The sequence below is a fragment of the Corylus avellana genome, chromosome ca3 (genome assembly GCF_901000735.1).
Source record: "Corylus avellana chromosome ca3, CavTom2PMs-1.0".
Classification (NCBI taxonomy): Eukaryota; Viridiplantae; Streptophyta; class Magnoliopsida; order Fagales; family Betulaceae; genus Corylus; species Corylus avellana.
In genome coordinates, this window is record NC_081543.1 from 28,936,541 (window position 1) to 29,005,459 (window position 68,919).

General features: G+C 35.0%; 9 protein-coding genes across 13 annotated transcripts; 3 read left to right on the forward strand and 6 right to left on the reverse strand.

Annotated features, from left to right (window-relative positions):
* Positions 1-4,648: 4,648 nt before the first annotated feature.
* On the forward strand, positions 4,649-12,745 carry LOC132176502 (agamous-like MADS-box protein AGL19). The gene is made up of 7 exons (XM_059588734.1): positions 4,649-5,340; positions 9,674-9,752; positions 11,233-11,294; positions 11,398-11,497; positions 11,740-11,781; positions 11,869-11,910; positions 12,308-12,745. The coding sequence occupies exons 1-7, from the start codon at positions 5,159-5,161 to the stop codon at positions 12,410-12,412; spliced, it is 612 nt and encodes a 203-aa protein (XP_059444717.1). The 5' UTR covers positions 4,649-5,158; the 3' UTR covers positions 12,413-12,745.
* A 6,685-nt stretch (positions 12,746-19,430) lies between these two features.
* Positions 19,431-21,330, forward strand: LOC132175288 (protein STAY-GREEN homolog, chloroplastic-like). The gene is made up of 4 exons (XM_059587174.1): positions 19,431-19,811; positions 19,898-20,071; positions 20,443-20,610; positions 20,690-21,330. The coding sequence occupies exons 1-4, from the start codon at positions 19,707-19,709 to the stop codon at positions 21,023-21,025; spliced, it is 783 nt and encodes a 260-aa protein (XP_059443157.1). The 5' UTR covers positions 19,431-19,706; the 3' UTR covers positions 21,026-21,330.
* Positions 21,331-22,638: 1,308 nt separating this feature from the next.
* Positions 22,639-27,863, reverse strand: LOC132175398 (B-type cell cycle switch protein ccs52A-like). The gene is made up of 10 exons (XM_059587342.1): positions 27,179-27,863; positions 26,962-27,084; positions 26,737-26,841; positions 25,947-26,126; positions 25,634-25,696; positions 25,323-25,517; positions 24,273-24,374; positions 24,116-24,178; positions 23,652-23,720; positions 22,639-23,184 (listed from the first exon to the last, which is right to left on the reverse strand). The coding sequence occupies exons 1-10, from the start codon at positions 27,644-27,646 to the stop codon at positions 23,131-23,133; spliced, it is 1,422 nt and encodes a 473-aa protein (XP_059443325.1). The 5' UTR covers positions 27,647-27,863; the 3' UTR covers positions 22,639-23,130.
* Positions 27,864-33,761: 5,898 nt separating this feature from the next.
* LOC132174789 (B-type cell cycle switch protein ccs52A-like) lies at positions 33,762-39,140 on the reverse strand. 3 transcript variants are annotated; one of them, XM_059586467.1, is made up of 10 exons: positions 38,224-39,140; positions 38,014-38,136; positions 37,051-37,155; positions 36,285-36,464; positions 35,934-35,996; positions 35,614-35,814; positions 34,939-35,040; positions 34,780-34,842; positions 34,582-34,650; positions 33,762-34,255 (listed from the first exon to the last, which is right to left on the reverse strand). In XM_059586467.1, exons 1-10 carry the CDS (start codon positions 38,665-38,667, stop codon positions 34,238-34,240), a joined length of 1,368 nt encoding a protein of 455 aa, XP_059442450.1. In that variant the 5' UTR covers positions 38,668-39,140; the 3' UTR covers positions 33,762-34,237. The 3 variants fall into 3 exon arrangements, 2 of the variants coding, with proteins under 2 accessions (XP_059442450.1, XP_059442449.1); XM_059586466.1 differs by having other exon boundaries at positions 33,762-34,260; XR_009439372.1 differs by lacking the exons at positions 33,762-34,255; positions 34,582-34,650 and having other exon boundaries at positions 35,619-35,814.
* Positions 39,141-45,123: 5,983 nt separating this feature from the next.
* On the reverse strand, positions 45,124-46,450 carry LOC132176410 (uncharacterized). The gene has a single exon (XM_059588603.1). It carries the CDS (start codon positions 46,205-46,207, stop codon positions 45,227-45,229), a length of 981 nt encoding a protein of 326 aa, XP_059444586.1. The 5' UTR covers positions 46,208-46,450; the 3' UTR covers positions 45,124-45,226.
* A 1,405-nt stretch (positions 46,451-47,855) lies between these two features.
* LOC132174370 (expansin-A7-like) lies at positions 47,856-50,477 on the reverse strand. Its single transcript, XM_059586036.1, has 3 exons — positions 50,306-50,477; positions 49,081-49,396; positions 47,856-48,168 (listed from the first exon to the last, which is right to left on the reverse strand). Exons 1-3 carry the CDS (start codon positions 50,475-50,477, stop codon positions 47,856-47,858), a joined length of 801 nt encoding a protein of 266 aa, XP_059442019.1.
* Positions 50,478-54,006: 3,529 nt separating this feature from the next.
* Positions 54,007-56,196, reverse strand: LOC132174371 (expansin-A7-like). The gene is made up of 3 exons (XM_059586037.1): positions 56,034-56,196; positions 55,251-55,566; positions 54,007-54,319 (listed from the first exon to the last, which is right to left on the reverse strand). The coding sequence occupies exons 1-3, from the start codon at positions 56,194-56,196 to the stop codon at positions 54,007-54,009; spliced, it is 792 nt and encodes a 263-aa protein (XP_059442020.1).
* A 2,087-nt stretch (positions 56,197-58,283) lies between these two features.
* LOC132176739 (histone deacetylase complex subunit SAP18-like) lies at positions 58,284-62,141 on the forward strand. Its single transcript, XM_059589024.1, has 6 exons — positions 58,284-58,476; positions 58,636-58,668; positions 60,917-61,027; positions 61,116-61,211; positions 61,635-61,709; positions 61,804-62,141. The coding sequence occupies exons 1-6, from the start codon at positions 58,324-58,326 to the stop codon at positions 61,834-61,836; spliced, it is 501 nt and encodes a 166-aa protein (XP_059445007.1). The 5' UTR covers positions 58,284-58,323; the 3' UTR covers positions 61,837-62,141.
* A 1,182-nt stretch (positions 62,142-63,323) lies between these two features.
* LOC132175863 (PGR5-like protein 1A, chloroplastic) lies at positions 63,324-68,591 on the reverse strand. Of its 3 annotated transcripts, none has more exons than XM_059587938.1 (11): positions 68,161-68,590; positions 67,751-67,866; positions 67,516-67,612; positions 67,313-67,413; positions 66,665-66,721; positions 66,150-66,226; positions 65,732-65,783; positions 64,738-64,848; positions 64,336-64,433; positions 64,108-64,183; positions 63,324-63,616 (listed from the first exon to the last, which is right to left on the reverse strand). In XM_059587938.1, the coding sequence occupies exons 1-10, from the start codon at positions 68,360-68,362 to the stop codon at positions 64,114-64,116; spliced, it is 981 nt and encodes a 326-aa protein (XP_059443921.1). In that variant the 5' UTR covers positions 68,363-68,590; the 3' UTR covers positions 63,324-63,616; positions 64,108-64,113. The 3 variants fall into 3 exon arrangements, with proteins under 3 accessions (XP_059443921.1, XP_059443922.1, XP_059443924.1); XM_059587939.1 differs by having other exon boundaries at positions 63,324-63,642; XM_059587941.1 differs by lacking the exons at positions 63,324-63,616; positions 64,108-64,183 and having other exon boundaries at positions 64,332-64,433; positions 68,161-68,591.
* Between the last annotated feature and the right edge of the window lie 328 nt (positions 68,592-68,919).

A 68,919-nucleotide genomic window follows, 5' to 3' on the forward strand; every position in this document is an offset into this window, starting at 1 on the left:
CACACTTTTGGCAAAAACTTAAAAATGAAGCTTTTACCAAAAAACGTTTTTTAACTTAAAAGCTCTATTTCTCAAATATAATCCCAAACATGTTCTTAGTATTAGTATTGTAACAGGAAGAGCTACACATTCCAAATTTTCTTCTCAAATAATGTGTCACTATTTCATGAGATTTATTATTTTGAGAAGTGTGTTACCAACTCATAAAATGATGACTTATCATTTAACAACCAACTTTTGAAACAAAAATTTGGGATGTTTAGCGTTTTTCATTATTAACAAGTAACAAGGAGAGAGAGTTTGAATTTAAGCCCATATTTGTTGAGGCGGGAGATTTTGAGTAGTTTTGTTAACAATAAACTGTTCCCATTATTGTACCCGTACTTTAGGATAGTAATTGGACGGAGGTGAATCTTGTTTGCCGCGCCCGCCCAGAATAAGATGAGATCACCGGAAAATGGGAATCCCAGATATGCGTGGGTGCGCTTGGCGCATGGGGCATGGCAGAAAAAGTAGCATTTTTGGGCGTGTGAGGAAGAAAAAGTAGGTGGCCAGGAGGAGGGACCACTGTCGACTCAGCTCACCACCAACGTCGAGACTTGAAAAATCTGCAGATCGAATAATATCTTTTTTATTTTTACTTTCTTCTCTCATTAATCTTCTGTTTTGGTTTCTTCCCCCCATAAAGGACTTTAAAAAACAGTGCACATGTTCCCACTGCATGCTTCCTTCCAGTTCCAGATAATATTAGCTGCAGATCATTCATTGCAACAAAATCGGTCAAGTCTTTGGTCTTCCGAAAAAGCTATCTCCAACCCAACCTCACTTGTATACCAGACAATTGAGAGGGTGCTATTGCCTATCTTTTATTCTGTAGCCAGAATCTTAAAAGCCTAAAAAAGGCTTCAAATGGATCGTTAAATGAATAAATAAAGGTAAGGAGTTTAATGCATCTTCATCCACTTTTCTCTTTTCCAACAATTAATAATAATTTTTTTTTTTTTTTTTTTTTTAAATGACCCTTGTCTCCAAAATTTAATGTTCATTGTTAGAACAGTTATCGGAACGGGTTGGCGGGAGATAACTCAAATGTTTAAGTCAATATGAACGATAAAAATAGGTATAAGAATATGAGGGTTTATAGACGGGTTGCCATTGGGCGATGCCGCGCGAGTATTTGGATTACTAGGCCCAACATTCATCATGGGTTGAACCTCAAAGGGAAAGAAATATCATTCTTACACATGCTTCTTCCCACTAAAAGCATTCTCAATGGAAGAGCCAAATGTTATTTTTATATAAAATGATTCTTCAAATGTTTAAAAAGCCCTATATATTGGATTAGCCAAAAGAAAATGTAAAATAGATATTTGATTGGAAGAGCTAAAAAAAAACTAAATGTAGCAGCACTTTTTAATGGAGTCATTTTATTTTTTATTGTTTCTCTCACCTGTTTTCTCTTTTTCCCAAATCTTTTCCTACTTTTCTTTGCATGTTCTCGTTTTTCCAAAATTTTTTCTATTTTTTTTCTCACATGTTCTCTTTTTCCAATAACTCACTTTTAATAATATTTAAATGATATAGATAAAAATATAGCTAATCGGATGTGGATGCATTTAAAAATTCATTAGCTAAACTAGATAAAAGTAGTTTTGAGGAGCTATTTTGCATAAAAATTTGGCTCCTCCATTGAGAATGCTCTAAATAAGCAGTATAGTTGTGGCACCTTTCTCATGTTACCATGGGCTCATAGTTAGTATTGGGCTTATCTCCCTTCATCCCATCCAAGAATGGAATTCAATCAAGAATCTGGACCATTACTTAGGGGCTGAATATAATTCTAAAATAAATTCTTCTAGGTCTGCTCTCAAAAATATGTGAATGATATATATATATATTCTAATTAAAAAGGTAAGCAGGAGAGATAAATTGTAGCTATTCTACCTATGCATAACCATAGCAGCATATACCTGCTGAGAACCGTATATGAGGGGCCTAGACAGTGGGAACTCTAAGTGCTCCCTCAAGTCCGACTAAACTATATCCTGACCCACCTCCATTAGGGCATCAGTATGACTTAAGTTGACTAATACTATTAGAATTGAGAATTTTCATTTCGGGAGTCGAATTCTCGCCCTAGTACATGCTCATAGCAAAGTGTAAATAGTCTAAGGTTTACTTAATTTGTACTTGTGCTAGACCATCCATTTTTTTTTTCCTAATCAATACAAATTTTAAATTAAAAAAATTGTTAAATACTTTTTACCATGGGACAAATGTAAAACTAGTTAAATTTTCAAATCAAAACGGGGAAAAGAAAAATGACAAACTATTTATGGCACACTCATCAAATGTAGTTTGTTGATCTTTTAAATTCCTTTATACGTTCTTTTAGGAGAAAAATGAAAGAAGAATCGAGTTGAAGAGATTGACTCAAAAGAGAGAGAGGCTCTAACCTCTCTCTAGAAAAATTTTACAAATTTAGGTTTTTTTCTTCTTCCATCTCCTTGTGAGGTTTTTCCATGGAGGAGATATGGAGTTTTTCTCCATTCTCCTCCCTCTTCTCTGTTTATATTTTCAAGTTTTGTTATTTTTTTCCCGTTGTTTTTGTTGTTGTGCACTCCAACTAGTCCAAGAGCTCAAACCTCTTTCATCCTCTCTGACCAGCCTCCACTCTGTTGTTGTCTGTTCACCACTGTGCAGCGCCGCTCACCTCCTCGAAACTGGTTGGGTTTTTTAAATCTAGTTTTCTCAAAACTAGATCTAGCCTCTTCGGTCAGTTTCCCACCATCACGCGTCAACTCACCTCGTTTCTCGGCTTCTCAGCTTCCCAACGCCACCTCCTCCGGCCAGATCCGACCACCATGTGTCAGCGCGTGGATCTCACCTTCCGGCGCGTCTGCGCCACACTCCTACCAGTGTTCGCCAAACTCCGCTCCCCGGCCGTTGCTACTGTTTTTTGGTCTTTTTGTTACTTTCCTGTTGTTCTTATCTACTGTCGTATTTTGTTGCTTTTTGTGTTTTGTGGGTTACTGTCTACTAGCTTTTTATTGGTTTGTTTATTTAGTAAAGACTTTTGTAACTGAATTTGTGTTGGTTCCTCTCTTTACAACAGTCCTAGTTACGAACTCTAGTAGTACTTTTATCGCTTTAGCCTCCTTCCGGCGGTTGTTGTTGGTTACAAGTGAGGGTTCAGATAGGTTCACCTTAATCTGTGCCCATTTTGCTTTTGAAACCGCCTTGCGCGGTCCCTTGAGAAAACCAGGTTACTTGTTTGTCTTATTTCCTACATTTTGTAATTATTTTCGCACTGTTTTAGTTTGTTTTTGGTCTATTGTTGAGAAGTCCACCCCTTTTCGTTTTTAGGATCGTCCCCACTCCCCTCCTTCTTCCTTTTGGATCAGGAGTGAAAATAATCATTCTCTGTAACCCCTTCCTTATTCAATTAGAAAAAAAAAAAAATGATTACTTTTTTTTCCTATAAAAATAAATACTTTGGAGGGAATGATTAATTGGAAACTGTGAAAAAGAGAAGAAATTTTAATCTTATTTTCATATTTACAGAAGACCATTAACATTGTGGCCTAATAATTTATTTCCATAGATATAACGGATTGAAATTGTATTCTTAATTAAGGTTAAGACAAAAGATGCGATCACAAATCCTATTATGCAATATTACATAGTTATAAACGTCGTTAAAAATCTAAAAACCCTGAAACTTTCTTGCTTTTAAACCAAGAACCTCACTCTCACTCTCAGCACCGCTAGTATCAGTCTTCCGGCCACCATCAAACCTTTACAACTAAATTGTTAAAAAAAAAAAAAAAAAATCCTTTACAAACTAACAAACCCATTTGCTAGTTTTTCAGAGGAAAAAAATGTTAGAAATTCATGTAAATTTTATAGCGTGTTTTTTGGCACATTTAATTTGTTTGATAATACTTTTTTTTTTTTTTAATTCTTCTTAAGATAAAAACATCAACAACCAATAAAAAAATATATATATATATATATATATATAAAACACTCTAGCTACTACTTTTACATATATGTCATATATTAAAAAAATAATAATAATAAAAAAATAAAGTACATATAAAAACATTAAAGAAACTGTATTTTCGGCAAATCCTAGTCCGCTCCTCGTCATCACCAGTGACGCGACTATGAATATTACCCCTAGAAAGTAGAAAAGGAGAAAAGCAAATGCCCCGAAGCAAAACCACAGAAGGACCATAACAATGTCGAATAATATCTTCCATCACCGGCTGACTTGTCAATATATGGTTGGTCCAGATGTCGTTTCATTGTACGGATGCCCCAACAATCTCGTACGGACAAGCCATTCTTTTTCTTTTTACTCCACGAGGGAACATCCTACGGTGCCCAACCAGTGCTCCAAATTTCCCTGCAACTCTGGGTTCCAACCGGTCCAGGTGTAACTGGCAACCAAAAGGCGACAGGAATGTTCGACGTTTTTTCCCTCCACACCCACACGCCCTCTCTGCCGCCTGTGCAGTCACCGAGGAGAGAAGTTGTCGTTCTCGTTTGTCCACGTTGCGTGAAAACACTCGATGGCACCGAATTTCCATGCCTCTAAAATGAGGTTCCTTAATTGGATGGTCCAATTACGGGTTCATATGTTTTTGGCACTTATTCCTGTTTTTTCTTTTTCTGGGATGTGTCTATTTTTGCCCTTGTGGTTACCCAAAAAAGAAAGAGATTAGGTTCTTAGCCTTACTGGGCTTTCTTTATTTATCTTCTAGGGTTCTTGTAGGCTTCTAGCTCAGAAAGAAAACAACAAAGGAGTGGTGAGATTAAATCAATCAATCAGTCACTCAATCAATCTTTCTGTTTCTTTTTATCCAAGCATTCTCGTGTAGGGTTTCTCAGATTTTCTCAGTCTATCTCTTATCTCCCTGAAATCTTCCACTAATTTGTTTCCTCTTTTTTGGTGGTTTCTCTGCTGATATTTCCTTAACCCTAAAATCCCTTTCTATTTTTAGAAACTGTATCTGGGTATTGCACAGCAGTTCATCAACTTTGGTTTTAGATCCAGATTTTATCCGGTTTCAGTGATCAGAAAAATCTACCGTTTTCTTTTCTGGGTTTTTCCTGGAATCGGCTTTCTGCTTCTCTGGAGGTGCAGCAAGAAATGGTGAGGGGAAAAACTCAGATTAAGCGCATAGAAAATGCAGCAAGCAGGCAAGTGGCTTTTTCCAAGCGAAGAAATGGGCTTCTTAAGAAGGCCTTTGAGTTATCAGTTCTTTGTGATGCAGAAGTTGCACTGATCGTTTTCTCTCCTAGAGGAAAGCTGTATGAGTTTGCCAGCTCCAGGTATGTTTTAGATCATTAATTCTTTGCTTTTTTCATTTCATCAATATTCAGTTGATAAATTCATGGATCTAGAAACTCATCTTGAGCATTTCTTTTTTCTCTTCAAATTTTCTGGTCAAATATACTCATCTTGACTACTATTGAACCTTCCTAAACTCTTTCTTTATGTTTAATTTTGAGTTATTTATAGAAACAAATAATAATGGTTTAATAACAACAATATAAGTTTGGCTGTATTCTGATTTCTCTGTATAATTAATCTCTTTTTTTTTTTTTTTTTTTTTTTTATTTTTATTATTATTCCTAATCAGACACTACCTAATTTTGTTCATGTGTTGATTTACCTGCTTGACCGATCATGGAGATTTTCCATTTTACTATTGCTCTATTCCCCCAATTTTTCATCTACTTATTTTCTTGGGCAAAGAGAGAGAGAGAGAGAGAGTTAAGGGCTGAGAATATATATTTTTGATTTGCATTTTTCATCCAAAATATATATATATAGCTTTGATCCTAGTCTATAAATGATGTAATTTGTTTATGCAAATGGTTCTTGATAACAGATGACTGACAAAATATATGGAATCTTTTTGATTATTATAGAGGTACTTCTGACTTCTGAGAAAAAATTTTCTGCTTCACGCTCTTACTGTACTGGTAATGTTCATTTTGTAAATAGTACGTCTGAAAAGTATTGGAGGCCTCTTTCTCCAACACTCTACCTATTGATTTAGGTTAACCTTGATGTTTGTGTTGTACTTGTTTCTTTTATTTTAACCACATAATTTAGTTAATATGGGTATATTAAATAATTAAATCAAGTGAACAAAAAGTTATGTAGATTCGTATCCTAATATTGCTATTAATTAATTATAATGGACCCATCTCTTTCTTTCAAGCCTTAAGACGTGTACAGAATATTTAAATGTATATGAGATTATGCATAGAGCTTAAACTGTTATGCTTCAGATCTCAAACTACTATAATTTTATGCTTCATCATTCATCAAATCACAGGCTTGATTTGAAAAAAGAAAAGATTTACTAAGGCATTTAATGGGAAATAGATAATACTACTCAGATTTGCTCATACACCTTTCTGAGGATCGGTTTTGGAGCTAGAAGTGTCTACAAGTATTCTGTTGTTTTTTTCTATATTCATTTCATTCATGGTAATTTGGAAAGTTAAATGCATGCACCTACATTCTTGATTGAGACTTTGACTAAAGTGATCATTATAGAGATTTGTCACTTCTTGCTGAAAAGTCAATTTGATTTTTGTTTACATGTTCTCTCTCTTTTTGTTCCTTCTGGTTTAGTACTATGTCTCAGAGTACCTTGCTCGGTACATGCACCTTGTCTTTTTATTACACTTTATTTCTCTATAAATATTTCAAACAAGGTAATTTGATAGAAACAAAAAATGTAGTTGTATTGGGCATTACCAACAAAGGGCGTATCATTTATGGAGTCTGCTAAGAGTACACTTTGTTGCTTTCTTTGCTTCTACTTCTCTCATTTATTTCGTTAGAGAGAGAATCATTTATGGAGTCTACCAAGAGTACATTAATATATATGTTTGGATACTAATCCAATTCAAAAGTTTAAGCTAATGGGTTTGAGTCCATTTATATATATTAAGCATGCAGCCTGTAGGAAGATATTATGGAGTTTTAGGAAAACATAATAAAATCAATTAGTCAATTTAATCCTATGCTATATGTTGAATGCATAAAAATCTGCGTTTCCCTAATCTACACAAACATAATATTTAGAAGGTAGCAAAAATGCATTTCGAGCACATTGCAAGTCCATTCCTTCTAAGCAACCAAAAGCTTGAGGCTGTTTATTAAGATACCAGCAACATAAAACCCCTTTACAAGAAAATGCTTATTACAAACAGAGATTTCTCCTACCAAAATTAAAGAAAAACCCAATGACCCAAGGGCACAACTAAATGTTTATTGAAAGGTTGTAGTAGTTTTCTTTTATAATGATGAAAATCCAGATGATGGCCATGTGACTTTGGACAAGTTTGTTGCATGGGTTGTTAATTTGTCTAGCATTACTAACTTTTGTGTTCACTTTTAGGGGAAACTTTACAAAACTTTCATGAATTTTCACGCGTTTTGAAATTACCTCCCTAAAGTTCAAAAATTCTAAATTTAAGGTATCGAACTTTCAATTTTTTGCAATGTCCCCTCTTCATTAGGATTTTTTGGTTAAATATTGTCAAAATTTCTAAAATACCTTTTTTATAATAAAATAATTGCAAAGATTTAGGCATAGGTATTTTTGCAAATTTTGTTAAATCCTGACCAATGCCTGAATCTTTGCAATTTTTTATTATAAAAAATATGAGTATTTCAAGAATTTTGACAAGATTTAACTGAAAATTCTAATGGAGGGATGACATTGCAAAAAATTGAAAGTTTGATACGCTAAAGTAAGATTTTTTTAACTTTGGGCGGTAATTGTAAAAGTGGTGAAAGTTCAGGATAGTTAAGTGAAGTTTTCCCTTTCTTTTTAATATCGGACCTACTTTTAATTGCTTATCAAAACATATGCAAAGATGGTGGAAGAGGAGAATCATATCAAATTGTAAATCAAATTAGTGTATATAATTTATCAACTGTACTTTCATTAGGAAAATCATTGGGGTATTACATCTTTTACTAAAATTTTCTTACAAAATCACGTGCCAGTCGTCATTTTATGGGAATTAGTGTCATGTGAACTGCCGTGTAACAACTCCCATTTTAGAGGCAAATGTGATAAGTGTCACGTATACTACCATGTCAATTTATAAATGTGCATGGTAAGTGTCAGGTGGCCATACACATTTTACTTGCTTATGAAGTAAGTGCCACATGGATTGTCATGGCAACTTGTAAATGAATTGTAGTAAAAGCTGTAGTACTCCTAACAATGCTGATCTTATTAACAATAAGTGATTTATTTGAGATTTGCTTTTATATTGTTTTCTCCTATAAGTGAATGCATCTATTTATGAAAAATGTTATATACCATACTTTTATCCCACTTTACCGATGCGTAATCATCTATTTTAAAAATCGAAAAGATATAAAGGGTGATTGACAGTACCACATCAACAAAGTGGGATAAAAGTATGGTGTATAGCATTGCTCTTTAATTATTTATAAAAAAATAAAAAATAAATAAAAAAATAAAAATAATTAATCTTCCCCATGGTGTGAACTTGCTAATCTTCATATTTAAATTTCATTTTACTTGAAACTAGATTAACTAAAATGTAAGTTTAAAATTTGCAATTCTTGATCAAAGTGGCCAGCTAGCTATCATCAGTTTCTAAATCTTAAATCACCATAAGATTTTCATCATGGTTAGAAATACTTTCACTAGCCAGCCAGTCAATCACAGCCCTCAATATCATGATATCGCTGGGTTTTCATCGTAGACCTGTCACTCTTACTTAATTAGGAGCAAATAGGCTGCATGCCTCCATCATGTAAGTATCGGAGCACTAAGTTTGACTAATCATTATTTATCTCAAAAGTATAAATTAAGAGGAAAAGGCTAAGTTTGTTTAACTATTATTTTTCTCAAAAGTATAAATTAAGACGAAAATGTTAATTTAATATATAAGTTAATTAATATTTTAACTTTTCATTTCACATGTGAGTTCAAACTTCCCAAATGAAACTCAACACGTAAAAATATTTAATTAAAATTGAAAGTAAATAACGGAAACAATGTTCGAACTCAACACTTAACAAAGTTTTGGAAATATTCAGAATAAACCTTTTAGCCTTAACAAGAAAGTTTTGAAAAGCATTATTCAAAACTTTTTTGCTTTTTGTTTGGATGAATAACCACTAGAATAATTGACCTATCATAAAATGCTGACATGTAGTAATAATTTAAGAAATGATTGTGATAGTAGTTTGAAAGTAAAGTACTGTTTTAGAACAAAGATTTACTCGATTTTCATAAAATGATACTTCATGCTTATTTACATGTTACTTGAAACTCAGAATGCAATTTCCTTCATTCTACATCCAAATTTGGTGCTATGTTAATAAAAAAGAGAGGTCTGCACCTTTGGAATGAGTTTCTATTTTATTCTTAAAGCTTTTGCTTTTGATAATTTTAACCCAAAAACTCGATGTGAACCATTTATTATGATTGAAATAATTAGGAAGATTATAAACAATTGTTGATTTGTGATCTTTCTGACACGATCATATATTATCCGCATGTATGTCGTCATAGCTGCATGAAACTTGTTAACATGTATATATGTGTGTGTACTAATGAAAGTTGTTTTGATCGGGAAATGCTCCATTCTTCAGTATAAGCAAGACGATAGAACGCTATCAGAAGAGAGCCAAGGATCTGGGGCTCGGCAGCAAATCTCAAGAAACCACCCAGGTTTGCCCTCCATTTGCATTTGCTAGATCGAGGAGATAATTAACCTTTAGCTTGCAACACAAAAGTATAAATCTCTTTAATTCTTCAGAAAAAGGGCATTATAATACTTTAAAGATCTCTTCTAAATTGCTGGAGTAGTTGTAGCTAGCCTTTGTCATCATGGCAAATTCTTCATAAATTTCTGTAGCACACTTCATATCCCCTCACACATTCAAGTGTTTGCATAATGCCACCATAACCAAGCTGTTTATAGTAGTTTATGGGTTTACCCCTTCATTCCAATATCCAAATTTGCCTTGGTTTTTTCCATGAGAATTTGAGGGCAGAATTAAAGTAGATGATATATTAATGTTTTAATTTGTTTAATGTTTTCGGCACTCTATTATACGTGGATGATATGAGTGGTTGCAATTAAAGAACCTTCATATCATCCACATAAAAGAGTGCTTAAAACCTTCATATGAGCGATGTCTAATCAACTTTAAATTCAAATATGCCAAAATAGAGAGAAAACAAAATGTTAAAAAAAAAAAAAAAATCACATCAATTATATATGATAATTGTACGTGATTCTCTTCCAGACTTCCAGTGAATAAAATATCTGTACTAAACTTTTCAACAATTTCTTTCTGCATGCACACAACCAAATAATCTGCAAGAAGATCAAAATCTCGTTTATTTCTAAGTCTTATCTTCACAATGTCCATAGCTATCTTAGAAATTGCAAAAGAAACCGAAAGATCAAATTACACTAATTATTCTATCAATCAGATAATAAACTTTTAATTCTCTAGTTTCCAACACTGCTCCACTTCTAAAAGAACTATAGATAGTTTTGTAAATATATGGATTATGAGGTACGCCATGCTAATGGTTTTATACAAGAGTATTGCTAGGGTATTACAACTTTACTATAAGTCTTTTACAAATTGACATGATAATTCACTTAACACTTACCACGTTAGTTACTAAACAATTAAATTTGAATGTCAAATTGTGCTGCTTAATTTTTTGACCCATGTTATGTCATATGGCACTCATGTGGATCGCCACGTGTTTATAAATAGATTGTAGTAAAAGTTGTTGTATCTTGAGCATTTTCCTTTATAATATTGAAAAATTAATTGAAATTCTTCCTATTCAGAGAATCTTGAGCATATAATACTGTATGCATTTTTTAATTGACCCATGGTTTTGCCATTGACATGGAAGTGCAAATGATGGTGTACAATTGAAAAACGCCTGTGATGGCTATCCAAGAAATATAGGCTTTGTTTGTTTAAATAATTCTCCTTCTTGATTTTTTTTTTTTTTTTTTTTTTTTTTTTTAAAATATAATAAAAACATTTATAAATAACTCAAAACATATTGACAAACGGAGCCATAATCTTTGCAGATAATGGTGTTAAAGAAACTGTATAATTATATGATGATGCTAGGAAAAATGATATTCAGTTCTGGTTATTGGTTTTGCATGCAGCATCCGAAGGACGACGCTTTAAGCTTGGCAAAGAAAATCGAGCTTCTTGATGCATCTAAACGGTTTGTGAAAATCAGCATTAAGGGCCTTAATTAATTTATAGCTTATTTTGTTGATCACAATTACGAAGATCTGTTTGTACTTGGAAACTTGAATATATTGCAGAAAACTCTTGGGAGATGGTCTGGAATTATGCTCAATTGATGAGCTTCAGCAGGTAGAGAACCAGTTGGAGCGAGGCCTTATTAAAATTAGGGAAAGAAAGGTAAATATTATATCCATCTTCAAATATATTATGAATAACTTTTGATTAGCAAAGTTTTCATTCAAATTGAGTTGCAGAAAATTCTTAGTTTAATAGATCGGATTAAAAGAATTTTCTCCAACCCAGAATCAAATTATAGTTCTGCCCCCGCCCCCGCCCGGCATGTTTGATGACATTTTTATGATATTGTTAAAGCTTACTCCTCTACGTATTGCTAAGCAAATCTTTGCGTGCATGCTCAGAATCAATTATTCAGGGAGCACATTGAGCAGCTAAGGAAGCAGGTAAAGATGTAATATTAGTAATCTATGTTTTGTACTCCACAATTAAGTTGATTATTGTTGTTGACATTTTCTGTTGGCTTTATTCAGGAGAGATGCCTGCTGGAAGAGAATATTAAGTTACGTGGGAAGGTAACCTCTTTCACCCTACTTTCCCTTTTAACTTCAATTTCATTGACGGAAAATCTACAGCTTTTACTACAAAGTTATTTACAGACTAATTAGATAATTTATAATTCTGAGACAGTATTAATACATAAGGATTGGGTTATCCTAATAACAAAAACTAGTTGAAATAGTGTAATATCAAGTCTAAAAAATGTACGCGCATGGTACGTGTTTGAGATTCCGTCTATTTTGACGATATGGGCTAATAGATGACGTGGTAGTTGAAGAGGGTTGAGTGTGATAGGTGACAGTTTGTAGGAACAATCTGTAAATAAGTGGTAATTGAAGGAGATTATTAAGTGTAATTAACTCAAGAATTTTGTATGAGTTGTAATAAATATTGTAAAATTGATATGTGCAGTGTGGCATGCCACTACCACTCCCTTCAAGTGAACAGCAAGAAGTGCTTCATGGAGGAAGTGTGGAGGTGGAAACAGAATTGTTCATAGGGCCACCCAAAAGATGAAGTTGATTGGATTGTAAATCTAGTTTACCTTTGAAAGTTGAAACCTACACCAATTAGAGACTTCAATACAATAGTCATGAATGAATTGAAGCCTAATAAATTGTGTGGAATCTAAGTGCTCTGAGAAAAAGGAACTTGGGCCATATATAAATATATATATATATATATATATGAATATTGACATGTTGTTGCTTGTCTTGCCAAACTACTAGTGTAGAAGAGCAGAAGGAGGGAATGCTTTTTGTTTAAGTAATCTTTTTCTCCATTACTTTCTGGTTGAACTAGTGCGTATGTCTAATGTCTATGTAATTTTATGGACATTATATTTGTTAACCTACTTTGTTTTCTGTATTATTTTTGTTAATAGTAATGCTATAGACTATACTCTCATCACACTCCCATTTTATTGGGTTGATGTAGTAATAATGTAATATCTATCAGTCCTTAGATTTTTTATTTTATTTTATATTTTTTTAACAATGCTTGATCTACGGGTTGATGGACATTACCTCATCAGCCCCCAATGGGATAGTATATATCATTTTTTTTGTATAGTAATGCTACATACTACACAAACATCCTACAAATATTCTACAAATGTGATGTGACAAAGACTAGTAGCTTTTGGAATTTTTTTTTTTCGTTAGCAACATCAACTTCGAAGGATGTTCGTGTAGTATATAACATTACTTATTATTATTATTATTATTATTAGTTTGAAGTTCTCTCTTCTCAAATACGTTAATAAATAACTTTTTTTTTAAAAAAAAAGCCTTAATTTGTATTCCTACTTTGTTGTATGAACATTTTGACAAAACATGAATACCTCGTTCAGTAACTTAAAAAGAAACCTGTTTCAATAAAAAATTATGTAGTATTACATCACAAATGCATACTATTTTCTTGCAGCGTGTGAGTTTCTTTAAGGAATTAAGGATGGTGTTAAGTATGCAAGACAGCAGGAGAAGCTTTTGATGGTCCATGCTCTAGGAGGATAGTGTCTATAGAATATAACTAGTCGCTTTTAATCATTATACTAATCATGATTCATGAACAATCAAATCAATCCTATGCACTACATTCTTCCATTCCCTAAAATCACCATAAAGGTTATTAGAGTTTAGCCTTCGTATTTTGGATTTCTTTTCTTGTTTTCGGTTCTAATTGATATATATATATATATATATATATTAAACAAAGGTTATTTTTATTTTTTGTAAAGTTTATGATATTGGCAACCAATATAAATTTATTTAAACAAAATCCTGTGATTAAAAAAAAAAAAAAACTATGCAGTCTCTACTTTGTTTTAAAAAAGGAAAATTTAAATTTAGTTTTTTAAGATTTCATGAAATTTCAATTTAGTTTCTATGTTTTTAAATTCCGACAATTAGGTTCTTGATTTTTCTCAGGTTTCAAATAGGTTATTCTATTAATCTATCATCCAATCAATTAACAATATATTACGTCAAACCAATCAATTAATGCTACGTGATTCTTCTTTAATACACGACATTCGTCGAAACAAGACGTAAGTCATTTCGATGCTTAGGCCAGTCAAAATCATAGAAAAATATCTTTAGAAAGATGCATATTTTTCTTCTTGTTGTTGGTAGTAGCACGATGACCTAAAAGTTAGGCAACTTGGAGGAACCTTGATTTTTCTTTTCAAATTTCAGGACGACAAGGAAGTGTGTTAGAGTGGAAATACTGAATAAACTACAAAAACGTCTCTATTGAATCACACCAATTGGTGCAAGAAAAGTGTTTTTTTTTTTTTTTTCTTCACATAATACAAGAAAGAAATGGTATTCGAATTTTTTTGGCGAGTCTTAAAGTTGTTTGATAACAATTTGATAAGATGTCGACTTTTTTTTTTTTTTTTTTTTTAAGAGAAATGAAAAAAAAAGGTCAGAAATTGTCGCGAAAAGGGAGTTATTAGTAATTTTATTTTCAGCAATAATTAAGGGAGTATTTACGAGTAACCAACGTTTTGATTCTCTCAGTCTATCTCATAAAATATGTGAAAAACCGTGTAAAAAAAAAAATAAAATTACAACGATAAATATATATATATACAAACTGCATTTGGGTTTTTGAAGAGATCTCGTGAGTTAAGGTCCTTGAAGAAACAGAGAGGAAATGAGCGAGACATCTTAAAAAAATTAGTAAAAATATATGTTATACTAATGAAAAATTATAAGATTTATTAAATTACTTTAATATATATATGAACCATATGAAGGAAAGTTGTGTGTGTGATGATACTACAAGTCTCACGTAACAGTGTAAATCCTATTGAGAATGGGCTCTATAAATAATATGAAGGTAAGTTATGAATACGTATAAGATTTTCACTAACATAATTTTTGTATTATTATGTGTATTATAAAGATTTTCACTAACTATTATGTGAAAGCATCTCCACCAGCTCTTTCAAAATGGCCATATAGTTATATTTAGCATTTTCCCTGAAAGTTTTCATCCATTTTACTATACAGTAGACTTTCATAGCCCTCTCTCTCCTCTCTCCTCTCTCTCTCTCTCTCTCTCTCCCTCTTATCCCTCTCGCCCTTCACTGAACATCCACCATCTCTTGAAGCCACCAAGCCGTCCGTTGCCCACCCACCGCCACCGAGGGAACGAGCACCTCCACCACCAAACTGACTCCGCCGCTGCACCTTTTCCATCTCCACCACCAAACTAGATCGTCTACATCAACATTTACCGTAGAACAATACGCAAAACCCACATACCCAATTCAATTCCTTCACTCAAAACATACGCCCAAAATCAACAGACCCGATCGAAGAGCCATCCCCAGCTTTACCTTGCTCTTCTCCAACACCATACAAGAGGACCCTTTTGACCCAAACCCACTTCCTCTGTTCAGATAGAAGGCCGTGAGTGAGAGTGAGAGAGAGAAAAGGCCAAGCTATACATGAATTTGGTTCCAAGCTCTGGTTCTATTCTAGAGAGAGAATATGGGTGCCTCCGTGAAGGAGAAAGGTGAGAAAATAAAATAAAAAAATATTATTTAAAGGGGATATCAAATACTTATACGTTTAGTTAAATTTGTTATAACTAGTTTGTAACTTAAATATGTTAATACTTATACACTATAATTTATACTATTTATACTCAAACACATATATGACCAAGCTAACAAGTTAAATCGAACTCATTTAAGCTATGTTTCGTTTAATAATCTTGCATAATTTGTATTTATGATCAAATTCTTTATTAAAGAAACAGAGACTGAATCGAGTTTATCCGAGCGAACTCAAACCTATTGACGAGGCTCGTGTTTTAATTAACAACCCTAGTCTTGGTCCTTTTTTTTTTTATTTTTTATTTTTTATTTTTTTTAACTATTCTGTTTTGTTTTTCTGCCCGTCTCTCTGTCTCTCTTTTTTTTTGTTTGGTCTTTACTGTTTTCTATTTTGTTTTTCCTTATTAATTATTGGTCTTACTCCAATTTGTAATCCCTATAAGCTACTCGAGAGCGACAACTCTCTTGGAAGTAGATCACACAATACATGTGATGAATAGAAATATTTAGATATTAGATGGGGATTGATATTCTCTAAAATTTTCTTTAAAATTGAGATATTTAAATTCATAAATCTCATCCATTCATCTCATCTACGCGTTTAAAATAAGCCAGAGATATGCTAGAATCTAATAAAAACTTCATATTTTACCCATAAAAGTTCATGTGGCAAGATGGATCTGGATCTACTGAAATTCTTAGTGAAATTCTAGCTTCTGAAATTTTAGATCTAGGCCCTTCATTTTTCATCTAAGGGTTATTGTTTTGCCACGTGTTCTATTACTAATAAAATAATTGCCACATCATCTTCTTTTTGTTATGTCTTTTTCCCTCCACAAAAAAAGAAAATGATGTGACATCTTGCCATGTGAACTTTTATGGGCAAAATGTGAAGTTTTTATTAGATTTTACCATTTCTCAATAAGCCATGTTTCAGCATTTAATGAGAAATATATTATATTAATATATGAACCGGGGTACTCGATTTTTAAATGAGATGGTAAAGGCCCGAGCCAAGAGTGGAAATACTGAAAACTACAAAATCGTCTCTATTGAATCACACCAATTGATGCAAGAAAAGGTTTTTTTTTTTTCCTCATAATACAAGAAAGAAATGATATTTGAATTTTTCTTTCGAGTCTTAAACTTTTTTGATAATAATTTGATAAGATGTTGGCCTTTTTTTTTTTTTTTTTTTTTTTTAAGTTAAAAAAAAAAAAAGAAAAAAAAAGAGAAGAAGTTATTAGTAATTTAATCTTCATCATTAAGAGAGTATTTACGAGTAACCAATGTTTTGATTCTCTCAGACTCAGAGTCTATTTGGATGTGCGTTTAACACTAAAAAAATATGTTTGAAGAAAAAGTATCTGTTTGGTAAGAGAAATTGAAAGCGCTTTTAAGGGTAAAAAAAAAAAAAAAGAAAAAAAAGAAGGCAAAAATGCACTTTTAGCACTTTTTGACTTGAAAGCTTTATTTCTCAAACATAATCCCAGAGATACTCTCGGTCTATCTCATAAAATATGTAAAAAACCGTGTAAAAAAAAATTAAAACGATATATATTTATATGTACAAACTGCACTGGGTTTTTGAAGATTTCAATTTACAAGCAATGAATACTCTAAACGAGGTAATTAATCATTTGTCGCGGAGATCTTGTGACATGATGATCAAGTCGCATCGCAGAGGTCCAATGACTAGAATAACCTTTTCCATATATATGCTACAAGTTTCTCTAGGGGTTAAAATAAACCATATGAAAAAAAATAATAATAAAAAATAATTATGATTATGTATATTATGTATATGATTTCCATTGACATAATTTTTGTATTAACTATTATGTGAATGGTCACCAGAATTATGCTTACTCTGTTTCAAATACTTAAACATGTAGTTAACTTTATTATACTAGTTAGTAACATGGTACACTAGTACTTACACACTATGATCTTATATTGGCACAGAATATTACTATCTACACTTACACTCGAGCTAACGAGTTAAATTAAACTCATGATTTGAGACATGTTTACAGTCATTAAATCGTTTAACAATCAAATATAACTTTATGTTTACGATCAAATTATGTATTAAACAAATTGAAACCAAATCAAGTGAGCCCAAACTTGTTCGCGAGTGAGTGTTTTTATTTAACAACCCTTGGGTCATATCTTTTTGTTTTTTTTGTTTTTGCTTTTCTGCTTCCTCTCCTATAAGCTACTCGAGAGCGACAACTCCCTTCGAAGTAGATCACAAAATAAACGTGATGGATAGAAATATTTAAATATATGATTGTATCGTATTTTTCACAATAATTGCACGTTTCTCTACTTATTTTGGTCCAGCCATTGATGTTAAATAAGGTGTCGGTTCTGATTTTTTTTTAAAATTTTTTAATGAGGAACCTTACCAGGGACCCCAATCTTGTTTTTTTTTTGCAGATACTATAGGGATCAAATCCTTCATCAAGTATCAAACCATAAAAAAAAAAAAATAAAAAAATAAATAAAAAATCTTTCATCCAGTACAATGTCACTGACCAGTGATAATTAATATGTTTGTTTGTTAGTGTTTTTGGATTAGTTTTTTTTTTTTTTTTGGTTAAAAAATGTAAGTGTTTGATGATGGAATTTAATGGGATATAATGTTTATTTTTTGGAAAAATTTCTGAAAGTTTTTTAAACTTTTACGCGTTTTAAGGAGACTTCTCAAAATTAAAAAACTCTCAATTTCACTATTCGAACTTCTAATTTGATGCAATTTACCTATTCTGTTAGGATTTTGTTCCTAACATTTTTATAAAATTATATATTTACCCTTAATTCCACATTAAAAAAAAAAAATAGCATTTATGTATTTTTCATAGCCTCTATTAAGATTTAACGTCAAATCCTAATAGAGGAAGTAGATTACATCAAATTAAAAGTTTAAGTGTATAAAATTAAGAGTTTTAAATTTTGAAGGATCTTTTCAAAAGGCGTAAAAATTCAAAAGATCTATGCGAAGTTAACCCTCTTCTTTTTTTTTCTTTTTTTTTAATAGAAAAAATAGACGTACAGATATTTTAGTTATAAAAAACTAAAATGGTTTTGATTTTGTTTTGGTAGTAAACCTCTCATAGCACTTCGGCGTTGTGTTTATTTCAATTGAAGTGGGTTGGTTAGTTGGTAGAATTTTATGCCTCATGCTGACGTCTTCACCACTAAGTCAACCTCTGCGGGTTAACCAAACCATTAGTTGTCAGTCAAATTTGTTGCAAGTGCAGTCAAACTAAGGGCCAGTTTGGCAACCCATTTTGAGTTTCCTTTTTTTTTTTAAGGTCTGCTTCTCTCTAGAACTTGTTCTGAAGTAATGCATGCATTTATTTTATGTCATATGCTGTAGAGGTGTTTTTGTTTGTTAAGCAATAAGCTGTGTATGTGCGGATTGTATAAGAAAACGGATTATTCAGCTTTGTACCAAACGGGTAAGTTTGGTTCAATACCTTTAATTGAATTATCTATCCTTCTGCACATAATAGAGAAAAGAGATGGCGTGCAAGGCAAGAGAGTCGTTGATTAGGAGTACGTAATCAATCTCATTTCGTGGCTAAACGGGTGCTTCGACTATTCCCAATAACCACCAGCTCTCATGAGTTACAACTTGCAAGCCATGCCTTCTAAGGACAGTACCAATCTGGCCTTGTGGGGTCCCAGGCCCACACTTTTTAACATAGTAGTAAAAATAATTATTGAATCTAAACTTTGATAATGAATCAAAATTTTACGGACACGTTAGAAAGTGATCGTGAGAGTGAAATTTACATTTTTTTTTTAATTTTTTTTTATATCTTTCTTGAAATTATTGCACGTACGATTACGAATTTGAGTAAGACATAGCAGGATGGTGCATGTGGGAAACAAATCGACGTGGAAGCTGCAAATGTCCCCCACGAGTCAATTAAGGGTAGGAAATCTATAAACCGAAGCAACCGCAATTTAAGGGAGAGGGTGGCAAGACTCTCACGCATGAACTTCCTCCAGAAGCCCCCAAAAGCTGCAAAGTTTTCAACCACGCTGAGCTAACAAGCAAAGCAAAAGCCCAAAGCAAAAGCAAAAGCATACGCACGGATTTCATTTCAGAGTCCTACTTTTAAGGGATTGTGAAAATTATATCACGCAGTTTCCATATCTGGGTGCCCGCAAAGATTGGAGCTACAGGGAACGAGTCCAAGCAGGTCTCTTAATAGTTAATAGAGATACATGGGAACTTTGGCTGCTGCTCCTGTGCTCCCATCAAAGCTAAAACAGTCTTCACTCTTTCTGTACAGAAAAGGACTCAAGAGGAAGAACTTGGCTATTGTTCCTGTAAGAATCTTTTTATTTATTTATTTATTTATTTATTTTTATTACCAGGACATAAAAAGGGGTTTCTATTTGTTTGATTGGATCAGGTCGCAAGGTTGTTTGGGCCTTCTATATTTGAATCTTCAAAGCTGAAGGTACTGTTTTTGGGAGTGGATGAAGAGAAGCATCCTGGGAAGCTTCATAGGGCTTATACCCTTACACATAGTGATATTACTTCTAAGATCACTCTTGCCATCTCTCAGAAAATAAACAACACTCAGGTAATCCTGATCTCTGAGACCCATGTGCTAAAAATTGATCTTTTAATCCTTTTTTGAGTATCAATAGGAAAGGGGAACCATATGGGTTAGATTACTTATTTAGCAAGGAGAAGAGGTGCCTGTTTACACCAAAAACATGCTATTTAAGGAAAGGTAGATGTGGATCTGTTCCTATTCCTAACTAGAAAAGGCAAAGTGAAAAAAAAAAAAAACATAAAATTTTGGGGGAAAAAACAAAAACAGAGGGGAAGCAGGGGATTACAGAGGATTACTAGAAATATAAGATTGCTGCTAGTATGTTCTTTTATATGCTTTTATCATGTATGTTTTGAGAAGCTGAAAGAGGGAAAATTTTTGAATTTTAATTTCAGTTGCAAGGGTGGTACAACAGATTACAAAGAGATGAAGTGGTGGCAGAGTGGAAGAAAGTGCAGGGAAAGATGTCCCTCCATGTTCACTGTCATATAAGTGGGGGCCATTTTCTTTTGGATTTGTTTGCTAGGCTTAGATACTTCATCTTCTGCAAAGAACTCCCTGTGGTAAACTTCTTATATATTAACATCTTAAATGATTCCCTAATTATAAGTAAGATTTTTGATGGGGGATTTGCATGAACAGGTATTGAAGGCCTTTGTTCATGGAGATGTCAATTTGTTCAACAACTACCCTGAACTGCAGGAGGCTCTGGTTTGGGTTTACTTCCACTCAAACATTCCGGAATTCAACAAGGCGGAATGCTGGGGCCCAGTCAAGGAGGCTGCAGCGCCAACCAGTGGGGGTGGGGGTGTGGGTGGGGTCCAAGTGGACAAAATGCCTGAGCCCTGCCAAGAAGACTGCAGCTGTTGCTTCCCACCATTGAGCTCGATCCAATGGCCAGCAAAGCTTCCCCATGAGAATGAAGAAAGTTTTGGGGCCCAGCAGCAGCAGCAGAGCTTTCAGCAACATACTCGATGACGTGTCTCCTTGCCATTCATTAAGCTTTGTTTTATAGCGTATTAGCGTATGAAAAATGTGTGCTCATTGTAAATACAAGCCTTCTCCTTTAGAACCCCAGCAGTTCATAATAATTAATGTTATGGTTGGGGTTGGTCCTCGAAGTTTCCTTTTTTGGACGCAACCTTTGTGCTTTGTCGGCATTGATAAAATGCCATCTGTCCCATTAAGGGCTGTAATTGTATGGTTGTGTTCTTTACACTGTTAGACCTATAATTGTATTATAAATCTCTTGCAATTGATTGAAGACTGCTACAATTTCTTGACATGTGTTGTCGCGTGATTGAAGACTATTACAATTTGTTTTCTATTTTAAGTGGCCAATATTGCTTCAGTCACATGTTGTCACGTGTTAATAAATTTGTAAGAACATTTGCTTAAATAATAATCAATAGGATAATAATAGTCAAAAGAATATAAAATTCTTAGTAAAATAGGATAAAAGTGATATAGATGTATTTGCTTAAAATATACAATAGCACCTTACATACTAGTTCACAAATTTAGGCTATACACAAGCTTCTTACAAGGATCATGGCTAGGTTGTAATACCAATTACAAAAAGAAAATGACTTGAAGCAAAAGAAAATTCAAATGACGATCCTTATAAAACACTCCAACCATATCACATTTGATAAATCTCTTGATGCCCCGCTACAAGATTTTGTTGCTCTTTTATAATAAAACAGAGGATAAACTGACAAACAATAAAGCATCTTTACTTTTTGTAAAGAAAGGTTCTTAACTTAACTTTTGAATAAAATAACGTTTATTATTGTTGTAGCTAGCCTACAGGATCTCTGCTTTTTACAAAAAGGTTCACCATGCTTTTCACATGCTTTTATCTCATGCTTCAATATGGTTGATAAGGGTGATATACTCAATGTCGTTTAGTGAGTCGAAACATCACACTTGATGGACCAATGATAACAAAATCCCTCTATTATTCTATGGATGGATGATGATAACAAATCCCTCAGTTATTCTATCGAATAGAAGACATAATGGTCTCAAAATTGACCTTCCTCATTAATCATGAAAAATGGTATATTCAATCACCAACCAAGTGATTTTTCCAGTTTTTCAAGCTCTAATAGAATGATAATGTCAATTTCTTTCTTTGATTAAGATTTTTCAAGTTTTTTCAAGCTCTAACAGCATACCGATGGTGTCAATTTCCTTCTTTGATTAAGACATTCCTCGCTTATCAAGCAAAGAATCTGAAATGGGAAAAATATTTCACCTTTCTCAAGAACAAGTTCAGCAAGATGGAGTGTAGGAAAAAAATTCTTCCAACCTTATCAGATTTGGTAATCTTCCTTTGTTTTCTTACCAAATAAATAAATAAGTTTCTTGGACATTGCTCTGTGGAGGACCATATTGGATATATTGTAGTTAAGAAACCTGAGAGTTTACACTGTCATAAGTGTCTAAACAACATGGAGCCCTGTGGTGAGTAGATAACAAGCTATTTTTTCCCCTTTGACTTGAGTGAACCAACATGGTGACCACCCAGATTTTGATGAAAAAAAAAACAGGCTCAAAACAATAGGCCTAGAGTTGTTGCAGCTCAATAGAGAAAACCACCCACTCTCCTCTCCTCATAGAGACATTGATGTAAAAGAATTTAAGTCATTTACAAATATTACAAAAGCATGCTACACCATTATGGTTAAAACATGCTAGTATTCTTCCTTCTTAAATATACAAGGGAGCTGTTAAAACAATTAACAGCTCCCCTCTCAACATACTAAAACCTGTTGAAGTGGGAAAAAGACCTACAAAACATTCAGGTTGCAAGAAACCAGAGATGTTTCCATTGCTTCCAGTCACATCTTAGCATTGTTAGGTCTTTGCAAATTCTCTTCCCAGTGTGGTTTGGGTCAAGCAGACCCATTTGAGAGCTGTCAATAAGTTAAAAGGCCTGCAATTAGGGGCGGAACTACATTGAGGATTGAGGGGGCTTTAGCCCCCGGTGCCCACCCCCAAAAGCTTCAACGTGTTCTCCAATTTTTTTTTGGTTTTGCCTCAACCTAAAATTCTAGTTCCGCCCCTTCCTGCAATAGTTAACGGATTGTAGTTCTTCCAAAAAATGATGCTCCAATCTCGCTGTCCCTACTCTGCATTAACAATTACATTCATATATGAGTTACTTTTATCTCCATTAGGAATAGAGTTAAAGGTACAAAAAATGCAGGGCAAAAGGCATGAAACCACTAGATGCAATAAGGGATATGACCACTCTTTTGTATGCGAGTCGAATACAAATACTTGGTTAGTTCATATTGGTACCACAGTAAGGTGCACCAGCCATTTTCCACTGGAAAAGAAAAATAGTTAAAGCAACATACTCACCCATGTCTTTCTCTTAAAAATTATTCGTGTGCCACTGTCATGTGAACTAATGTTGTAAAAAACTGTACAAGAGGGGATATCTATCGGAATTGAGAATCAGTTCTTAAGGTGAATTATATGTATATCAACTATACTCAAACCAGGTGGAGGAAGACAAAACTTCGGACCAATATGACAGCATGAAAACTACCAACTACCAAAAAAGTTTGGATTCATCTAATAAATCATTTACCTGTGATTTAGCGGAAGGAAATACATTCCAAAACCTAAGTGTTTCGTCTCCAGCTCCTGTGACAATTGTCTGAAAGAACAATGATTATTACTGTTAAGAAAAGAACAAGCATAAACTTGTGGGAAATAAACTTGCATAACTGGCCTTTTTTTTTTCTTAGCCAGATTGCATTAATAAAATAGAAAAAAAGAACGGAGTGGGGGACCCCAACAAAGATATAGAACAGTCAGAATAAAGGAGAGGAGAAACTGCCCGTCCATCAGGTGAAATGGCAAGGTAGAGAACCGGCATAAACATATGGGAAATTAACTAACATTACTAGCTTCTTTTTACTTTTTTTCTTTTTTTTCCTAATAAAGATTGCATTAAAAAAGAAAAAGAAAAAAAGAACAAGTACTACAGGAGGGTTGGGGGACCCCAACAAAGACCCCAAAGCAATTAGAACAGAGGAGAGGAGAAACTACCTGTCCATCAGGTGAAATGGCAAGATAGAGAACTCGATATGTATGGCCCGTAAGAGTTGCCAACTACATCAGGAGACAAAAATCGAAAATTTAAAAAAGAAAAGAAAATAAAGAAACTGAAAAGATATACTTGCATCACAATACATATACTTTGTACCTTTGACATGGCAGGATACCTCCAAACAATTATCTGGTTTTGCGAGTATCCATGTGTGCTGACAAGTTCATTGACATTCTTCGACCACACAAGATTGCATACCTAACATATGTACAGTGGATATCAGTATATCCCAAATAGAGAGAGAGAGAGAGAGAGAGAGAGAGGAGTGAAGTGGGGGTTGGGAAAGGGGAAGGGGGAAGAAGGGGGATAGATCTATTCAATTCCATATAAAATTGTTTCTATGAACTGATTTATATTGTCGTTCTTATTAATTGTTCCTCATCAATAAGTGCAATATATCCAGATGCAACTTGAAGAAAGATTTAAGGGGACCGACTATATATGGCATTATGGCTCTATATACATATATAGACTGAGAGGAGTGAAACACCTTACTAGCATTGATGCAAAATTAATCACATTTAGGTGACGAAAATGTGAACCCCCACCTTTTTTTTCCCCCCTCATCTTATCATGTGAAAATTAATTGGAAGCAAAATCAATTATTCAAGAAAATAAAACCAGTTGAACCATTTATTAAAGATCTAGCACAGTTGAAATAAACGAATACCAAGGTTTGTTAGTTTAAGCCCTCTTATTGTATGACTAGTATAGCTGGAAAATAATACAGTACCAAGGATGTTCTCCTCGTAATGCTAGTTTGCACATGCATAGGTGAGAATCCAATGCCCTAAAAACCTAATGGTTCCTCTGGAAGCATAGTCTACGGAGGGTGAATCAGGGCCTAAGATCAGGCCGAAAGGCATAATCAATGGACAAAAGGTGAATATTCCTGTACTGCCCTAACAATCATCTATAACATCCAATTCTAAAATCAAACCTGCATACCTGCTCTCTTTCACTTATTCAACCCTCCAAAGGGGCAAATGAATCTTTCAATCTACTACAACTATCAATTCAATATCCTTGAGAGAAGAAAGTGGAAGGACAACTAAAAGAAAAGATTCACCAATTCTATGTGTATGCCAGACCCAATTAAAAAGGAAGTCAATATGGTAGGAAAAAAAAAACTGAGAAGCAGATTACCTGGCTTCCAGTATCAATGCAGCTCAAGTGTGAGTTTGTGGTTGTATTCCAGAAACGAATACATCGGTCGGCAGTTCCTCCCCCAGATGCAAGAAGTCCATGAACATGGGGAGACCATGCAATAGCTTTTACTGCTGCTGTATGCTCAGAGTATCTCAACACGGGCTGAGTTGAATTTTGATTCCAAACAAAAAGCTACATGTATGTGAGACAAACTGTCAGTCAAGAATGCAGGAAGACTGAACAAATACCTCTCATATGCGATTAATCAGAGAAAAAAAAAAAAAAAAAACAGAAATGTCATCACATACTCTATTATCATTGCCGCCGGATGCTAATTCACGATTATCATAAGACCACTTTAATCCGCAAACCTAAAATTCAATCAGTTGACCTTTAAGCTGGGGAAAACATATTAAATACAAAGAGAGAAAATCCATGAACCGAAGACAATGAACGAAATGGAAAAAAACAGCAGATATACATTGCAATTTTAACACTCATGAAAACTAAAGAAGATGTATCTGAAAGCAAGATAAAGATGCTGAATGAACTCCAAAAAAAAAAAAGAACAAAAAAAAAAAAAAAAGAGATTAAGCTGAACAATATGTTAAAGAATTTGACCTCTGACTTGTGTCCAGACAGTTTACTAACAAAATCTCCTTGAGCACGCATATCTCGTTGGAAAATACTCTTGTCCCGGCCACCGGAAGACAAAAGAGTTGAACTCCAGGCTAAAGCCCCAACACGTAACCGATGACCCTCCATAGTTCTTACCTTCTTACAGTGAGATGCATCCCAAAGCTACATAGAAGGATGTTGAACACATGAGCTAAATATGGCAGGTAGCACCTTTTATGCCAAACATCTATGAATAACACAAGATAATAGGAAGAATTTAACTTGAACAGTGATGGTAAGAATACATTGTACTTTATGAAACAGAAAAAACAAATCAAGAAGAAGATGACAGCTTTAGTTTCTTCACTTTCCAGAATCACAGAAGAGAGCAGGCCTAAGAAGCCCCCTGAGGGGGCTTGCTACTCATGATGGCCATGTTGGTGCCGGTGAGTTGAGTCACTCAAGGCTCCCACTTACTCTTGCAAGTTCTAATGTAGCTCTTCACAAGCTTTTCATCAATGATCTAAGTGAACCCTACATAATCAACAATTGCATCTGCAATTGTTTATGGTTTTCAAGTTCACTAAAAAACTTTCAATTATAAAATTTGATGATTACATTCTCCATCATAGTTTCATGACAATCGCTCCTTTAAACTATCTTCCCAATTGATAAAAAAAAAATAATAATAATAACAAAATTAAAAAAAAAAAAATTACCCCTTGTTTAGTTAAATAAGAAGCACATCCAAAATTGAAAACAATAGGTTTGTATTATCTACACTGCCTCTAACCTGGACTTTTCCATTGCTGGTTCCAACAGCAAGATGTGTACCACGCTGAGCCCAACCTACCGAACAGACACTGTCATCAATTCCCAAGTCACATAACTTGGTTACCTGCGTGTAGCATGCCAAGACTTATCAAACAACGCCATCAATTTCAAACTAGTGACATTGCAGCAGGATTATTTGCCTAAAAGGAACATATTCTAGAAACAGAAGAAAAAAAAAGCTCACCTTGCTACTGCATGCATTCCACAAGTAAACACAATTTCCCAACCCCACCGCCAATACATTATGCGAAGACCAGTCAACTAAATTGAGATAAAAATCGTCTTGCAATGCCGGTGCATCCAAAACCTACCGAAATCACCAACATCTACATAAACCCCACAAATCCCAATACACAAAATCCACCATTAAACACAGATAACAAATTAAACCAAGAATGTACCTTATAAGGCGACTTTGGAATCTTCCGGGGAGCCTTTACCGGGCAATGATTAACCCCGGCAACGGCATCATAAGACTCCAGTGGACAAATGGAGTGAAAGGGCCGGCGAGTCTCCGTCTGATACCGGAAGATATTCCGGCTTGGTGGGTTCATCCAGTCGCTTCTGTTCTCGGGCGTGGCAGGTGAGACAACGCCAGATTCAGGACCAAAAAGCACAGAGCGAAGTAGCCTGGAATAGACACTGTCCTCAGGTCGCTCCGGAGGGAGGTGGAGGAGAGCAAAGTTCGAACCCGTCCTGGACGGGATGAACCTGTCGAAGTAGATCGTCCTTGACGGCGCTCGGCGGTGGTTCACATTGATCAGGCGTTCTATGTTGCGCGAACGGGCTAGCTCCACATCGGACCTCGTCGGATCAAGATTCAGCTCCGATGACTCACTGGGCAATCTCTGAACCGTGGGATTGTCCATACAGAAACAAACCCTTTTGAGATTTGGGGAGATTGGAGGAATTAAATCACAGACAAAACAAAGTTTTTAACCGTTGAGTGTGTGTGAGAGAGATTGACAATTGAGGTTGTCTCCCACTCCCGGATGTATGAGGATTTGGTTCTTCAGAAGTCGGTCGGAAAATTGAGTTCCTGACAGGCTGCCGTTATCTTTCCCGGGAAATCTAGCTGATTCGGGAAAGTTGAGACCAATTGTTATATATAATAATATATGTATCCGTGTTGGTCTGGGCCTCAGCTATACCGTTGGCACTATCGGACTTCTGAGACTTTTGCTGGGATTTGAGTTTTGGAAGCCCATTAACATATTTTGTTTTCCAAAAATATTTGAAAATTTTATCAGATTATATATGTATATATAGTTAACTTTTATATAGCTATTATATAAGGACATAAATTTCTTCCAAACCGGTTAGAGAAAATATCCTTCAAACCACATAAAATGGTGTCAAGTGTCTAAGAATTTAATATGCACATTAAATATTAAAGGTTATTAATAGCCGTTTACTAATTAAGGTTAACCCTTTTTTTTTTTTTTCTTTTTCTTTTCTTTTTCTTTTTCTTTTGGTTAAACATGAGACTAACGTTATGTTTTTTCACTAAGGTTAGAACTAACGTTAAAAACTGATATATATATAAGTTGCATTCTAAGGACCACACGTGACACATTGAAAGGACTAAGTGGAATAATTTGAGTAGGCTGTAGGAAGTCAAAGTCCATTCAAACTAAAAGTGATGAAAAAACAAGAAAAATTGAAGTGTAAAAAAAAATACAACGTTAGATTAAAAGACAAGAAAAAACAAAGGAAAAAAAATATATAAAATTCAAAATGTTAGAGAGATAACTAAATAGAGATTAAAATTAATCAAAATATTATTCAAAATACGAAGACTTAATTGTTAAAATATCAAGAAGAGTACCTTAATATGATCGTATATGCCAAAAAATCCCTTCTTCTCCTAAAGCAACAGCCTTTCAGCCGTATATGCAGAGAACTTGAGAAACAGAGAATAGAGAAAAATGTATGCTTCTGATATGACTTATCAACTTCACCTTGTTTAGGTTTACTAAAATTTTCTAACCTTGTTTAGATGTGATTTATTTATTTTTCTTCTTCTAAGCCAACGTTAGCTCTTTACTTCTTTTTTTTTTGGGTTTTTTATCTAATCTGAAATTAAGTCTTCAATTTTTAACGTTAATTCTAACCTTGGTGAAAAAACAAAACGTTAGTCCCATGTTTAACCAAAAAAAAAAAAAGGTTAACCTTAGTTAATAAACTGCTATTAATGACCTTTAATATTTAATGTGCATATTAAATATTTAAACACTTAGAACCATTTTATGTGGGTTTAGGGTTTAGAGGATATTTTTGTCCATTATATAATTAGAAATTTAGAATGATATGGTAGTGAAAATATTACTGTCCTCAACTTAGTGGGGGATTAACGATCCAATACTCGAACCTGTGATGGTGGAGAAATGGAGTAATCCTCTCAGTGGCAAATACAAGGTGAACTAGGACATCGCAATTGATTCAAAACAAAGAAGAATGGGATTGGGAGTGGTTAGCAGGGATGATAAGGGGTTTGTTTCTACAGCTCTGAGCCGACCCTTGGAGATCATACAAGACCTAGTCACGGGTGAAGCGATTGGAGTCCTCGGAGCAACTGAATTCTGTAGGGATCTTAGGTTTATGGACATTATTTTGGAGGGAGATTCCAAGCAAGTTGTTGAGGCTGGTAACGCGCAGGGCTCCATTTGGTGCAAGTATGGGCATATTATTGGAGACATTCTTGAAGTACTGAAGACTTTTCGAAGTTGGGACATCAACTATGTTAGAAGGATGGCTAGCGAGGCTGCTCAAGGCCTTGCTAAAGCCACAATTAGGGAGAGTAGTGATAAGATTTGGATAGAAGTGACCCTTAACACCATTTTTTATGTTGTTACCCTAGAGCATTTTGCTCTTGTTGTTTAGAGTTTTTAGCTCTAAATTTTTCCACTGAAGTGAATAAATTGAATTCTCATTGATTTAAAAAAAAAGAAAAGATTTGATAGTCAATATTCTCTGCCTAACTGATGGATCTCCGAAATATCTCTATTTTCCTTTATATTATTCTCTAATATTCTCCTAATATTTTCTATAATTATAATGATTGCATATTATTACAATCTCCTTATTTTAGGCATTGTTCTATAATATTATTTTCTTAGAATAAGCTGCAATACTCTATAAAAGATGTAGATGTCATATGTCAATCAAATCAATGAAAATTTTATTCACAAACTATATGTTTGTTAATTTAAGAAATTAATTTATCTTGTTACGGATTTAATATTTAGGTTCGTAACAAAAAATTAGCACTTAATTTTATTTGTTTACAAATATGATTCAAATATAAATTTTCACTTATACATCATTAAATTGTATAAAATTTATATATATATATATATATATATATATGAAACAGGTTGCCAAGAGGTAGCTCAATCGGTAGCTCAATCGGCTGAGACCGCGCTTAATAAAGCAGAGGTCACTAGTTCGAATCTCCCTCCCTTTTTTGTAAAAAAAAAAAAGAAACAGGGAGTAATGTGATATGGAAAATCTGATTTGATTATAGGCGGTAACGTAGTTAATTGTACATGTGACAAAATAGCTAAAAAGATAGTAATTGAAAAATGTGTTTTTTTTTTTTTAAGTAGGAAAAATATGTATTGGCTTAATATATTATAAGTCCCCGAGTCAACCCACCAAAATTAAAATCTCCTTAAGTTTTTTTTTTTTTTTTTTTTTTTTTTTTTTTCACGAAAATTTACTCCATAGATCAATTGAAATGCTAATAAAATTCCTACCGTCAAATTTTCTAACCCCCGTTAGTCCCAATCAAAACGTATCGTTTTGCCACGTTAGCATATTAATTTTTTAAAATATTGGGATTGTAATCAAATCAAGGGGATTTGATTACTATAATTGCATTTAGACATTACCCTATAAACAGAAACCTTTGTATTGTAGACAAATAAAGTTAATGAGCACAATGTAACCATTAAGGGTATTCCTAGTGGTGAACGTAGGTGTTTAACACCGAACCACCCGTAAGTTCTTTGTGTTTATTCTCTCTCTTGCTTCCGCTATTATTTCCGCATCATCATTCTTTCAATATGGCATCAAAGCCACTTTCTTGTGGCCCTCAACTTCCTTGACGTTTTCCGGCGTTCACTCCAGCGATCTTTCTATTCTAATTGTTCAACCGCCGCCACGCTCTCCGCTTACACCTTCAGTCTCTTCCACGCCTTCAGTACAACACAATTTGGAAAAGCAATCCCAGAATCAAGCTTGCAAGGCACAGATCTGCTGATCTGTAAAAGACTCATCACCATAGTCAACTGCATGCGCCTCCATGCGCCGCTAGAAGCTGCTGTAGTGTTGCCCACGCGCCGCCGCCTTTTTCCGATAAGCCAGGTTGCCGGACCATTCCATAGATCTGCAGCCGGTCATCCCATATCTGCCAAGAACGCCGCCATATCATCTTTGATGAGCCCCTACGTGCCGCCCAGAGTTTCGGTAGTTCCGCCACTGCCACTCCGCCTTAGGCCGCCACGATGGTCCGTTAACTTCGATCAGGCTGCCATTAGACAAATCTACTTCTCACAACTCCAAAACTGGCAAGAACACCTCTGTCCAACGCCGCATGCACCCTCATGTGCCCTCACAAATGCGCGCGTTAGATTCATGCGCTCAGGCGCCGCCAGCCCTTCTGCGCGTGCACCACACGTGCCAGGGTCTTCAGAATGCCACGTCAGCCCTAGTGCCATGTCATCACATCTACCAAGTCAGCACCACTACCACGCAATCTTGCATTGACTGTTGACTTATGTCAAAGTTTGTTGACTTTTATGTTGACTTCCAGAGTTGACCAGGTGTTTTCCACTCAATTTTTCGTCCTGATTTCAAATTTATGGTCTGTTTTTGCTTTTGGCATCTCTATATGGCACAAAATGAGATTCTTTTAAAAAAAAAAAGTCCGAGTGACCACATCATGTGCGCCATGCTCCTGTCAGATTTGGTGCGTCGATTTGATAACCGCTCAAGTGGGCTCAGTTTCTTTTTATTTTTGGCCAAAGTCGGCCCTTTTTATGTTTTGGCCCTAGTCAACCCAGGCCCATTGTCGACCATTTTGAAGTTTGGCTCATTGTCATCTCTGGCCCGTTGTCGGCCCATTTTGAATTTTGGCTCGTTGTCGGTCCCTTTTGAAGGTTGGCTCATTGTCAGCCCTGGTCCGTTGTTGGCTTCTTTTGAAGTTTGGTTTATTGTCAGCCCTGGCCCGTTGTCGGCCCCTTTTAAAGTTTAGCTCATTATCAACCTTGGCCCGTTGTCGGCCCCTTTTGAAGTTTGGCTCATTGTCAACCCTAGCCCGTTGTCGGCCCTTTTGATTCTGCATTCACGAGCCACCTGTTGCCGTCGTTGGCCGCTTGCCATCCTCTATTTCCTCCGGCAGCCTCCACCATCTACTGCTCGTTCTCGGCTTTTGCCACCGTCGTCATTATTGTTTCAGATTTCAAACTCAAGCTTACAAAATATTCCACCTTGAGTTTGAGGGGGGATGTTAGAATATATGAAAAATATATAATATTTTCCATATATTTTATAATTAGGTTAATATTGAAATATTTTCTATTTATGAGTTTATTATAATTAAATATTGGGATTGTAATCAAATCAAGGGGATTTGATTACTATAATTGTATTTAGGCATTAGCCTATAAATATGGACCTTTGTATTGTAAACAAATAAAGTTAATGAGCATAATGTAGTCCTTAAGGGTATTTCTAGCGGTGAACATAGGTGTCTAACACCGAGCCACTTGTAAATTCTTTGTGTTCATTCTCTCTCTTGCTTCCGCTATTATTTCCGCATCATCATTCTTTCAACATTTGCCATTAATGTTGTATACTTGTGAGCTTCTTCCTCTGATATACAGACTAGTGACTGCTGAAGTGGCTTATTGCAGGAACTACAATCATTTTCCTAAAATTGGTCTTTTTTTTTTGTGTTTGGGTTAGGTTGTATATTGACAGGGATTCAGCATACCTGTTTTTAACCAGAAGCATCGAGAAGTCAAGAGAATTACTTAGCATCTTGAAAGTTTTTGATTCATAGGGGTGGCCCCCCAAACCACCTAGTATAGGCCAAGATCTTGGGTGTGGTTGGAGGTTCTTGAAATTATGTCAGGTGGGTAGCTATGGAAATTGAGAGAGGAGGTTGCAGAGGTTGTGGGGAATAAACATTTCACGGTATCTGTGATGGCTTCAAAATCTAAAGCTGGTGAAATGAAGTTTGAATTCTCATCTGGGTTCTCAGCTAATTGCCTGTGGAGCTGAAAGTTGTAGCCGGAAGACTCTGACTGCTCTGCTATTGCCATGTCTGCCGAGCCTCCATTTGGGTCTTCTTGTTCTGCTGCTGCAGCGCTAGAATTACCCATTGGATGCCATGGCGGTAGCTCAGCTAGCTTGTCAATGGCCGACTTGGCCTTCTTGATGAGCCAGTCCACGGCTTTGCTAGGCCGTTGACACCACCCTCGACGGCAACCCACCGTCGACGCGCTCTCTCTGATTTTTTTTTTTTTTTTTTTTTTTTAAAGATTAATAAAAAATTAATATGCTAATGTGACAAAACCGTATGTTTTGATTGGAATTAACAGCGATTATAAAATTTTGACGGTAGAAATTTTATTGACATTTCGATTAACAAGTAAATTTTAAAAAAAAATTAAAAAGTTAAGGAGATTTTAATTTTGGTAGGTTAACTCAGAGACTTATAATATATTTACTATATGTATTTGATAAAACGGTAAACCACATGGACCAAAATGATATTTACTTTTTTTTTTTTTTTTTTTTAAAATTATATTTAAAAAAAGGCATGATATAGGGGATACATAAACTGGCATTTGAATGGGTAGATAATTGGCATTAAAATCAGCATTATCTTAAAGGAACTTCTACATTTGAGATAAGGGAAAATACAATAATATACACAAAAAAGAGGAGAAAAAAAAAAACAAGAAAAAAAAAACAGAAAAAACAAAAAGTATTCTTCCTTCTCATACATAACAAGTACCCTCTTAAAATATTTAGCAGCTCATGTCTACATACAAAAACCTGTTGAAGTGAAAAGAAAGATGTACACTTTTATCTCACCCTGCTCATGCGGCCAATCAATTTTTTTTTAAAAAAAGGATTGATTAGCACTGCTACATCACAGGATGAAAATAATAATGTAATTTTTAACATTATTTTTAATATATTTCTCAAAGTATTTTGTAGGTAAAAGACAATGTACAAAATACTCAGGTTGTCAGAAACTAGAGACGTTCCATCACTCCATATCTTAGGAGCACTGTTAGGTCTTGCAAATTCTTTTCCCTTGGATCAAGCAGACCCACATGAGAGCTGTCTTTTTTATTTTTATTTTTCTTTTTTATTTTACTTGAGAGCAGTCAATAAGCAAAACTGTCTGCAATAGTTAACGGATCGTAGTTCTTCCAAAAGGTTCAACAATCTCTGTGGCCCTGCTCTGCATTAACAATTATATTCATATATGATCAGTTGCTTTTATCTTTACTGAGAAGTGAGAACAGAGAGTTAAAGGTACAAAAAAGTGCAGCTAAAAAGCATGGAACAACTAGATTGATCTAGTTTCTCTATGTATATATATATCTTATAGACAAGAGGGGATATCTAGTGGAATTGAGAATCAGTTCATGTCATGAGTTATATATCTATATATATCAACTGCAGTCAAACCAAGTGGAGGAAGACAAAACTTGAGACATATATAACAGCATCAAAACTACGAAGTACCAAAAAGTCTGGATTCATCTAATGAATCATTTACCTGTGATATAGAGGGAGGGAACACATTCCAAAACCTAAGTATTTCGTTTGCAGCTCCCGTGACAATTGTCTGAAACAACAATGATTACTACAGTTAAGAAAAGAACAAGCATAAACATATGGGGAGTTGACTTATATAGCTGGCTTTTTTATTATATGAAAGGATTAGTATCATTAGAAGGAACGAAGGAGAAACTACCTGTCCATCAGGTGATATGGCAAGATAGAGAACTTCATCTGTATGGCCTTTAAGCGTTGCCAACTACATTAGGAGACAAAAATCGATTTTTTTTTTCTTTAAAAAAAAAAAAAAAAAACTGATAAAATATACTTGCATCACAACACATGAACTTTGTACCTTTGACATGGCAGGATATCTCCAAACTATTATCTCGTTTTGAAGGTATCCATGGGTGCTGACAAGTTCATTGACATTCTTGGACCACACAAGATTGCATACCTAACATATGTGCAGAGGAGATCAGTATATCTCAAAAAAACAGATAGAGAGTGAAGGGGTGGAGGGGAGAATCCTTCCAAAGGGAAAATGAATCTTTCAATCTACTACAACTATCAAGCAGAAAATAGTTTGAATGGATCAACTCCCACAGCACAAACTAGTTTGCCTTTATCATCTATTAGAGGCATCATTTGATATTATCAAAAGAAACTTAGACATACATACATTAACTGCTAGCAAATGCAGAAAAGGAGATCGCTATTGTGTAGATTAATATCCTTGAAAGCAGTAAAATGGTTTCATGGTACCACTTAGTTTCAGCATCATGTGAAAGAATTTATATATATATATATTTCACAAACATCTAAAGATTAGTAAAAATTACACCCCTTCTCTGAGAGACCAAGAGATCAGAGAAACAGAAAAAGAAGAACCTCATCTTTCTATTCTTTATGCTTGGGACAAGAAGTGAAAAGACAACTAAAAGAAAAGATTCACCTATTCCATGTGTATACCAGATCCAATTAAAAAGGAAGTCAATATGGCAGAAACAAAAAATGAGAAGCAGATTACCGAACTTCCAGTATCAATGCAGCTCAAGCTCGAGTGTGAGTTTGTGGTTGTACTCCAGAAACGAATACATTCGTCTGCAGTTCCTCCCCCAGATGCAAGAAGTCCATGAACATGGGGAGACCATGCAATAGCTTTTACTGCCGCGGTATGCTCAGAGGACCTAAGCATTGGATGAGTTGAATTTTGATTCCAAACAAAAAGCTACACGCATGTGAGATGAACTGTCAGTCAATAATGCAGAAAGAATGAACAAAATACCTGTGAAATGCAAACAATCAGACCAAAAAAAAAAAAAGAAAGAAAGAAATGTCATCACATACTCTATTATCATTGCCGCCAGATGCTAATTGACGATTATCATAAGACCACTTCAGTCCACAAACCTAAAACACAATCAATTGACCTTCAAGCTCGGAAAATTCCATGAACCGAGACAAAAGAATATTAAATAGAGATAAAAAAAAGTCCATGAACCGAAGACGATGATTAAAATGGAAAAAGCAACAGATATCTATTTAGCAATTTTAGCATTCATGAACACTAAAGATGGTGTAAAGATGCCGAGTAGAAAAAAGAAAAAAAAAAAAAAGAAAAAAAAAGGACAATGGAAAATACAAATCTTGATTCACCAGAAGTCAAATTAAGCTGAACAAGATGTTAAAGAATCTGACCTCTGAGTTGTGTCCACAGAGTTCACTAACATAATCGTGTTGAGCACGAATATCTCGTTGGAAAATACTCTTGTCCCGGCTACCAGAAGACAAAAGAGTTGAACTCCAGGCTAAGGCCCCAACACGTAACCGATGACCCTTCATAGTTCTTACCTTCTTACAGCAAGATGCATCCCAAATCTACATAGAAGGTTTTTGAACACATCAGCTAAATATGGCAGGTAGCACATTTTATGCCAAACATTTAAGAATAACACAAGAAGATAGGAAGAATTTAAATTGAACAGTGATGGTGAGAACAAATCACACTTTATGAAACAGAAAAACAAATCAAGAAGAAGATGACTGCTTTAGTTTCTTCACTTTCCAGAATCACAGAAGAAGAGCAGGCCTAAGAAGCCGCTAATTAAGGGCTGGTTGCTGCTCATGATGGCAATGCTGTACCAATGAATCAACTTAAAGGAGATCACTCAAGGCTCCCACTTACTCTTGCAAGTTCTAATTAATGTAGCTTTTCATCAATGATCTAAGTGAATCCTAAATAATCAACAATTGCATCTGCAATTTTTGAAGGATTTCAAGTTCACTAATTAAAAAACCTTCAATTATAAGAATTGATGATTACATTCTTCATCATAGTTTCATGATAAATCCTACTTTAGTCTATCTTCCCAGTTGAAAAAAGTATTACCCCTTGTTTAGTTAAATAAGAAACATATCCCAAAATTGAAAACAATAAGTTCTTATTATGTACACTGCCTCTAACCTGCACTTTTCCATTGTTAGTTCCAACAGCAAGACGTGTACCGTGCCGAGACCACCCTACCGAACAGACAGTGTCATGAATTCCCAAGTCACATAACTTGGTTACCTGCGTGTAGCATGCCAAGAAGCATCAAACAATGCCATAAATAGGAACACAATCATGAAATGGTGCAATAAAAAACAGAAGGGTAAATTACAGTGTCATGAATTCCCAAGTCACATAACTTGGTTACCTGCGTGTAGCATGCCAAGAAGCATCAAACAATGCCATAAATAGGAACACAATCATGAAATGGTGCAATAAAAAACAGAAGGGTAAATTACAGTGTCATGAATTCCCAAGTCACATAACTTGGTTACCTGCGTGTAGCATGCCAAGAAGCATCAAACAATGCCATAAATAGGAACACAATCATGAAATGGTGCAATAAAAAACAGAAGGGTAAATTATGTTTTAACCTCCTAAAACAACTACCCCAATTGCACTTTATACCTCAAAAATACTGACTCACAACAATTCGAACTTATAAAGTACCAAAATATTTTAAGTTACTATGTCAAATTTGACAGTTAGTTTGGATGGAAAATGTCAAATGTGACTAGCACATGCGTTTGAACCATTTTTGCACTTGTTTTGCATGAAAATGCCCCATTTTGGTAACTCCGGTTAACAAAAAAAACCTCGCACAAAGGAGTGGCCACATAAACACCCCATATGTGCTGTGTTTTTAGGGGTGGCTGCATACAACCCTAGTATAAGATAGAGCCATAGAGGGGTCACCCTAATCTAACCTAGGCTAGGCTGTGTGGCCTCTCTCTTATGTTAAGGGGGGCTGCGCAACCGTCCTGTAAATTTTTTCTTTTTTAAGAGGTAAATACACTTATGGTGGAGTACTAGTTTGGGAGAATGTGTACTCATATATATATATATATATATAGAAAAAAGAAAAAAAGAAAAACTCACCCCGTCACTATTTGCATTCCACAAGTAGACACAATTTCCCAAACCAACCGCCAACACGTTATGCTTGGACCAATCCACTAGATTGAGATGAAAATCGTCTTGCAATCCCGGCGCATCCAAAATCTACCAAAATCACCAATATTATCTACGTAAGTCCCACAAATCCCATACCAATTAAACACACATAACCAAATTAAATCAACGATATACCTTATAAGGAGACTTTGGAATCTTCCGGGAAGCGTTTAGCGGGAAATGATTAACCTCGGCATCGTCATCGTAAGACTCCGGTAGAGAAACGGAGTGCAAGGGCCGGCGAGTCACGGTCTGATACCGGAAGATATTGCGGTTTGGTGGGTTCATCGAATCGCTTCCGTTCTCGGGCGTGGCCGGTGGGAAAAGCGCACGGCGAAGTCGCCTGGAATAGACGCTGTCCTCGGGACGCTCTGGACTGAGGTGGAAGAGAGCGAAGTTCGAACCCGTCCTGGACGGGATGAACCTGTCGGATAAGATCCTTGACGGCGCTCGGCCGTGGTTCGGGTTGACAAGGCGCTCGGTGTTGCGCAAACGGGCCAGCTCCTCGTCGGACCTCGTCGGAGTAAGATTCAGCTCCGACGACTCGCTGGGTAATCTCTGAACCGTGGGATGGTCCATTGAGAAACCCAATAAGAGAAAACACAAACCCTTTTCAGATTTGAGGAACTGAATCTCCGAGAAAACGAATTTTTTGACCGTTGGATCGATGTATGAGGATTTGGTTCTTCAGAAGTCATTCGGAGAATTGAGGTTTCCTTTGCGGCGAGAAAGCATTGTCACGTTGTTGAGATGAGCCTGTCTTTTTCCGATCAAGCTCATCTTTCCAAATCCTGAGGTTGTCGTCTCTGTGAAGAAACAGGTGAAATCTGCACTGAAGCCAGAGAACCCACTAGAGAATGTGTTCAAACGGGAGACTAGTCCACTGCTCTGTTTTCTGCTGCTGAAGAAGCATTATGGTTCCCGTCCTGACAGGCTGCGGTTACCTTTGCCGGGAATCTAAGACTAAGAGTTCGTGTGATTCCATCGGGTGCGATGATGATTCGGAATCTGCCTATTCTTTGCTCGGTCTGTCGACTCTGTCCATGTACTTGTTTAGCACCCGAAATTTGAGTTGGTCGAGGCACAGGGATAAACTTATATAAATTAATTCTAATTTATTTAATTGTATTAAATCTCAAAATTCTAATATGTTATTTTATTTTTTTGTTTTTATACGTCCACACAAGAGAGGGAGAAATGAAGATTTATATAGTGAATTTTACTTCATGAAGTATAATTTATAGTCTATTGAGCTACTCCTTTAATTTTGAGTTGAGTGGTTAGGTCGTGTAAAAAGTTATTATTTTTAAATGTCGCTTGTCGAATTTTGGTCACATATGTTAACTAAAATCTAACCAATTTAATTTAACGGGAATTATCAAACACTACTAAACATGAATCACTTGTCTTCTTACTACATGCAACGCTAAGAACTCATTAAACCACATTCCTCCTTCCTCGGATCAGTCATTATTGACTAGAGGATCTATTTTTAGTTTTCCTAATTTTCTATTCATTTAATCAGTTGGTCACTAGTTCGATATCAAAATATTTCACAGATTTTGTTATAAGCTCAAAGTGGTTTAAAGAAGTTGATAGTGGAAACTAATAAGAAATTTATATATATATATATATATATATATATATAATTTGTGTGCCTTTGATTCGGTCAAGCTTTGGCAAGAGAAAAGAAAAGAAAAGAAAAGAAAAAAGGTGGGACTTGGGTGTGGGTGGGTCACATGCTGGTGCCCTACTGCATGTGGGTCAAGACGCGTAGCTTTGCATTAAGAAATTAATCGTCGAACGCGTTTAGTGGAAGAAAAGAAGAAAAAAAAAGTACATTATTTCTCGAGAGGAGGAGCACTAGCGGAGCAAAACAAATGAATTTTAAAAATTTTTTAAATTGATGCGGCAATTGTGAGTGGCAAATAACTCTTACCACATCAGTTTAAAAATTTTTCTGAGTTCATTTGTTTAATTCGTTACCACTTTTTCATTAGAAATTGCAACACGTGTAAAATGTAAATACTTGGAAACATTGGACTTCTCTTTATTACCTGATATGTTTTGCACATTTCAACAATAATTTTATTATTTATACTATTTTTTATCAATAAAATAATAATTTATATGTTCCAGCATACAATATACTAACGAATATGATTTGTATTATATTGGACAATATTTTTAACTGAATTAATGTACGTGTTTTTATAAGTCCCATTCTCTTTTTAAGCTATACATAATAACGACATTGTTTAAATCTTTAAACCCTTTAAAGGCATTTAAAAAATATTTCAATAATTGAATTTGAGCTTTTATGAGTTCTCGTGTTTTTGTTCATGATATGGATAAGTCAAATCATTGAAAGTTGACTCCAATTAGTTGGGAAAAAAAACAAATAAAATTGAATTTAGTACGACAACATGCATTATGGTTTTGTTGTCGGTCATGGTACGTATATGCATGAGTTTCGCTAGCTTCGAGTGAAAAAAAAAATTATTGAAATTTCTTTTGTCAAAAAAAAAAAAAAAAAAGTAGAGATTGTCTTTATTAAAAAAATGCTAAACTTACAAAATATTTTATAAAAAAAAAAAAAAATTCTCACAAAATGATGTGACGCATTTCTAAAAAGATAATTATATTGTTTATATATTTGAGGTGATAATTTCAACAAATTATTAGATCAATTTTTGTTAAAAAAAAAAATAAAAAATTGAGAATTAATTAAAAGTGACACGTCATTATGAAATAATTATGAGGCAAAATGTGCACAGAAATTGCTGCATGTGTCTCCAAGTGCAGATTAATCATCATCAGCGTCTTTCCATTTTGCCATCGACAGTGGTCAGTGGTGGCAAACTGGCAGTTGTGGTCCCCAGCCACTGGCATGTTGCCGCTGTGTCCCACCTCCGTCCCTACCTCTTTCGATTAGCGGTACACATGAATTAGAAAAGACAAGAAAAAAAAAAAAAAAAAAAAAAAAAGATAGGAGAGAATTAATTAATTAAGAGAAAAATTCACTTTTACCTTAAGTTTTAAAATTTTTTCAATTCGAACCTCAATGTTTTAAAATTGGCAATATACTCCCTTGATGTTTCAAAAATTTTTAATTCAGACCTTCCGTTACTAATTTCTATCTAATTGGACGGAAATCATCACATATGCGTCTTACGTGGAATTTTGATGCTGCATTTTATTCCAATTTTGCCTTCATTAAAACCTATAAAATTACGTAATTACCCTAATTAAAACTTATGAATTGAGGGTAATTACATAATTTCATAGGTTTTAATGAGGGCAAAATTGGAATAGAGGGCATTAAAATCCGACGTAAGACGTACGTGAGATGATTTCCGTCCAATTAAGTGAAAATTAGTAACAAAGGGTCTAAATTAAAATTTTTTGAAATATTAGGAGTGTACATTGCCAATTTTTAAACATTGGAGTTTGAATTAAAAAACTTTTAAAATTTTAGAGGGTAAAGTGAATTTAACCCATTAATTAAAGATGTAGATGAGAGAGATGTGGTAACGTGGAGTTGATGAAAAGGTTTGAGATGAGAGAGACTATGGAGTTAGAGGGAGTTACGTTTTTAAAAAATTGTAATTTAAAAATGCAGATTTTAAATGCCAAATTTTTATTTTGCCAAACGCTGACTTTTTAAAATCTCAAGCCAACCCTTATTCAATATTTTAACTTAAAAAAAATCTTCCTTATTTATTTATTTTTTAATTTTTTAGCTATCACTTTTAACTATTTATTTTCATTATTTCATTTAAATATTCATTTTGAAAAATTTGTTTATTCTTTATTTGAGAGAAAATAGAATGTTGCATATTTTTAATTTTTAATTTTAATTTTAATTTTAAAAAAACATTTGGTGATTGTTTTGACTCTTGAGCATCATAGCGGCTTACCAAATATTTCAGCATTTCGGTGTACGTTTGGTCCCATTTTAGCATCTTGGCTATCCAGCTGGATGAGAATGTTCTAAGGTCTCTTTTTTTAAGGTTTTTTGTGACCACTGATTATTATTGTCGTTTTGAGGTTTTAGAATGATGATTTAAGGCTTTAAGGTAGTGAGAGTTTGGTTATTTTTGTGTGTTAAATATTTATGGTTTGTTTTGGTTGAGGGCCAATTTTAGAGGACCTGCATGTGCGCCATAAGAGAAAAAGAATCCAAATCGTGGGCCAGCAACAAAAAAATTGTTTTAAGAAAGCAGGCCCACGAAGACAACTCCTAAATACATAAAAGATGTAAGCCTTTGAATGCCCAAAAGACCACGAAAAGATGACCGGTATACGATCATAATAGACATTAGACCCCCCACACTAAAACAACTATGTACTCTATGATCATAATATATCAAAGAAAAATGTAGCTATAAAAAGGCTTTGATGTGTGAAAGTTTGGTTACGTTAAAAAAGAAAAAAAAAATAAATTTATATGGCATTTCCACTGCTTTTATTTTTTTTATTTTTTAGGAAAGTAGTAGTAGCGCAACATAAATATTGTAAAATAATGCAAATATCCTGCGGGGCGTTGCAAAATTAATTAGAGACTTGATTAAAACTTTTTACATCATAAATTAAATTGAAATTTCTAATATTTTTTAAAGACCAAAATATGGGTTATCTCTTTATGCTTTAAGGTTTCGTGTCTTGGTTTTCATTCTAATATTAAATAGAGAGAATCTTATTGTTAATCAACACTTAGGTGTTAAAGAGAGATGGGTCATGTAATGGCCCCTGCAATTATTTCTTCCTTCTACTAGAACAAATCATTCGTGTTCTTTTTAGTAAAAGAGGCATTTCTTCTCCATTTTTCAATTCTACTTTATTGGGAAGTTCCGTTGAGATGAAAGGGACCTAGGTCTTGTATGAGTTGTTTATTTAAAATGAACGGTGCCAATGGAAATGCACTTGGTTAAAGTACTTGTTTGAGTAAAATAATTATATTTTTTTGGGTAAAGTTCATTTAACCCCCTCAAACTATCACTCTAATGACAATCTACTCCCCAAACTATCAATTGTGATAATTTACCCTACAAACTACTAAAACAATGACAATGTACCCCAAATTTTAACAAAATGACGAAATTACCCTTATTAAAATAAAAAATGATAATAATTTTTTTTTTCAAATTTTAAGGGTATTTTTGTCTTATTGAAAATTCTATAGGAGTAATTTCGCCATTTTGCTAGCATTGGAGGTACATTGTTATTGTTTTGATAGTTTGTGGGGTAAATTGTCGCAATTGATAGTTTAGGGCGTAGATTGTCATTACGGTGGTAATTTGAGGAGGTTAAGTGGACTTTACCTTATTTCTTTGGAGTAGGAGAGATTACAATAGCTTCTTTCGGATAGAAGAAACTACAATAACTCATTTCATGTAGGAGAGTCCACAAAACTCCACTTAAGACGGGAGAATGCCATGTATTTACTAATATTTTTCTATGATTCCTTTAATTACAACCAAATAGTCTTTAAATACACTACAATTGAATAACACCTAAAATGATAAACTATAATCCTAATTTAAAATAATCTAATCTATTAATCATAATTTCCAAGTCAACATGAATAAAATTTGGATGGAAGAATATCATGTTTTTCTTCATGATATTATTATTTCTTCGGAAGTTGTATGATTTGATCATTATGGAAAGCCTGAAATTTCACATTAAAAAAAAAATTCCAACTCAACCCATCTCATCCTAACCGTATCATGATAACAAATAAAAAAGAAGGAAGAAGGGTCATCATATGGTTGTTGCAAACTTGGGGTGGTTAAGGGGTTGGTTCGGCCACCCCTAATGGCCGTTTTGGAGGGTTGGCCGAACCATCCTCTTTAGCTAGTTATAAGGGGTTCTTCAACCACCCAAATAATCACATTTAAAAAAAAAAAAAAAAAAATTATTGTCACGACTTGGACTATTCATTTAAAATGAACGACTTAGATGAGAGGTCGGATCTCAATCTGGCACAAAGCTATATATTGCATAATCCTTCGAAGTAGAAAATCTCAATTATGTAATATTAAAAAAATTCAATACAAGCCACGCTATGGGAGGTTATTATTTGCTCCCTCTCACTTCCAACCTAAATGATGGCTAATAACATATCTGCATCTTCAAGCATCTGTGTTATATAATTGCCTTTGACAAAGTAAAGAAATGAAAAGTGGAGTCTTTGTGTTGAAGCATGAGATGTGACGTTGCCTTTTGTGTAGAAAGCAAACAACGTAGAAGAAAGTATCTTTTTCTTCAATTTTATGCACTTAATTGATTTCTTACTTTTTTTTTTTTCAGTGAGTTGGATCCACTTCCCCTTTACTTTAGTTTTGTATAACCCCTAATTTTACAACATATATGGACATTTTGTTTTTCTCTCGGAAGAATTTTCTTTAATTAAATTATTAAATTAATGTTTTCAAACTTGCTTTTTTAATACATGTAAAAATTACATATATTTTAGACACATATCATGAAATGATATAATAGCCATTGGATCAACCCTAGCTAGTTAAAATACAAACTATCCAACGACTACTACACCCTGCCACATAAGCATAGTAAAATAAAAGTGGGATAAAGATGTAGTATACAACATTGCTCTTTTAACAAGTGTTAATTTAAGGGTTAAAGTGTGATTTTTAATATTACTTATTTCTGATGCTGATCTAGTTTTCTTTCAAGAGTAATACTAAATATTACACTCCCATCTCACTAGCTTTTTTTTTTTTTAGTTTTTTTTTAAACAATGATTACGACATTAATCTAATGGGATGACACTAGAATATTAATATAGGTATAGTACCGCATTACTCGTATCAATTCTACTTTGTTAATTTCCCAATGAGGGTAAGAAATTGTGAGTTTTGACTGATGAGAGCTAGAAGATGATCGAAGTTTGTTTTGTAAATGAATTCGATTTGGAACATCTAGCTCCTAATAAAAAATAAATTCTACAAACATCATTAATTTTTTCGAATTGAAGAAAAAAGAATAATGAATCATCAGTGCTGACAAACAGATTTGTCCCTCTCCCAATATGTGGAACCTATGCTTGAATTTGTTTTTATCTCATAACCAATACCTTTCTCTTTTTTCAGCTACTCTTACAAAAGAATAATCAGAGACACAAATGGACAATTCCACGAGGAGGAGGAGGTACGTACTCATGCTCAATTGCAGGCAATGTTCGAGTTACAGATGCTGTAGGAGCTCTCACATGTCCAACCATGGAAACCTGCAAAGCTTCTTCTTCATAGGCCCTTCTCTCCATCTCTTCCATTCTTGACTTCTTCTTCACCTTGACAAACAATGCCACCAGAAGCAAACCCAAAAGAAAAGCACCCAATGCCGCCCCGACGGAACTTCCGACCGCCACTTTCCACCGGCTAATCTTTCCCCTCAACTGCCCTGGCCGGGGGGTCTCAATGACCAATCCAAAATGGCCATGCCTTGTTGCTACACATACATTAGGTGATACCTGATTTGCTAGTGTGACTTTTCCATCACTCTCAAAACTAGCACAATATGGCATAATTCCCTGCATATTGCTCAACTTTGTAGTGTTGCTGAAGTCTACTCTGATGGGTTTTGCTCCTGCAAGAATTCCAAGCTCAAAAGAGTTGCTGAAATTCACATTGGTTCCAGCATTATAAGCTAGAAGGCCTAGAATAGGAGACACAAGTTGGTATCCTGATAGATCATAATTAGCATAGTATAAGGAAGACCAATTGGATCCCAACTTTTGCCTAACTACCATGACTCTCTCCACACATGGATGCACAGTCACACCAACACCCAGATGAAATTCCCTAACCTGTGCACCATATCTTCGGAGGCTGCCGCATCTGAATCTCACCGTGTCGACCCTGATGCCAGAGAAGTTTGCTGGTAAATGTACAGTGTGCAGTATTCCAGTCCTGAAGTGTTGGTTGTAGGACTTAAAAGTGTAGTCTCTGATGTAAAGATCAAGAAGATGGGCTGATTGAATTCCCTGAGCTTCAGCTTTTTTTGATGCTAAGGATGCCCATGAAAGGATTATCAATGTGATAATAGAGAAGAGGGAGCCCATGTGATGAGATGAGGTTGGTTTAGAAGACATTGGATAAAATGTAGTAGTAGTAGTAGTATGGTGTTCTCTGTTTTTCTGGGGCTTGAAAATGCAGTAGCATGGATTTAACTTCTAAATTTTCTGGGACTGGTCATTAAAAGAAGAGCTTGAAAAGTGTGATCACTAAATCTAGATTAGCTTCTTTTCCTGCAGATGTAACGGGACTACTGAGGTCACAAAGAGAAAAGTTTAGACTGTTGGAGAAATTTATATGGCAGAAAAAGCTTTGATGGATTGAAGTCTGAAGAGTCAGGAAGCAAAAGGAGAGAAGAAAGTTCTTTTATTGTTTCTATACCACGTTAGGTGGCTGTAAAAGTTCCTGGTAAGAAAAGGTTGCCTGTTGTTTTAGATGAGGTAGGGCTATCATGAAGAGCTAGCAAAATGAATCTTCTACTGCTGGACTGCAGCATAGTTTTGCTGGTTTGCCATAGGATGTAAATTTTGAGGTGTCAAAGGGGCTAGCTAGCTAACTAGGATCATATGGCAAAGGATGGGAGATATGATTTTGGGGGCGTGGGCTGATGATGATGATACTTCATGGCAAAAGGGAATGAAAAAGGGGCTTTGGCGTGCTTAGAGAAAGAAATGAGGACATTGTATACCCTAGGGGCTCCATCACCCTACTTGTGTTTGATGACATGTCTGCCACTTGACCAACTTTGTGGGTCTCATGTTAGCTACCATTGTATTCTATTTGTTTTCCCTTTTAATGTGTCCAAATTTTCACATGGGGCATTCAAACAAGAACCATTTGGAAAAACAAATTGTCCATTCCTTTAGTACACCATTCATTGGTACCTTACAAAGAGCACTAATTATGTCTTGTGACTATTGCATCACAAGACTAACATTGCTAAAGACAGATTAAGAATGGGTTTCGCTCTACAATTTTGGCCGACAAAACACCTGTTCTTAAACAAAATCACCAAATGCTTCTAGTTTGGGAGTGCGTCTGAAAAAAATGGTGGTTTGAAAATGTAGAAAAATTTGTGTTTTCAATATGCATGAAGATGCATTTTAAAACGCACACGATTTTAAAGGCCGAACTGCGATTTTATGGAACAATTACCTGCGTTTTAAAAATCATGTATTCATTAACTATATTTTGAAATTATTATTTTTTCAAATCGCACATTTTGAAACTGCTAAATAAATAGATGCAAAATCTTAAGTAATTTTTTTTTTTTCTTTTTGGTGCACTAATTATAACCAAAAAGAAGTTTGTTTGATGAAACAATGGTATATTCTGAAGATTAGTTCAGAAACAAAATGATATGTAGCACTTACTATTTTGTTTTTTGTCTAATGCTTTAGACAATCTTCTTGTTCAAGTTTTTGAGTTGACTTTAGGAGATTGTACTTGAATTTGCGCAGGACACAAAGGGAGATAAATCAGGCAACTCTCAGTCAATCCTTTCATTCCTATCAAAGATAGTTAATAAGATTAACATGAAAGTAGTGATCCTAATATGTATTGGCATGAGCTTCTGCTCTCATAGCAGCAGGTGAAAAATACAGAGTTTTTGTGAATTCATGAGAAATATCACATATAAAGACATGGAAAGTCCTCCATAAACGAAGTGACAAACAAAAAAACTGCAGTATAATTTAGAAAGATCAGAAAGAAGAGCTTGTAAAATCAGTGGAAGTTGACATTTGTCTTATAACTGAGCCCAACATTCCAGCTCGCAGGGGCAACATTCCATGCAATTATGGTCTCCTTGGTTGAGTATGAGGTGATCTTGAAGGAAAGAGATTGGCCTCCCAGAGTTGCAAATGCTTGGTATGAAGCTCCCCAGTTGTGGCTCATGCTTATCCACCCTGTTCTGCTCCCCTTCACCCACATTCCAGATATGTCTCCTCCACCTGCAACATTCATCACATACACCAGCAACCAGTACCCATTTCCTTGGAAGGCGAATCGAAGCCCTCCTGTCCTTTGGCATGGCACTCTACAAGAATCACATGGAGCTAATGAACAAGTTTTTTCCAGGAGATTTATGTCTAAGATAGATTTTTGGGCTCATTACATTTACCCCCTCTAACTGCTATCCTTAACGTCCTAAAATGTTTTAATTTTTACAATGTTCCCCAACCTATAATGTCACTCTTTCTTGATTCAAAACGACAAAAAATACCCTTCACGAAAAATTATTAAGGATATTTGTCGTTTTAAGTCGTGAAATGTGGAAATTGCAACCCGGGGCACAATGCTTTCTCCTAGTTTTCCCCCCTACTTTAAGCATAGTTGGTTTTGGCATTTACTTTTCAGAAAAAAAAATGTAAAATCAATCCATGTGGTTATATCAATTTACAATAAGTTGATCATTAACGACATAAATGGAAAACAACTCCCCCAACCCCCCAAACTTTCATTTGAAATTTTGATCGAAAACTATCATAAAGCCACATCATCAACAATAATAATACGAATGTGTCTTATACTAAAAATAAAAGAATATAAAAACAAAAAGAAGAATATAAATTAAAAAAGAAAAAGAAAAGAAGATCTATTAGGCAGACGGACCACCCTAATTAGCTAAAGGGGTAGCCGAACTGGAAAAAGATCTTCTCCATTTCAAATGAAATGGAGGGGATCCATTTAGTTAAAACAAGAGGGCATTTTTGTCCAAAACTTGGTCCAGCCGAACCCCATCCCAACTATTTAGGGGTGGTTCAACACAGTTTCAATCAAAATTTTCAACAAAAGTTTAGAATAAAAAGTAATTTATCATTTATGCTTACTATAAAGAGTTTTAAATTAATTTTTAAACCCTAAAAAAACTTATTGCAAATTAATACAACTCTAACTTTACATTTTTGTGAACTTTATAATATTTGTGACGGGTAATAAGTCTAATTACCTGCGGTACATGACAGGGACAATGCCAGCCTTCCACTGTGCAATTTTCATGAAAGCAGGCTTGGACATGTCAAAGTGAGTTCGAGGTGGGTTGCACCACCCGCCGGCGTTGGAGTCCTGAGACCAATTTGGCGGGCAAAGGTTCGTCGCCGTCACGGTGGTGAACGGCACCTGTGAAAAGCACCATTTTGATTGATAGCACTTAATCTGGTAACAAGTCCCACAGGCGTAGCCATTGTTGAACAAAGTTGAGCTCAAGGCCGCCGTGTCTGTTCCGTAGCCATTGACAAACAGATTACCATACCCACAAGCTCCTCCTGTGAACCCAATTCAGAAAACAGACATCAATTTTCCATTATTCAATTTAACTTTTTTGTACTTCTCCCAAGATACAAAAGGATAACATTTTTCTCTAAGAGGTTCAAGGAAATTCTTTCAATTTAATCTATTAAATTAATTGGCATCAATGTTTTTCTTAGAGCATGTGATTTCATTGATTTGTATATACATTTTTAAGGCATGTGAGATACATGTTAGTTTAATAGACTAAATTAAAAGAATTTCTTCTAACTTAATTTGAAATAAAACTTTATCCTAACCAAATTAAATCATGTTTTTTCATTAGAAGATACAATGGCTTTGTTTATTAAAACCATTCTATTTCTCTCTCTTTTTCTTTTTTTCTTTTTTCTTTTTTATTAAAAAAAAAAAAACAAAAACAATCTAAAACATAAAACATTTAAAATTGATTTCACCTTTACCTAATATTACTAACAACAAGAGCCAATTTTTACCATATAACCCATACAGAAGAAGCAAAATAACTTATATGGTCAACTCATTTGGTTATTGATATTACAAGATCTGCAATGCATTCGAGTTCTTACTCTACCGATACATGGTTTTATGGTTAGAATTGTGTATCTGAGGTTTACCTGGGGTCATAAAGTGGCCGTGTCTTAAAAGAGTTTCATGATTGTTTTTATTTTTTTTAAAAAAAATAAAAATTGCATGATATATGGTGATTTTGGTCTTCACCATTAACAATGCATTAAAACTCGGATTAAAAAAAATAAAAAGTAAAAAAACCTAAATTACCCGTTGTGATTGGATCAACGAGAAAAAATTATTTATTTCACATTATGATTATTCTGTTTTTTTTTTTTTTTTGCTTAAAGTAAATGATGAATATATAAATTATATATAATGATGTGAATATTCAGTACCCATGGTCTCGGCGGCAGTCTCATCGCCATAAAAGGTGGCGTGGGCAAGCTGCCATGGGCTCGGTCGGAAGATTACAGCAACTGTTGGTTTGCTGCTGATGATCATTGCCAATGTCGATGCCATCAAGAAGAAGCTAAACCTCCATAATTGCAGGGAAGAAGAAGAAGCCATGGTTCCTTTACTGACTTTTGCTAGAGCTCCCTAATGTGATTTGCATATTGACTTGTACGTGCTATCTTATATAAACGTCCAACAACAATTCCAAAAGAGAAAACAATTCCTTCGTGATCCTCACGAAGATTGAGTCTTTCAACTTAAATAATAAAATTTCCAAACAATATTCGAAAAAGCTTACATTTTTTTAATTACATGAAAACTATATGATTGAGATGACTGACCATTATAATTATTATTATAGTTTGGAACGTGGGGGCAGGTTTTATAACCAAATTCAAATAATGTTAAGTACGTAATAATAAATTTGTTATTTGATTTGTCCAAATTTCAGAATTAGGGGTGCAAATTAAAATGGATTCTATTTACTATTGGACAAAGTTTTTCAATTGACATTTGTTGCTAGCTAGATTAGATGATTATATTAAAAAGGGAAAAATACAGAATCGGTTCATGTGGTTTACTTGATTTGCAATTAACTCATTGTTGTATTAAAATGAATTCAGAAGTACTCCTGAGGTATGCCAAAAAAATAATTTAGTCTTTACAGTTAAATTTCGTCGATGAATTTAACAGATTCCGTTAATGTGACACTTAGTTAAATTTTTTTTTTTAGCACACTTCAGAAACCTCTGAGTTTATTTTGATACCACAGTTAGCTCATTGCAAATCAAGTAAACCACAATGACTAATTTTGCTTCTTTTTTTTTTTTTTTTTTTTTTTCTATTAAAAATAAATGTAAGAATGACATATTCTAAGAATAAATGTCAGTTTAATATATTGTTTTAGAAAAATTTCATCTGACCTAGTATAAAAGATTTTGTCTTTTATGATTTTAGCAATTGAATTTCATATATGTTTGGGTGGTGGAAGTTTTTTCATTTTCTTTTAGAAACATTTAATTAAGCACATACTAAAAACATTGGGTTGACCAATTTAAATAAAACACCAAAAAGTCTTTTTTTTTTTTTTTTTTGGGGGGGGGGGGGTGGGGTGTTAAATAAACTTCAAAACTCTATTAGTCAAATTAAAAGAACATAACCAAGCATTGACTAAAAGTAGAAATTATAAATTATTGTGCGCCTAATTATGATTAGATTTTGAATTAATCTTGTCGGTATTTGTCTTGAGACACTTGACGGTGCTATAAAGTATTCAACTTAATTAAAAGCATGCCCATCTTTTAATACACAACAATTGTATCAAATTTCAAAGTTGGAAGCAATCTTTTATTTCTTGAGGCTACCTAAAATCATGAATATCAATCGGTTCGATTTATGAAGAATGTTCTCACATAAAAATTTCTGAAACTTTTACATATATCAAAGTTATGTTTTTCTTCTCTTGTGCTAATGCAGAATTTTGCACTGCCGGACTAGACAGTAGGTACATGTAAAAGAAGAGAAAATCATTGCGGCAAACCGACCTCCAAAGGGCCGACGGAGTGCCTCAAATGGTTAAGTTAATAATGATCTTGAAAGAGAGATTTAGGGTCTGTTTGTAATTGCGGTTGTAATAAGTACAATTTTAAAAATTGCGCTTTTGAAACCGTTACTTTTTAAAATTGCAAAGGCATTTAGTAAAACATGTTAAAAAAGAAAATACTTTTTTTTTTTTTAATATTAAATATTTGTTATGCAAAATCATGATTTTGGTTTAAATTCGCGCATTTTCAAATAAGCACCCCTAACCTGTTTATAAAAAAATTGCAGATCCTTTTTCTATTTTAGATTAAGTGATTTTTAAATCTCAATGCCAAACACTGTACATTTTGCAATATCTTTTAAAAACGCAGATTATTCTTGCAAAATCGTAATCTCAAACGCACCCTTAACAAAGACAATTAGTAAGTTATGAAAAGCATACCTAGTTATTTGAGTGGAGCCCTTAGTTATTTATGTCCATGTCATCCAGGAACATTATATAGAGACACAGACAGAATTTTCTTGTTGCCTGTCTGCTTTGTTCTGCATCCCTAGCTATCTATGCCTCTATTATTAAGACAGCTCTTTAATGGTGATATGGTTGCCAATGTGCACATTATAAAGGTATAAACATGTAGCTACCAGTTTAGATTATCAAAATTTGAAAGCATTTCAGAAGTGAAATATTAAAGTTGGTGGAAAGGGCATATTAAATCTAGGGGGAAAAACTACAAATATTTTTACTTTAATGAGATTCCTCCTAATATGTAGCCAAGTATTTAATTCCTTCACATAATTCATGAAGGGAATAATTATTTATAGCATTCGTGCAAGGGCTGATAAAATATATGGGATCGTCAGATCGTGCAAATATGTAATGGGAGTTTGGAAAAGAAGAGAATGGAAATTAAGAGAATTATTTAAGAAGGAATAGATGATTATTGCGGATATATATATATATATATATATATATATATATATATAGACCGCAATAATCTCTCGAAGATGGTTATTTTCAAGCATATTATTAATTCAATAACTATACACTAAACGCTTGATTTAAGAGACTTGCAAGGCAGGCAAATATAAATGCATTAGAGAAAGGCTCATCAAAATACTGATAGAAGTAGCTCCGATGCTTAAGTTACAATTGAAAACTGCTGAAAGGGCAAAATGTTGGCCTAGGGAAAAATGTGAGTGTAATTGGGTAGTGTGCTTCTTTTCTACTTATATATGTCATGAGGTCCTGTAAAGCGTGGGCTCTCTCTCCCACTTATTGGTTTCGATTGTGGGTGGTTTCTTCTGAGGGTACTGGTAAAGTTATTCATCCAAAATAAAATAAAACAAGGAAATCTTGAAAAATTACTGAGTTGGGGTGTGCAACATATTTGTGTGGCATAGGAGTGGCCCAACATTTTATGCTTTCTAGCTACACTCGGGACAAGGCTTATAGAAAGTACTAAAGAAATCTTTTAATATAGAATTGAGATTCCCTGTTATTAGAAATTTGAACAGCCTAATAATATGAAATTCTCATCCTTTAAGACATCCTCTTAACAATAAATCGGGATCTCCAACTATGGATTATTACGTTAGTTTGTATTAAAAGTACTTGTAGGTAAAGTTGTAGTACTCTCGATGTTACATAAAGTAATGAATAGAAGACTTCTATTAGCACTACTACATTTCCTATCTCTCAATTTCCAATCAACACTTCTCCATTTTCATAATTAATAACCAAAAACCACAAAACTACTAGAAAGAAAATGCTTTGAATACTATAATTTTTACTATAATTGTTTTACAAATTAATGTGACAGTTCATAATTACCATTAAAAGTATACAATTAAAAACGTCATAGATCGAATTCCCATTGTCTTGAAGTGGAGATAGCTTGTGAATCAATACCATGTACACATAAAAGTCTTATAATTATAGTCATCTTTGGCAAACTGGAAAGTTAAAACGTGCTCAGAAGTAGAACAGGCACAAAAAAGAACGAAATAAAAAAGGAATTAAAGTAAAGCATGATGTTACAGATTGCCTTTCCTAAATAGGCCTCAATTGTCACCATTTTCAAAAACCATTGGTGTAAATGAATCAATGGAAGTTCACAGTGGCCTGATAAGTCAATCCTACATTCCAATTTGCAGGGGCAACATTCCATGCAATTATGGTCTCCCTGGTAGAGTATGAGATGAGCCTGAAAGAAAGAGATTGGCTTCCCAGAGCAGCAAATGCCTGGTACGATGCTCCCCAGTTGTGGCTCATGCTTATCCAGTCCGTTTTGCTTCCTTTCACCCACATCTGAGCAATGTCTCCGGCACCTCCAACGTTCATCACATACACCAGCAACCAGTACCCATTTCCTTGGAAAGAGAATTGAAGCCCTCCAGCCCTTTGGCATGGCACTCTACAACAAACACATGGAGCTATGAACAAGTTTTTCCAGGAGATTTATTTCTAAGATATATTTTTTCTTTTTAAAGGGGAATTAGTGTCGTTTGGTTTAGCAGAGAAAAAATAACAATTTCAAAATACAATTAATGAAAACGTGCTTTTTTAAAAGGGCTCATACAGCTGCTCTTTCCATTTTTGACAATTTTGGCACAATTCGCAAATCTGACACAAATCCAATATGAAATTAGTAAGTTAGGATTGAAAGGTTTGGACCCGTTTAAATAAATGAATTAGGTTAGAGTTGACTTATATAATTTTATATCTATGCCTCAACACAATTTAAACCTGACATGTGACATAAGGGCTGACAATTTTTACTTGACTTGTGAATGTAATATGAACTCAACACGAAATTAATGGATTAGAGTGGAGAAGTTGTCTAACATGTTTAATTAAATGGGTCAGGTTGTGATTGGCCTATATCGCCAGTCTTATACCTGTTCGTTAACACAACTCAAACATGATAGCAAAGACAAATTGCCACCCCCAACTAAAACACAATTCAACCTTAAAATCATGTGTTTTTTTTTTATTTTAAAAAATGATATTCTTAACACTCACTTATCACATTCATTTCACATCAATTTTTAAGTGGCTAATATGATAAGCTACCTTTTTATTTTTTTACTCATTTGATAAGCTACTTATTGCACATTAGTGAGTGATAAATGGGTGTAAAGAATAGCATTACTATTTGTTAAAAATGCATCCCTTGCTTGCTGCCTAAAAACATTAATTTTTTTTCCACGTTTTCAAACTCCCATTTTATTTTATTTTTTTTCAAAAAAACATACTCTCAAGCAAAATACTTTCTATAATTTTGTTTAAAAACACTAGTTTAATTAACCCATGAAGAAACGGGTAGTACTTTACTTGTTATATACCTGCGGTACATGACAGGGATAATGCCAGCCTTCCACTCTGCAACTTTCATGAAAGCAGGCTTGGACATGTCAAAGTGGGTTCGAGGGGGGTTGCACCACCCGCCGGAGTTGGAGTCCTGAGACCAATTTGGCGGGCAAAGGTTGGTCGCCGTCACGGTGATGTATGGGACCGATCCGTAGCACCACTGAGATTGAAAACACTTAATCTGGTAACAAGTCCCACAGGCGTAGCCATTGTTGAACAAAGTTGAGCTTAAGGCTACTGTGTCTGTTCCGTAACCAGTAGCGAACAAGTTTCCATACCCACAAGCTCCTCCTGTCAACCATAAATTTATGTATTTTCCACATTAAAATTAATAACAGTATATATATATATTTGTTTGTTTGTTTTTTATTTTTTATTTATTTATTTATTTTTATTGGCAACCAAATCAAGAAATAACCTTTGATTGTTAAATTATTTTCCTTTCCACTTTTTTTTTTTTTTTTCGAAACAAAAATATTAACAAATAACCTAAATCACAAAATACTCACAACACGCTTATAACTATTTTCACATTTATGTCATATTACAATATTTTTTCAAATAAAAACACAAAAATGCCTTAAAAAAGTATTAACAAACGATTATTAATTTGATATTGACAATATTCATCATTTGATCGAGATTTAAATTTTGTACATTTAATAGAGAAATGAACACTATCAATTTCAAATGAAATTGAGAAGATCATTTAGCTACTAAAGGCCATACACGTGATCGATGTGAATAATGTAACATACCCATGGTCGCAGAGGCTGTCTCGTCACCATAAAAAGTTGCGTGGGCGAGCTGCCATAGGCTTGGCCGGAAGGCGGCGGACGACTTGCAGCTGATTGCCAGTATAGAGGCCATCAACAAGAAGAATCTAAAGCTCCATGATTGATCAAGGGAAGCCGCAGCCATGCCTGGATATGACGTCTCAGGATCACCTTCGTGATGATGATCACTTGGTGCAAACAATATTATGCCTATATTGACTTCAACATGCTAAACTTCTATATATATATATATATATAATGCCCAATAATAAGCATTATTAAAGAACAATCTGGCTCTTCGTGGCCCTCACGAAGATAGTCGTCGAGCTTAAAAGAATGTTGGAGCAAGAGTTTTGTGTTTGTTATTATTAAAAATGGATTTGGTATCTCCACATATGTTTGCCAAGGGAAAATTCCTTAGCCCTTAATGGCTGGGCATCTCACTTTGCCATTATTAAATTTTTGTGGCCTAAACTTGGGGACGTGCGAGCATGTATCAACAAGCCCTGAGCTCTCTCCTAAACTGCTATATATATTAAAATTTTGACATTAATTGCAAAATGTTAGGTTTATTGGGGGAGTTAATTGTCCTCGAATTATAAAAGTATTCATTAGTGATAAGTTTTATTTCCATTGTTTATTGAGAGATATAGAGATCCCTAATTATAATTTTGCTGTTTGAATTGTTAGTCTGAGATCTGCTAAGATAAATAGTCCCATACGGGTTCGCCCGAATTGCTAGCAATTCAGATATCAAATTGTTGGATGAGCTCTATAAGTAATTTTAGGGAGCCTCAAAACTTGACTAGTCATTTTTTGCTTCTCTCTCTCACTTTTTGTTTTGTTCTTTCTTTTGAGTAATTCTCATATTCACGTTCATCAATTACGGATCTTTTACATCGGCTGATATGACATATTTTTTTTTTTTTTTTTTTTTTTTTTAAATGAAAAAATCGCTCAAAACATGTAATATAAAATGAGGAAGAATGAAGAATATCATTACCGTTGCTCTCACAATTAGTAAAAGATGAGACAATCGTTACCACTTTTTGGAAAAGCAGTCAAATGGCTGACTAGTCCAATTCCAAGGATTAAGGACTGAAATAATTAATTTGCTTTAATGATTCCAGCACTCATATTTAAAGTAACCTGTGGTAACAACGCGCACATCAGGTGGTTGGATTTTTTCAGATTCCAGGTATTCGGAAAAAAAAAAAAAAAAAAAAAAAAAGAAGAAGAAGAAGAAGAGGAGGAAGTATGCCTTTATAAATGACTCAACTTGAATCAGAATCAGTTAAAGGCATGCTCACTAGATAAAATCATAGGTAAGGCTAAAGAGTGACCCCGGCCCGAAAGGTTAGCGGGAGCCTTCGATGCTTAATTCAAAAAGATATATATATTTTTTTGTGGTCAAGAGGTAACTCAATCAATTGGGACCACGCCTAATGAAGCGGAGGTTACTAGTTCGAGTTCTCCTCCCCCCTCTTGTGCGGACATATCAAAAAAGAAGAAGAAGATATTTTTAGGAAAATCGGAATACAGAGAGGGCAAAGAATTATTATGAATTGATAACTAATCTCTAAAAGCGACACGTGTCTTTTAAGCTATTAAAAAAGCACGCGAGAAACACATGTCATTAAAAAAATATGTATTTCTCACATGCTAAAGACACATATCACTTTTAAAGGTTGGTTTGTAGGAACTTTCTTTCTCTTAGAAATGTGAACCATTGGTCCTTAAGTGGTAAGCAATTTGGAAAATGGAGAGTAATCCTACACATACTCCCATTCTTATACTCCCAAATGAATCACTATTGTCTTGAGGATGAATCACTACTAAATTTTAGCGTCATATCATGGTGTGTGTGCATTTAAAGGTGTGAGAGTAAAAGTGTGTACAGAGTAGCATTACTCGACAACAATCATTTTTCTCTAATCCAGAGATCAATAGTAGAATTTTCTGTAAAAAAAAAAAAAAAAAGAGAAAAAAAAGAAAAAAGAAATGTAGTGGCATTTTGGGGATTTCCCACAACTCTGTTAGAGTTTTTTGTAAATTTCTAATGTAGGAGTGAGATTACAAATTTTATAAAGTTTAATACACTAAATTGGAAATTTCTAAATTTTATGAGATATTGTAAAAACAATAAAATTGAAGTGATTAAAGTGAAGTTTAGGGGAAAAGAGGCTTGCCAAAGGAAAGCCCATTGATAAGCCCATATAGTACAAGAAATGTAAAACATGAATGAGAAACGCAGAGACGCAAGAGAAAGGTAATGGACAAGAGAGGCAGAGACGCGAAAATGGTTGCAGCCGCTCAACCCCAGGGCAGACCCAATTCGACCAGACCCCTCCCGCCACCCGAGGGTCTTCAGTCCAGGGCACCACCCCTAGCTCGCCCACGCTTCGAACCCGTCGATCGCGAAAAGGTCTCTCTCTCTCTCTCTCTCTCTCTCTCTCTCTCTACGCTTTCTCTTGGGTTTGTTTACAGCAAATAGTAATTTGGAGTTTACTATGACACTGCCGATTATGTTAATTTATTTGTATAGATCTCTATTGATTTCTTTCTTTTGCATGAAAAAATGCAGACTTGCCCTCTGTTGCTCCGAGTTTTCACCAAGGTATGGGAAAATTTTATTCACTACCGTAAAATTGATCTTTTTCTGGGTGAAATGTACATTTTTTCTGTTCTGCTGATAAAAGCTGAGAGCAGAAGAGAACTAGGGAACTGAACTATGTTGCTTAGTGTTATATTACCAGTTGTCCCAAATGCTTAGGTGGATAGGAAAGGGTGAATTTAACCTTTAAATTGCTAGTTGTGCCAAAAGCTTAAACTCATAGTAAAGGGTGGATTTAACCATTCAATGTTTTTACAACTTTTGTATTTTCCTAAAGAGCTCCATATGGGTTTTGTAATGGTGAATCAGGCACAATATTAGAGCAGCTCCATAGTATAGTTTTCTGTTGTTAGTGGGCAAAAAACTGATATCGGCTTTAGGAAAACCTGAGCCAGAAATATCTCTAATACGAAAGAGATGAGCTTCATTTGAGTTTTTGGTATGAAAATAGGAGGTTACTCCCATAAAGCTACTGATTTGCAGGTTCACTCACAAAAGTCTCTGGCTGCTTGCTGACTAGAAAATATGTTTGAGCTTGCTGGCTTGCATTTAGGGTTTAGTCAGTTGACCTAGACTGCCAACCAACTGTGCGAGCTGTGTGTTCAAATTACTCCTTTCTCCCTATACAAGGAATGATGTCTAGACATCTTTGGCTGTCAAGAGTCAACTATTGTTGGTAACAAATGACAAGCGATGCGTAGGATCAGTACAAGGTTTAGCAGATAACCCCCTTTTCTTTCATGAAGTGGGTTTCTGAAGTCAAAATCAATATGTATCAAGGCACTAAACCACTTAAGTAGCTCACCCTTCCATCACTGTTTATTCTCTCCTCTTCCTTGGTGTTCACAAGCATTTGTGGCCTAATCACTTGATCATTTGTTCACTTTGAAGATGGAAGCATACAATGCCCTGGCAACCCTGCCATAGTTAGTGCTTCTTTCTTATTGCTCTCAACCAAGTGGCATCATGAGACTATTCTACCTTAGCATGTGAATCAGCATGAAATTATTGGACATTGGACTATATCTAAAGCCATCATTGACACTAGGTCGAGAACTTATTTTCATCCTTATGGATTGTCAATGTTTGATAACCTTTGGGCTCTTTGATGTAGTATGGTAGAAAGGTTATCTTGTTCCATCAACTATGACTCGAAAGGTGGTAGTGCTAGCTGTGGTAGAGGCAAAAGGAGGGTTTGATTGGTTCTTTACGAAGCCCAAGTTGTTATCATGGAATGTGAGATGATTGAATGAGGGGACATAAATGCTTGAGAGCCAGGAGCCTGCTAAGACAGTGGAAGACATATATTATTTGTTTGCAGGAACCTAAATTGGAGTTTATTTTCAGTTTGTGTTGTGTGTAGTTTGTGGGGTTGTCAACATGTGTTTGGTGTTGTTATTCAGCTTCTACAGGGGCCTCTCTGGTGGTATCTTGCTTATGGGGGATAGGAGGGTTATGGAGAAAATCGAAGAGTGTGTGGGGTAGTTATCTCTTGGACTTTCGCAGGTGTATACGAGCCCAATTTCGATTGTGATAGAAGGTTTTTATGGGAAGAATTTGCTGGCTTGCTTAGTTGATTTCCTAGTAAAAGATGGGTGAAGTTCATTTTTATCCCGTTACAGTGGAGTCCTAACTTTATTTTTGATCAGAGTCTCATGAATATTCCCCTTGTAAGAGGTTCTCGTATGTGGTCAAACAAGCAAGATCCCCCCTCTTGGTCAAGAATAGATAGGTTTCTCCGGAATGGGAAGCCTAGTTTTATGATTTGTCTTTAAAAAAAATAAAAGATTGCTTAGACTTTGCTCCGACCCTTTTCCTATTCTTCTTGATTGTGGCGGCTTTTAGGGTGGTAGAAGATATTTTAAGTTCGAGAATATGTGTTGTAGGCTGTGGGCTTTGTAGATAAGGTGATACAATGGTGGTCTTCTTATCATTTTCAAGGCTCGCTGAGCTTCATTAGCTCACAAATTTAAGGCTTTGGAGCACTGTATGATGTGGCCCCGAATGGGACGTCAGGAATTTAAGGGGAGAATTTGTAATACAATGTTGCTGTGGTTTGTATATTTTGTGTGCACTTCCCTTATATTAATGCTATGCCTTTTTCACTTTTTCAATGTATAAAAAGAACCGTCTTTTGTTGTTGGATATGTGGAGTAGTGTGTTTTTCATCTAAAATGCTGATTTTACTAGGTTTACATATTCTCTTTTTTGGAAAGGTTTCTTTAATTAGTTTGGGTTTAACTTTCTGCAGATTGGAAGTCATCATAGTGAGGAGGATTTTGCAGTGAGGGGAAAGGAACCCAAGGATGAGGTTCAAATTTATACATGGAAAGATGCAACACTCCGTGAATTGACTGATCTCGTATGTTCACCCCCCCGATCCAACCCTCCCATCTTTCATTGAATTAGATGTTTTATTTGTTCTCTAGATGATTTTAGTTCTTTGTCAGGTTAAAGAGGTTGCTCCAGAGGCCAGGAGAAGAAATGCTAAACTATCTTTTGCTTTTGTATATCCTGATCAACGTGGTCGTTTTGTGTTGAGAGTGGTACGTGCTACTTCTTTCATGTAGCTGGTCATACATGTATGTGTTAGTGCAGATACAGTAAGACCAGCAAAGATATTCTTGCATCATCTGTCATTTATTTGCATGAATGTGCTCGCAGTCTGCTTACAGAGTAATTTCAGTCCACTGATTGATGTAAGTTTTGATCGCTAATTTCGGCCTGGGTTTTATAATACTGATATTTTCCCATAATTGGTCCTTTGAAGGCGGTATCTAATTCTAGTAGACTAGTGATGGGTGGAAATGGATAAAAAAAATGAGGTGCAATTGAGCCTTTAGTCATAATTAATACATTGGCATAGATGTACCATGCACATGTACTGAGAAGTTTTTGTGGTTATTTCTATTAACTTTCACGTATCTTGGTCTCCAAGGGCATGACACATTTTGTTTATGGATGAGTAGGTCGGGATGACGCATTCTTATGGAAACGGCAGACGGCTAGACGACAGCAAGTCATTGGGTGAACTTAGCTTCCAGGTAAAATAAATTACCCATATCTGTATCCATATTCATGGCATGTATATTAAGTCCCATACGGATGAGTTGACTTGTTTTTATTTTGAATATGTAGATTGGAGATTACTTAGATGTGGCAATCTTGTAGAGGAAAAGGTTGGTGATGCATAAAGTGGCTATGCTGTTGTTCTGAGATTGCATCTTTGCCAGACTGACTTGAGAGGTGTTGCTATGCATTAGGTTTATTGATCCCATCTGTATGAGAACGTGTTTAAAATCTTTGAATGCTTTAACATTTCCCGGATGGCTTGTGGGAGCTGCATTAATGCATGATCTTAGAATGTTGAACTCTATAATATAGTTTGCTCAAACATCCTTGGTGTATCATTGTTGGTACCCGATTCCAGGTGTTTTCAGCTGGCAATTGTTCAACTGTCTGAGACATTGAGCCCTGATTATAGCGCAATTGTCCTACTGTCTCAGACATTGAGCCCTGATTATAGCTTCCAGCACAATGTTTGTGAGGACCAGCTTTTTGCTAGGCAAAAGAGAAAAAAAAAAAGAAAAAGAAAAAGAAAAAAGAAGATAAAAGCCAGAAAAAGTAGCTTTCCTATTTAATGGATTGCATTATAGAAATTGATAACTTCTAAACTTGGAATAAGAGTGTCATGATGTGATTGGAATTGGATCGGGATCCCAGCAAATCCCCAGTTTCTGATGGCAGGCAATTTCTTACAATTGTGAGAGCATTCCTAGCAGATATCTAACCATTTTCTCTAAGTTTAAGGATCTAAATTACTTTTTGCTTTCCTATCCAAATATACTTCACAACAAATTCCCTTAGTATTTTTCTATATCATTAAAATATTATTTTTATTTCAAATGTATTTTTTTTTTCTTGAAACTCTTATACTTTCTCTCTCGTCTCTGTCTTGTCTGTCTCTCTTGTCTCCGCTAGCCAGAAATGTTGTTTCAAAGGAAGTTGTTGTTTCGGTAGTAGAAGAAGGATTTCAATGATTTATGAATGAAGGATATTTCGATAATTTTGCAAAAACCTATTTATGAATGAAACATACCATTGTGAAGGTATGGCAAAAACCCATTTTTGAAGGTGTGGCAGAAACTCATTTTTGAATGAAGGAGATGTCTATGATTTTGTAGAAGAAAGATATGTTGGTATGCGCCGTGTGGAGTGGTGGGAAGTTGGGAACGTTACCAAAGATTTTCCAAGGATGGGGCTATGCAAGTAGGAGAAATCTACTTGCTTGAAGCATTGAACAAAGAAGAAAAGCGAGGAGAAAAAGAATGCGTCAAGACTCGAGTGTGAGAGGAAAGAGATAAATTTTATAATTATAATAATGTATTGGATTACTACAGTGGAATCCAATTGTATTCCAATGTAGCGATTCTAATGTTTATGGCTCATTTAGGAAGTCTGTTGTAGGTGACTTTTTGTGATTTTTTTGACATTTTTCCTAAACTTAGGAAAGGAAACCACATATAGGGAGTTTATTGTGAATGCTCTTAGAGGCTTTTGATGCAGCGTATCAGTCCAAGTAGTTGCGTGAGCACTCATTTGGATAGATATACGTCATGCTCGGACAAGTGAGTCTCATCGGGAGAAACAAGTAGAAGTAAAAAAAGTCGCTAAAAATTTTTGCATGCAAGGCTTTTTATAATTAGGATTTTCATCAAAGTTATGCAGTTCGCTCTTCCACTTCCACCGAATAAACCTGTATTTTGTGTACATTACGAGCATATGGATAATTACAAATACACATTGACACGCAACTAACAGTTGAGTAAAACACCTGCAATTTTTTTCCCCTTAACAAACGATGACTCTTGAGTATATACAATACGTGAAGCCCTTCATCTCCAACTTCATAGGTTAGTAACTGTTGTATTGCCTTAAAACTGGATTGATCCTGCACAAGTTTGAGGATTATATATTCTGAGCTGTTTCAGTGTCTTGGCTTGATGGCAATTAACAATGATCATCTACAAGCATCATTTTCTACGCTGGATATTTAATTTACTATGAACAATCGAAGCAAACAAGCATTGAAAGTGGAAAGAAAGATAGATTATGGATTTAGAAGGAACCCATGCAAATTAGGATCAAGAATGGCTACAATCCCCTGCTCAAATTGTAGCCATCCCAAATGCAATTAAGAGAGGCTTCTTATAGAACCCACGAGCCCGTGCAGACTTTTGCTGCTTGAGGCTTGCTAGGGGATGTGGGGCCCATCAGGGGCCTCCCGGCCCTACAAATTAGGAAGCTGAATGAAAGTGGGCCTAAGCCAGAACTAGATCCCATAGTCCAGTCAGCCCTAATTTGCAGTTGGTCTTCTGCTCAATTGTCTGACCATTTTTAGGAGAAAACTGAAAGTTGAAGTAGACATGAAGTATGTTGTACCTCCAATCAAGCTTGGCTTCCTTCTGGCAATGTAATCAAGCGTGTTTTTGAGTCATACACCAGTTCAGTTCCACAACTGAGACAAAATTGAACTTGAAACAGTTAAAAACAATGGGATACAAACCTGCCTCTTTCACAAATCATATCCAGATTACTGCAGGAATGTATATGAATGTAAAATCACAGGGCCAGTCAATTCATGCAGTCCACAAGGATCTTTGCACTTACTTGGAACATTTGACACTGTTGCTGGTGCCACCACTAGAAATTGACAATATGGTGCCAAAGAAGGAGAGATTCTCAGTACCACAATTGGGACATGGGCCCTAGAAAAGAATATTATTTTAGTTGCAATATGGAACAACATCATGGGATAGAGATCCCCAACAATTTTGGGGTTCGAGTTGTTAGCAATTCGAACAGCAAATGAAAGAGAATTAATATGAAGTCCATCTGCCCAAATAAGTTTTGAGCTATTCGTCCACCTATTTGAACAGGTAGGCCTCATAGGAACTTTCACATTTGCTGTATAAATTACTAGCAATTCAAATAGCAAATTATTAGGGATCTAGATCTAACACTATAGGGCTGTTCTATTTATCTTAGAAGAGATGTTGACAAATACACTACCTTTAAGATCAAAAAATCCTTCACAATCACATTTGTAAGTGATAGAGCTAGCCAAACTATGAGGGGCACAGCAGCAAACCATGTGAAAATGAAGCTGAATGGCTCGGGGAGCTGCAATTCAACATTATACAAAAAGAGCATGCATTGTAAAGTTTTACCTAGGAAAGTTAAAAAGTAATGGGTTATTGTAGGACAAAATATTTCATGAACGTTCTTCCCTTTTGGATTTTAGCATGGCTGAGAGAAAGAAAAAGGAAAAGAGAGGGGCATTTTGAATTTTTGAGACCTATAAGCATTCTTGTTTCCCAAAAAGACTAGAATTTCTGATGTGAAAACTAAGTTTTCTGACTTTCTGAGTTGGCTGGTAATTATTGGGAATAGTTCATAAATAATCCAAGAATTTGAGAGTATAAAGCAGCGCATTTCATGAAAATGAGGGGGTTATCAACACCCTACATCTTCTACAAGAATGTGTGCAACACACAGACTTCCGCTCCCAGTAATCAAACCAATTTAATATCCTTATTGAACAAGGTATATGACTTTTCAAAGTTCAAAGAGGACCTGATCAGTCCTGACATTTATTTCAAAATTTTGAGATGCACGGTTTGTGGCTCACTAGGATGAATAAAACGAGTGCCGCTAGTAATGCTACAACTTTTACTACAATCTCCTTATTGGCTGATGTGATTTTGCCATGTCGATGCCACATTAATTTGTAAGGGGCTGTGGAACCCTAAACATTTTACAAATAAAAAAAAACCGATGTGGTCCTAGTTCCATAATTTATGTTTTGGATTATTGGCCTAGCTAAATTTGGGACAAATGCACAAAAATTTAGTAAGTCACTATTGCTGACTGCTGAGGAAGGGCTAAAGAACATGAGAAAGTGTGAGTTCTTTCTTCTTCATTTTTTTTGTGGTTAGTCCTAGAACTGTGTCTATTGACTTTAACGCTTCATCAAGACAAGTAAAATGCAATCTCAACTACATACCTCAAGCAGATATGTAATTTCAAATCCAGTCAGATCATCAAGGAAGAAAAACCTGGTGGGCACATGCAATACAAAATTAATTTGTTATTAGATAAAATATATATATACGACCTCATGACTAGTAAGCAACTGTAAGATCAGAATCCCTTATGTATAGACCTTTACCGTTATTGTTGTTGAATCTCAATCATTTACAACCAGTAGATGAAAGAAATAGAAAAAAAAAGAGAAGAAAAATAAAATAAAGATGATCACATGTCTTAGATATCCGTAAGTATCCAAATCGTTTACAACTAGCAGTGAATAGTAGCTCTACAAAAACAATAATTAATCTCAGAGTCTCACAGATAATTCTGTGAGACAGTTAGCATCACATGAATTTTTAACCTAAATTATTTCAATAAACCATGTTACTTACAATCCTAACGCAACAACCGTCGCTGGGACGTTCAACAGAAGCATCTTCAAATAGTCAACTGTCAAGTCACTGTAAACCTGTGGGAAGAAAGTCAGTCAGTACAATTAAGCCAAGATCTGCTAGCTATATAAAGAGTTATTTGCTGAAGCACCAAATCAAAGTATAATGAAGTAATCTAATAGCAAGTGTATCCCTTGGTAGATAACTTTTAACAACTCATGCCAAGGTAAATCATTTTTGCAGAGAAGACTGGAGACTTAAATACTAATTAAGTCAGGACTCCTACTGAATTAGTGCATCAATGCACCTGATCTGAGCAGTTGATTCAGTGATATTAGTCCCACGAGATTACTGAAGTTAATATTAAGATCCTAGGTGAGTAGGTGGCATCTGATATATTTGTGACTAAACATTGCAGTCTTCACCACTGCAATTTCCAAAGTCCTGGATGGTCTATATGCACATATGCACAAGCAGAAAATGTAAAGGCAGAGCAACTATAGATCAACACTTACCTTTCTACTTCGGAGACTGCATCGTGGACCCTCAACTACAATGTCACTCCCTTCAATCTAAAAAACAATTAAGCCAATAATCAAAATAACTTTCAATCAGAAAACTGATACTGCTTACTTAGGATTTACTTCTACTCTTTTTTCTACAATAAAATCATGAAAACACCAAAGAACAATTGCCATTGGAGTGCCTTATATGCCCACTTAACTCTTTCTGAATAAAATTCAAACAAATATTTTCTACTTTTCTCTTTGCCAATGGATGATTTGCCAGGATATACCTTTTGTGAATAATGTGCTTCAGCCATTTCAACAAATTTTAACTACTTGCAATATAGAAAGTCAAGAATTTGGTTGCTGACACGACAATGCAGATCGTATTGAGGTAAGTTTCTTTCTTGCCACATATAGAACTTATTTTTCATGCTTTAAACTGTAAAAATTAGATACTCCTACAGCATAATACCAATCACACCTTGGTAGATTCACAAGCAATCAGCTACTTACATATCCTAAGAGGAACTAACCAGGAACATTCTTTGTTTATTCATAATGCTTCTCTGCTCTTTGTCCGAAAGTTTCTATCCTTCCTCAATTAGAGACTTGATCATTTATGTTAATTTATATCTGCACTACTCAAGCACAAACCTTTAGCCTCAACTTCAAATTATCATACTCTTCATTGGTCAGAATTGGTTTCCCAGCCACATAAGCCATTGAAGCTTCAAGAAACTTCTGTTCATCGGAACCTGGATTACGTAATAAACCAATAAATTCCTATTAGAGATTCACATATTGATTAATTCAAAAACATATAACTTGAGGCTCCATTGATAAAGATGAGTCTGTACTTAGCATGACAACGCTGCTTCCTTCCCACATTAATTCTTCCTTGAGATTATCAAATTCCTCATTCGACATTATAGCTTTTCCCTCATAATAGAATGACTGTAGGACATAACAGAAACAACAAATGTGCAGATCAATTTTGAGCATGAAATGGAAAGGCTAACACATTTGTTCTATCCCTTGTTTGGTAGAATTATTATGGATCATATAGCAATACAATAGATAGCAAAACAATACTTGTAGGGCTTGAAGAAACTCTTGTTCAAGTTCACCAATTGACTTTTTCCCTTTTTGGTCTATGCTACAATATGGCAGGATTTTACTGTCGACGATATCAGCTCCTTCAGCCTGGTCTGAAAAATTAAAAGACAAAAAAGAGTCGGCACATGGATTTTCTCATTGAAACCAAGCAACAAGGCAAAGAAATTAAAGCACTTCCTAACTAATATTATCTAATGCCATTAGTTAACAACTATACCCTCAACTAAATGAAAATAATCCTTAACTGTTAAATCACCAGAATTTAATTATTTAATTCGGAGTAAATATAAAAAGGAAAAACCATGACTAATTTTTATTGTCACGTCGTGTCTCAGTAGTATATTAATCTACTCTAACAATAGTAAATTAAAAATTTTAATCCACACCTTGTTGGTCAGCAGTGGCCTTGGTGGAAAGCAGCAAAACTCGGCGTCGAAGGCACACATGCCTTCCATTGAACTGAACCGACTGAACCCTTGCAGAAGAAGATAAAGAAGACACAACAGAAGAAATAGGAACCAAGGGTCTTTTAATGGGGGTTGTGTGTAAACGAGGGGATGCTGAAGTGAAGGATAACTTGCTAGCCATTATGAGAGCAAGGGTGGAGCTGAAGAAGAAGAAGAAGAAGAAGAAGAAGAAGAGGTATTACAATGGTGGGTGTGGAGCTGCTGATCGAGGGGTTTGATGGTCTTCAGGTGGGGGGGTGATTTTTGATGATGATGATGCTGATGCATTGGGAGTTTTCGTGGGGCTGTGTTTGGAGGGAAAGAAAGACAGCCCAAAAGATAAGGCAACGGGTGAATGTGTGGAGGGAAATGCAACGGCTGTTTGGTGTTTTTTGTTTCACAAATGTTTTGGTCTTGACAATATCTGCCACGTCATCGCTTTGATTGTTGTTTATATTGGTGGGAAATCTTGGATGTCTACTATGGTTGACATGTGGATGGTTATCACGTGGGCATGTGGGTCCTACCGTCCTTTTTATTTTCCAGATTTTTTTGTTTATTGGGCTTTTTGCTCGGGTTGGTTTGGACCAAGGGTTGTAGTGGGCGTTATTGGGCCGAGCCTTCACATGCTTCTTTTCCGGTCCATGTTTAATGGGAGCAACATTATTTAGCCCATAGTCATATATATATATATATATA

Coding starts and splice junctions, on each gene's coding strand:
- LOC132176739 (XM_059589024.1), top strand. CDS start 58,324: ATGGACAAGAGAGGCAGAGACGCGAAAATGGTTGCAGCCGCTCAACCC. Junction 58,669..60,916: donor TGCTCCGAGTTTTCACCAAG/GTATGGGAAAAT, acceptor AACTTTCTGCAG/ATTGGAAGTCATCATAGTGA. Junction 61,028..61,115: donor TCCGTGAATTGACTGATCTC/GTATGTTCACCC, acceptor GTTCTTTGTCAG/GTTAAAGAGGTTGCTCCAGA.
- LOC132176410 (XM_059588603.1), bottom strand. CDS start 46,207: ATGTCTTCTAAACCAACCTCATCTCATCACATGGGCTCCCTCTTCTCT.
- LOC132175288 (XM_059587174.1), top strand. CDS start 19,707: ATGGGAACTTTGGCTGCTGCTCCTGTGCTCCCATCAAAGCTAAAACAG. Junction 20,072..20,442: donor AGAAAATAAACAACACTCAG/GTAATCCTGATC, acceptor TTTTAATTTCAG/TTGCAAGGGTGGTACAACAG. Junction 20,611..20,689: donor TCTGCAAAGAACTCCCTGTG/GTAAACTTCTTA, acceptor TTGCATGAACAG/GTATTGAAGGCCTTTGTTCA.
- LOC132174789 (XM_059586466.1), bottom strand. CDS start 38,667: ATGGACCATCCCACGGTTCAGAGATTACCCAGCGAGTCGTCGGAGCTG. Junction 38,137..38,223: donor TTCCAAAGTCTCCTTATAAG/GTATATCGTTGA, acceptor TGATTTTGGTAG/ATTTTGGATGCGCCGGGATT. Junction 34,261..34,581: donor TCCCTCCCTCTATATCACAG/GTAAATGATTCA, acceptor TTGTTAATGCAG/AGCAGGGCCACAGAGATTGT.
- LOC132175863 (XM_059587938.1), bottom strand. CDS start 68,362: ATGGCTAGCAAGTTATCCTTCACTTCAGCATCCCCTCGTTTACACACA. Junction 67,867..68,160: donor GGCCACTGCTGACCAACAAG/GTGTGGATTAAA, acceptor TTAATTTTTCAG/ACCAGGCTGAAGGAGCTGAT. Junction 65,784..66,149: donor ACGGTTGTTGCGTTAGGATT/GTAAGTAACATG, acceptor TGTGCCCACCAG/GTTTTTCTTCCTTGATGATC.
- LOC132175398 (XM_059587342.1), bottom strand. CDS start 27,646: ATGGACAATCCCACGGTTCAGAGATTGCCCAGTGAGTCATCGGAGCTG. Junction 27,085..27,178: donor TTCCAAAGTCGCCTTATAAG/GTACATTCTTGG, acceptor TGATTTCGGTAG/GTTTTGGATGCACCGGCATT. Junction 26,842..26,961: donor GGAATGCATGCAGTAGCAAG/GTGAGCTTTTTT, acceptor TGCTACACGCAG/GTAACCAAGTTATGTGACTT.
- LOC132174371 (XM_059586037.1), bottom strand. CDS start 56,196: ATGGCTGCGGCTTCCCTTGATCAATCATGGAGCTTTAGATTCTTCTTG. Junction 55,567..56,033: donor GACAGCCTCTGCGACCATGG/GTATGTTACATT, acceptor TATGGTTGACAG/GAGGAGCTTGTGGGTATGGA. Junction 54,320..55,250: donor ATCCCTGTCATGTACCGCAG/GTATATAACAAG, acceptor TGTTTGTTGTAG/AGTGCCATGCCAAAGGGCTG.
- LOC132176502 (XM_059588734.1), top strand. CDS start 5,159: ATGGTGAGGGGAAAAACTCAGATTAAGCGCATAGAAAATGCAGCAAGC. Junction 9,753..11,232: donor AATCTCAAGAAACCACCCAG/GTTTGCCCTCCA, acceptor TTTTGCATGCAG/CATCCGAAGGACGACGCTTT. Junction 11,295..11,397: donor CTTCTTGATGCATCTAAACG/GTTTGTGAAAAT, acceptor AATATATTGCAG/AAAACTCTTGGGAGATGGTC.
- LOC132174370 (XM_059586036.1), bottom strand. CDS start 50,477: ATGGCTTCTTCTTCTTCCCTGCAATTATGGAGGTTTAGCTTCTTCTTG. Junction 49,397..50,305: donor GACTGCCGCCGAGACCATGG/GTACTGAATATT, acceptor TTGGGTTCACAG/GAGGAGCTTGTGGGTATGGT. Junction 48,169..49,080: donor GTCCCTGTCATGTACCGCAG/GTAATTAGACTT, acceptor TGATTCTTGTAG/AGTGCCATGCCAAAGGACAG.